Source organism: Bidens hawaiensis, unplaced genomic scaffold (assembly GCF_021521415.1).
Source record: "Bidens hawaiensis isolate Kalapana, Puna unplaced genomic scaffold, B.hawaiensis_p1.1 tig00007412_1, whole genome shotgun sequence".
NCBI lineage: Eukaryota > Viridiplantae > Streptophyta > Magnoliopsida > Asterales > Asteraceae > Bidens > Bidens hawaiensis.
This window is the reverse complement of record NW_027491516.1, coordinates 795,786-865,201: the sequence shown is the minus strand read 5'-3', so window position 1 is coordinate 865,201 and position 69,416 is coordinate 795,786. Positions and strand designations below refer to the sequence as shown.

At 33.6% G+C, this 69,416-nt stretch overlaps 5 protein-coding genes and 1 long non-coding RNA gene across 9 annotated transcripts; 4 read left to right on the top strand and 2 right to left on the bottom strand.

Moving 5' to 3' along the window:
• Window positions 1-16,483: 16,483 nt before the first annotated feature.
• LOC143635137 (uncharacterized) lies at window positions 16,484-24,995 on the bottom strand. The gene is made up of 16 exons (XM_077103022.1): window positions 24,951-24,995; window positions 24,468-24,837; window positions 24,288-24,382; window positions 23,959-24,199; window positions 22,752-22,901; window positions 22,540-22,668; window positions 22,287-22,424; window positions 22,095-22,205; window positions 21,895-22,008; window positions 21,291-21,491; window positions 20,763-21,201; window positions 19,732-20,660; window positions 18,398-19,615; window positions 17,819-18,294; window positions 17,458-17,677; window positions 16,484-17,343 (listed from the first exon to the last, which is right to left on the bottom strand). Exons 1-16 carry the CDS (start codon window positions 24,993-24,995, stop codon window positions 16,484-16,486), a joined length of 5,736 nt encoding a protein of 1,911 aa, XP_076959137.1.
• Window positions 24,996-26,806: 1,811 nt separating this feature from the next.
• Window positions 26,807-29,274, bottom strand: LOC143635135 (replication protein A 70 kDa DNA-binding subunit B-like). The gene is made up of 10 exons (XM_077103021.1): window positions 29,254-29,274; window positions 28,902-29,169; window positions 28,715-28,805; window positions 28,490-28,632; window positions 28,300-28,390; window positions 28,052-28,187; window positions 27,804-27,979; window positions 27,623-27,713; window positions 27,321-27,503; window positions 26,807-27,064 (listed from the first exon to the last, which is right to left on the bottom strand). Exons 1-10 carry the CDS (start codon window positions 29,272-29,274, stop codon window positions 26,807-26,809), a joined length of 1,458 nt encoding a protein of 485 aa, XP_076959136.1.
• Window positions 29,275-33,500: 4,226 nt separating this feature from the next.
• Window positions 33,501-34,643, top strand: LOC143635134 (uncharacterized). Its single transcript, XM_077103020.1, has 2 exons — window positions 33,501-34,247; window positions 34,341-34,643. The coding sequence occupies exons 1-2, from the start codon at window positions 33,501-33,503 to the stop codon at window positions 34,641-34,643; spliced, it is 1,050 nt and encodes a 349-aa protein (XP_076959135.1).
• An 8,052-nt stretch (window positions 34,644-42,695) lies between these two features.
• LOC143635151 (uncharacterized) lies at window positions 42,696-44,076 on the top strand. Its single transcript, XR_013154001.1, has 3 exons — window positions 42,696-43,463; window positions 43,544-43,751; window positions 43,856-44,076. It is a non-coding gene; the product is annotated as an uncharacterized LOC143635151 (long non-coding RNA).
• Window positions 44,077-44,835: 759 nt separating this feature from the next.
• Window positions 44,836-50,321, top strand: LOC143635162 (inactive poly [ADP-ribose] polymerase RCD1-like). 4 transcript variants are annotated; one of them, XM_077103047.1, is made up of 8 exons: window positions 44,836-44,955; window positions 45,770-45,884; window positions 47,596-48,760; window positions 48,890-49,134; window positions 49,453-49,553; window positions 49,669-49,827; window positions 49,906-50,018; window positions 50,116-50,321. In XM_077103047.1, the coding sequence occupies exons 3-7, from the start codon at window positions 47,688-47,690 to the stop codon at window positions 50,008-50,010; spliced, it is 1,683 nt and encodes a 560-aa protein (XP_076959162.1). In that variant the 5' UTR covers window positions 44,836-44,955; window positions 45,770-45,884; window positions 47,596-47,687; the 3' UTR covers window positions 50,011-50,018; window positions 50,116-50,321. The 4 variants fall into 4 exon arrangements, 3 of the variants coding, with proteins under 3 accessions (XP_076959162.1, XP_076959165.1, XP_076959164.1); XM_077103050.1 differs by having other exon boundaries at window positions 44,859-44,955; window positions 45,775-45,884; XR_013154005.1 differs by lacking the exon at window positions 44,836-44,955 and having other exon boundaries at window positions 45,509-45,884; window positions 49,453-49,606; window positions 50,116-50,184.
• Window positions 50,322-58,755: 8,434 nt separating this feature from the next.
• LOC143635133 (inactive poly [ADP-ribose] polymerase RCD1-like) lies at window positions 58,756-60,031 on the top strand. Its single transcript, XM_077103019.1, has 4 exons — window positions 58,756-59,024; window positions 59,111-59,349; window positions 59,421-59,742; window positions 59,774-60,031. Exons 1-3 carry the CDS (start codon window positions 58,756-58,758, stop codon window positions 59,501-59,503), a joined length of 591 nt encoding a protein of 196 aa, XP_076959134.1. The 3' UTR covers window positions 59,504-59,742; window positions 59,774-60,031.
• The last annotated feature ends 9,385 nt before the right edge of the window (window positions 60,032-69,416 follow it).

The following is a 69,416-nucleotide window of genomic DNA, read 5'->3' as shown; positions in this document are numbered from 1 at the left end:
ACTTTTGGAATTTGGGGATGGGCCTAACCCTTTGCGTACGCGGATTTTGTGTTTCGGTTTTATACATGATGATTACAATTTACCTTCACGTTTTTTTGTTTTCTAATTAATAGATAGAAGAAGTTCAATAGAGTGTAAAGAAGATAAGTTTTCTTTTGATGACTAGATTTCATAAAAGTTTGATTTGATTTTAGTCTAAGCGTGTTGAACTACCAGACCTTGATGTTAAGTTAAAACCTGGTTGTTTAAAGAAGCTCAAACTTCGTAGGCTTGGTTTTGCACGAGACAGAAGTTATCATCTTGAGAATTCTGTGTCTTTTTCGAATTTTATTGTTACAGATCAAAACAGTTAATCACAAATATGTTTGTTTTTCAAATAACTTAAAGGATCATTTTCATTTAGTTTTTTTTTTTTTTGTTTAACTTTGGTTGATATTGGAGGTCATGTCCAAGTGCGCTAAAGCTCTAGCTTTAGTTTGCTCGGCCCTGACAAATATTTATATATTAGAAAGTTGAACCGAGGGAAATTCGAGTTATGCGAAACATTTACAAGTCCAACTCGAGCTTCACGCAACGAAACTTTTTGAATTACATTTTTTTTCTTATATTATTCTAGTATGCTTGTATATTTATATGATGAGTTTGATAAGGGGTTCAACAATCATCTTCTTTCTTAAAGATTCATATACAAAAATAATTATGAATAATTACTAAATAAACAATATATCTTTTCCTATGCAACCAAATAATAATTACTAAAAGAACAAGATTTTTTTTCCTATTCAATAAAAATATTTCCTAAAAATAATATTTTTTTTTCTTATGCAAAAAGAAAAACAATAATTACTAGAAAACAAGATTTTCAATTTGATAAATTTTTTTGATTATTTTCTTGTGCAAATCAGTCAATATCTTTTCACCTATAATCATTGAAAAAAAAAATCCTATATTAATTCAATTAAAAAAAGAAAAAAAGATGTTATAGTTGACAATAATAACCTTACCCTACACGCGAAGATCTTCACACAACCCCATTTGTGACCAAAAGTCAAAAACTTAAAACAACAGGACCGTAGTACAAGCATATTCTCATAATACCCAAACTATCCTCGTCAACATTTGAACTTTTTAAGCGGAGAAAAGAAAAAGAAAATGAAAAACAACGGGCAAAAACAGGTGAGAAAGCAATGTGGGCCCACCCTACGCGTTTAAATTATTCATTTTTCCCATTTAAAGTACTTCTCTTTTTTTCCGGCAACTGAGTTCCTTTTGGGATATTAATTTTTTTTTTATTTAGTTAAACCATTATGAGCATATACTTATCTGATTATTTATGTTCGTGAACATTTGTTATGTTCGTTCATTTATGCTCTTTCGTATTCGTTTGTTTACATTCATTTATGTTAGTTTATGTTTATTTAAGTTTGTCCGTTTATATATCCATTTAAGTATATAGGTTCATTACAATTTAGTTTGGTTTTATGTAATTATAATATCACCTCTTGCAATTTAATTTTTAGATCCAACATATTTATGTTCAGGTTTAGTCTTACCTAGTGCTTGTCAATTATATTCGTTCACATGTGTTCAATTATATTTGTTCGGTTTAATTTAAATGAACGAATATGTCAATGTTCGTTTGGTTCGTTTACAAGCGTGATTAAACTTGCAACGTATTGTTTGACATGTTTGTAGAAAAAAATCGTTAACTTATAACAGAGGCTATTTTATGTGTTTACGTTTTATATGACTAAGCATGATGAGTTCGTTAGTTATGATTTTGGAATGGTAATTAAAGATAGCTAGATACCATAAGTTTTGACATGGTTAGGATTGGTGATAATTTTTTTCTTTGATAAAGATATGAAGGAGAATGAGATGTCATTATGAGGTGGATTGGATGTGTGGGATGCATACCCTTCAGCCCTTCACCCTAAAACATAATAAGTGGGTGATAAGATCTTGAATAAGGTTATATAAGGAATCAAGATGTTAGTTTAGTTAACTTCATTCTTAAGGTTACTCCAACGTAGGAGCACGTTCCAGCCAACAACTTTTTTCAATACCATTGTATCAACTCCAAACATGTATGGTCCCCAAGGCTTAATATAGAGAGTTGGTTGTTCAATGTGAATCTGAAACATCAGTTAGTTTGACTATAATAAGACTATGATGTAATTAATTTTGTTTACTACAACAGGAATTTCACATTTTGATTCTTTATATATCAAGGGATGTGTTATTTATACACCCTTTATAGGGTGTATGTAGAGATAAGATGTGTGTTAAGAGGGTGTGTGAATATCCAAAAAGGGTGTGTGAATAACCATTGCCTATATCAAACTATAAATTAAATTGATCGGTTTGATTTTAAAGAGAGAGAAACTAATAGTTTCGGCTAATAGAGATGATAGCTCTCTCGTATCTTGTGTTCCAAAAAACCATGAGATTAAGGTCTCTTATTCACTAGTAAACACTTGTTGCTCGCTCTTTTGCATAAGCAATTTTAGTGAGATATAAATCCGTTCTTAAAATTATACTTCTTCACTAGTTAGCTCTCTAAACTAACATAGATTATCATATACAAACTTCTTTCTATGGTAGAGATTATCAAACTTTTGATCTGTTAGAATGTGAAAGGGAGCCACCAATAGCTTATTATGGGGGTGTTTTGATGAGCTTTTAAAACTTGTTTATTTGCTTTTTGATTGTTAAATAGCAAAATGTGTTTGGAGATGCTTCTTCAAAAACTTCAAATTTGAACTTTTCAATAGTTGTTTTTGCTTTTCAAAAAGTAAAAATCATTAAAAAAAACAATTTTAAAAGCTCATCCAAACACCCCCTATATATTTTCAGTGATTACATCTTTCTTTTCTGACTAGCTTAACTAGTGACTTCATAGGTTTTTCCTCACTTCCCGATAGTAATCATCATTTACAAATTACAATATATACAGGAGTTTGAATAATAAATGTTTCTTTTTTGCATTACCTAACAATTTTGTTGTAAATATCCTCTCAATCTTCATATAAACTAGTAATTTGAACCCCCCCCCCCCCGGTGTTGCGGGGAGGGGACGTATCAGCATGAGAGCAAACTTTGTTAAACTTAGACATAGTTGCCACAATACTGCTTCCTAACTTTAGTGATCTAATTGAGGCGACTTACTACTCACATCATTAACAATATGATGAAAGTAAACATGTTATGTAAAAAAGTAAAGTTTACAATTATTTGCTAAGTTTGCAGACAACGTTGAATAATCACTATTGATTTGGTTGAGAGCATAAGTTATTAAAATTTTGACACCAATTGTAGTATTGGTATTTTAAAATATTGAAATTGTTAAAATCAAGCAATGGTTGTTCAGATCATGTAATTACATTTTAATATTATGAAAGCAATTTCTATTTAATTCTTGGGTCTATAAAGAAAGTAAAAGACATAGCATTTTTAATATTATGAAAGCAATTTCTATTTAATTCTTGGGTCTATAAAGAAAGTAAAAGACATAAATTACAGTGGACTTAAAATTCAAAACATATTATAACAGTCAACATATATATGAGGCAACTGCAATCTCATAGGATATTAGTGTGTAAATTCAGTTAGGGATTGCAGCTACCACTATTGTATTAAGGCAAACTACACAAAAGAGTAGACTTTACATGTACCTTTGATCACACGAATGAAGACAAACCGAACCACATCGACCAAAACACATGAACATAAAACAAACAATTAGCCAGAATAGGCTCAGATCAACTTATCATCATAGCCTGTTAAGAATTAGAATCATAAATATAGGTTCAGATTGATTCATCATCATAGCCTTTATCATCTAAAGAGAATTACAGGGCCGCTGTCACCACCATAAACAGCCAGAAAGCGGTGGCAACAGCAGGTAAAAACCCATTTATAGTATTTTTTTCCTCTCTATAAATAAATAAGTCAACAGACACCACCAAACCACTGCCACCTAGGGTTGCAAAATCGAACCCAGAAACAGTAGGGTATGAAGAAGTGTAACATTGGCAACGAAGCCACCGACACTTAACCAATCCAGGTTTGTTCCATTCGAGGGCTGCATTGTAAGTTGCCACACCAAAAATAGAGTCATCAAAGCCATATCATAAACCAACGGTTAAATGAACTGTAATGTTTACCCAGCTTGTTAATCGAGTTTCAGTTTGCTTGACAGCTGCAACTAATGTCAAATGCATCAACCAACTCATAAAATTGAACATGACCGAATCGAAAATGTTCTGTAATCAAACCAAAGAAAACACAGTTGCAACATAAGTTGCCATGCCAAAAATCGAAGTGTTATCATAGCCATAGACCATAGAGAACAATGTCATATTCATCAATCAACAAATAAAACGCACCATAAATGTTCCGCAATGAAACCCAACTTCTTAAGCAAGGCTCAGTCTGGCCGACAGCTGCAACGTAAGTTGCTACGCTAAATATCGAAGCGTCATCATAGTCACTCTCCATAGAGAACAATGTCATACGCATCAAACAATAATAAAATTGAACAGGAAATCGTACTCAATTCAACCCAACAATGACTAATTAATTATACACGATATTGTTACGACCATGTCACCAATCGGTAAATGTTCCTCAACAATGTACAAACAAAATAAGCCCAAGTTACAACTCGTAATGCCCATATTTAGATGAAAATGCCCAAGTTATAACTCTTAATAGATAGACGACAATGTAAAACTATGAAGGGTTCCCACAATAAACAGTTGGCACCAACACAATGTTTTGAAACCAAAACTGGCACCAGTGTTTTAAAAACCGGTCCAAACCGGCCGGTTGAATCGGTTAAACCGGATTTCGCCCAACAGGCCGGTATTTTGAATCCGGTATTTTTGTCCAGTTTGCTAGAACATCGTACCGACGGTTTTTCTCTAAAATACCGGTTTTTATCGGCAAACCGGTTTTAGGTCTGATAAATGCAGTCCATATTTTTTCAAAACTACTTTTAACCCAACAATTAACATTCAAATGTGTAAACTTTATGACTATTTTTTAAAGATTGAATGCTTTTACATTATTTTTTATAATATGAATTAACTTTTGGATTATTTTTTGTTATAAAATCATTTCGTTTTGGGTTATTTTTGGATTAAAGTTACATTTATAGATAATTATAAGGTAAATTATTCAAGCAGTTGAACCTCCTAGTATAACCCGGTTCAACCGGTTGTACCATTTTTTAACTCAATCCGGTACAAATAAAATACCGGTTTTTAAAACATTAGTGGCAGCAACCCATCGTCACTATCTAACCGGTGGAAAACAAAGAGACAAAAATCATAATCCATTCCCCTGCCAGACCACCGCAAACCACCACACCACCGTCACCAATGGTTTCGAAATCGAACCTGGCAACAACAAGTGACGACAACGATCAATGGTGGAGAAATAAAATAGGTGGAAATCGACGTCCACGACAACCACCAATCTACCATTAACCATCGTTAAGAAGAGAGAGACATGGGGTAGAAACGAAATCTGGAGTAAAGAGAGGGAGAGAGTAATAGAGTGGCAGGACAGTTGTCAAACAAACAGATAACCAAGATGACGTAAGCCCAAGTTACAACTCGTAATGCCTGGAGTTAAATGAAAATGTAGTATTATAAATGATATCTAAATAGATATAACAGTGGTACCAATGTTTCGTTTCAGTGTTCCATAAAATTGAGGGTTCTAGTTTCATTTAGATTTAGAATTAGAATTAGAATTAGAATTAGAATTAGAATTAGAATTAATGGATGTTTGAGTTAGGCGTCATGCACAAAATATAAATGTAAAATCACTTAAGAAAACATGGAATTTGTTTTCTAATTTTCGAAAACTATGTTTGACCCTTTTATAGAAAGAAGAAAAGCGTATTTAACCACACTTAGTTGAATGATTAAGTTATCTACATTTTTTCTCTTTTGAACAAGTTATGTAAGGCCATGTGTAGTGGAGGGGCTACAATTGAGGGCGAATTGTGACACGTGGCGCCCAGTCAACATGGAGTGGAAATTTGTTTTTGGGGTGTAATGGTGTAAGGGCTATAAGTTGGGCCCACGGTGTGTTTTTTTTTTATAATTAAACTAATTAAATAAAACCAATTTATTTAAATAATTAAATAAAAATGTATTAAAATTAAAAAATAAATACAAAGAAATACATAAACTAAAAAAACAGACGAATAATAAAAAAACATACCAAAATAAAAATACATATAAAAATTTCTATAAAAAAACTAATCTATTCGTCTTCATCTTCGTCTTCGTCCCCGTCCTCATCATCGTCCTCCTCCTCGTACTCGTCTTCGTCCTCCTCATCAACAGGACGATTATCCCACACGTTTTGAACCAAATCCGCCTTGAGTTGGTTATGTATATCACTTGATGTGAGCTGGTGAATGTTATACGTTCGTTGTTCTTGGGTTGGTTCAGGGAACTGTTCTGGAACGCTTCCTGGTATATAGTGTTGACATATTGCTTTTCCCTCGTCTTCTAAAATCATATTATGCAATATGATACACGTATACATGGCATCGCTCATTTTTGCCAACGTCCATACACGACAAGGGTTTTTCACATAATGCCAACGTTTTTTTAGAACCCCGAAACACCTCTCGATATTCTTTCTCGCGGACTCTTGCTTCTTCTTAAAATAATCTCTTTTTTCTTCGATAGGGTCTTGAAACGTCTTGACGATGATCGAGTACTCTGGATATATCCCATCTCCCAAATAGTATCCGTGACGATAGAAGGTATCGTTGGCATAAAACGGTAAGACCGGTATACTACGGCTAATTTAATACTCTAACACGGGTGACGCGTTGAGAACGTTTATGTCGTTGTTGGACCCGACTGAGCCGAAGTAGGCTGACTAAATCCAGAGGTCGTGTGAACAAATGGCTTGAAGACTAACCGTTGGCACTCCATGGTCACCACGAGTGTATTGATCTCGCCATGCGGTTGGACAGTTGGCCCACTCCTAATGCATGCAATCTATACTCCCGATCATGCATGGAAAAGAATGTTTGCTTTCGTGTACATCATATATGTGAGTCAGGTCGTTTGAAGTAGGAATCCTCAGATAACGACGAGAGTATAATTGTATTATCCCTATACAAATAAATTATTAAACAATATTTATATTAAAAACAATAGTTAATACAAACAATTTAAATATTACCGATGCAAAAATTCTCCAACGCATCTCTTGTTGTTTTCTCAGCCATCTTTAAATACTCGTTATTGATATTGGTCGTGTTGCCGTATGCGATGATGCGTATAGCCGAAGTGCACTTTTGGATGGCGGAGAATCCTAAATATCCTCTTGCGTCGGGTTTCTGTTGAAAATACTCATACTCCCGCTCCATATCTCCAACGATGCGCATAAATAAACGCTCGGACATCCAAAACGACGTCGAAACATAGCGTCGTTAAATGTAGGTGTGTCGTCGAAGTAGTCCTTCATCAAACGAGCGTTCGCTTGCGTACGATCCCAAAGGATATATGACCGTCTACGTGGTGCCGTAGATGGAGCAGAGCTGGACACCATGTTATTGGCGACGGCCCGAACCGCGTTCGTGACCTCTAAATGCTCTTCCACCACTTGTCGGTGAATCTGATGAATTCTTCGACTCTCGCTTATTAATTGATCCAAAATCTCGGCAGAGTTCGTGGAATCCGGGGAACTCATTGAGTTTGAAGAAATATGAAAATAATAAAAATGATTGGTATTTTTATGTTTGTGTTTGTGTATGATATGGTGAAAATGGTTAGATAAAGTTTGATATATATATTAAGTTTTTAAATTAATTTTTTTTTATATTTAGCCGTTACCCAGCGGCATTATTATTATATTATTATTTCTCTCATCTCGCAGGCGATAAATTCTACCCGCCCCCGCCCAATTTCACCCAAATTTCGCCTGGGGGCGTGTTCCACCCTAAATTTGCCTCAACATCGCCCTTTTTGTCCCCCGCTACAATTAGCCTAACAACCATTATTTACTCGTAATTCAATTGACTTATCGAAGGCAGGTCCACCGAATTAACGGAGCGACTAACGGATGGATAAATGTTGTGGCCAACCGCCAACGTGTCAAACAACTATTGCTCTTTTTTTCTCCAACCTGTTTTCTTTTTCTTCTTTTTTTTTCCACTTGGGCATAACAAAAAGAAAATTATAAAAATGACATCACTTTTTTAAAGTATATTTGCAAACATGATTTTTATCTCACTTATGTTATTTTACTTCTAGACTAGATATATATTAGATTACGCTGGAGAGGAGTGGGGGTATGGACGAACAGTCTGAGTCAGCATCGGGCATGGGAAGGGCTGACTCTCGCCATAAAACATTATAAAATGCTTCTCTTTTTATTAATTATCAATGAATTACTTATTATGTATGGTCTTTATCGTACACGCGTTCATGTCGTTAGCTTAGTTTTAGGTAGGGGTGGCAATCTTGACCCAAATCTTTTCAAATGGGTCAATTTGAGTTGTTTTAAAAATTAAATGAGTTGTTGGGTAAAAGGTTTTAACTAAATGGGTCAATATGAGTCATTTTAAATTCCATCATTTTATTTTTGGGTCAAAATGGGTTTACAAGTTCAAAGAATTGGGTCGATTTGGGTTAGCGTCCTAAGGAAATGTGACAAGTCTCGGATCGGAACGGGTCCTCATACAAGACAGGTTTCGACACGAAACGGGTTTCAGATTGGAACGTGTTCAGTTCATGTTTCAAGGCAACACGAATTTTCACCCGTGACGGGTTGGGTTTTGGTTTCTTTTTGGTCGATTCGGGACTCGTTTTTGTCCGTTTTTCGGTTTCGGTTCGATTCTCGTTTTTTTTATGAAACGAGGTCAACGTAGGAAACATTTTAGTGTTTTTACTTTTTTTGTTTATGTTTTATATTTTGAGTTATAATTTTTTTATTATTATTTTTGAATATTTTTTTGAGGGTTTTTGATCTTTATAGAAAACCTCAAAAAAATTCAAAAAAAAAATAATTAAAAAAATCATAACTTAAAATATAAATCAAAAACAAACATTTTAAAAAAACTAAAATGTTTCCGCCATTATTCCCGTTCATAAAAAAAAAACTCGAAACCCGGTTCGACCCTAACCTATTCCGACCCAAACCAAAACAACCCTTTTTTAATTGACCCGTTCTGATCCAAACTCATTATGACCTAAACTCGTTTTGACCCATGACTCATTTCAACCCTTGACTCATTCGACCCGACCCAACCCATTTGCCACCTCTAGTTTTAGGTATCTACTTAATTTTTTTTAAATATATAAACTTTGATAGACATGCAAAGTTTATCTTTTTTTTAAAGAGCATGCAAAGTTTTATCTTTTATTATTTATCCATAATTTTTTATTTTTTGTTTAAAGGAAAAGAGAAAATAAAGAAAATAACAACGTAACCAAAGTAGCCCTGTTTTAACGGACAAAAATCGACAGGGTTAGAAAAAAAAAACTAAAATTGCAAGTTTTGGAAAACTGAAGTAGTTATTTGCAATAAATTCAAAAAAGATGTTGCGTAATTGGATAAACCACATGGACTAAAATGACACTTATCTCTATATTTAAAATATTTTTTTATATAAAAACATAAAATGGTGTAGTTAAGAGTTAATGAAGACGTGGAAATACAATCTTACTGATCACGGATAGTAACATAAAAATACACATACATTTTATTGACCTGATTTACCCTATAAAACAACTAACACAAGATTAATGATATACATTGACATAACCCTTAAACCACTGAAACATATTATAACCCAACAACTATATATTGAGATTAAATGGGTCAGTTGGAGCAAGATGGTAATGACAAAAAAGGCTGGGGGGCTTGGAATAGGAAGCTTAAAAGATTTAAACTTAGCCCTCTTATTAAAATGGTGGTGGAGGCTAAGAGACGATGGAGATCAATTATGGGCAAGAGTTATAAAGGCAATCCACGGTAACAAATGGGGAAAAAATGTTATCCCGCTAAAAAAAGGAGCTTCAGGAAGTTGGAAGAACATTGGTGCAATTGCAGGGAACTTTCAGAAAAATGGCATGAATCTTACCGATAAACTCGTCTGCTCGGTGGGGAACGGAAACAAAACCAGATTTTGGTTTGACCGGTGGACCGGAAACAGCCCCTTATGTGATCAATTTCCCTTTTGCTTTGGTAGAGCTCTTAATAAAAATGCACTAATTGAAAACAACTACAAGCGGGTGGGTGAGCAAATTCAATGGGATTGGAACTGGATCTCATTACCGCAGACTGGGGGGGAGTGGAGGGAGTTCTCGGCTCTTATGAAATGCCTCTCGAATGCTCCAATAAAAAGCAGGCCAGACACTTGGGGCTGGGTCTCTGAAGGTGGAATGCAGTTTAATGTTAAAACAGTAAGGGAAGATATAACAGTCAATGTCGTTGGCAGCGTCCATAATCAGGTCTTGAAGTGGTGCAATTGGATTTCGCCAAAAATCAATATGTTCATTTGGAAGGCTTGGGATGGTAGAATTCCTACGGTTTCGGAACTACAACGTCGGGGCGTAAATCTGCAAGATAGAAGATGTGCAAGATGCGGATACGCTGATGAAACTGTTGATCATCTTCTTATTAATTGTTTGGCTGCCAAAAGCATCTGGTGGCATTTGGGAATCTGGTTGGAGTGCCCAAATCTCGCTCTTACTAGTTCGGTGAAAGACACTTTCCAGTTGATAAAGGATTCGGCATTCTCACACAGGAGGAAAAAATCAATGGTAGCAGTTGTAATGGTTGGAATGTGGATTATTTGGCGTGACCGCAACCAAAGAATTTTTAACAATAATCTCTGCTCGGTCTCAAAGATATTGGATGACATCAAGGAAACTTCATTCCTTAATCTGAAACATAGATCCAGGTGAAAAAATTTGTCAATAAATAGATGGTTAAAATTTGATGTAAACTTGTTTTGATTCTATCTTTGGTGATGTAATTAGTGATGCCTTCTCTTTAGCATCTTGCTTAGAGATTGGTTTGGTGGAATGAATATTTGCAAGCTTTTTTGTTAAAAAAAAATATTTTATAATTGTGCTTTCTGTTTCAATCTTCACATCATTTATGTTGTCTTTTCATCAAAAAATTTAACACCAACATATTATTATGTATCTATGACCTTCTAGTCATCAACTAAAGCTAGTGACAAAACATATTAAGAAAATAAATCTTAAAGTACACGTGTATGTGCATATTAGGGAGTTTGCTTGGATATATAGTACGTGTATTTGCAATGGACTACCACATGGGTATAAATTTTAATCTATGAAAACTTTACTACTTTTAACATCTAAAATATTATATTGAAAAATATTTATATTTTGCCTTCGTATCTGTAATTGTGTAGTATTTAAATTTGCATAATTTAAAATCGGATGTCACACCTTAAAATACATGAAGTTGAAATATTGTTTTGATAGCAAATAAATATGAATTCAATTTCCAATAATAGTTGTTTAGCGAATTGATTTTTATCTTTATTTTCTAAACGGTAGCTTTCATTAAAAGACAAAAACATCAATCTTTTATTTTCTAAACGGGGACCTAATTTTTAATTCAAATATAAGCCATGCCTCTGTATTTTATCCACCATGATGATTTTGTCACACTAATATTGAATCGGTTTTTTAATAATATTTTTCATCATCAAATTAACGTCCAAAGGTCGCAGGAAGGCAGGAATAGAAACTGGATTGTGTGTCGTGTTGTTGATAACTTGTGTATTTTAGTTACCACTTCCCAGGTTCCTTTAAATGCGTTGGATTCCTATTATCTTAGATTATCCGTAGTTGCCACAAGTTGTGGCGTTTTGACCATAAAACGCCGGGTACACCTCCCCCCCTCCCCCCGGCTTTTTCCTTAGCCATTTTGGCACAAGCGTTGTGTACAAAACGCGAGTTTGGCTCGAGTTTTAATAAAATTGCGTGGGGAGGGGTAAGAAAGAGAAATATATGTAATTATTGTAGGAGAGTTACGAGCCTTTTCCCATGACACTATTTTTTGCAAAACTCTTAATTGCTGACGAGGATGTCAGCAGGGCCAGATTCAAGAAGACGAAACTTTTTTTTGGGCAAACGCGAAATTTTTTTTTTGACCTTAACTAAAAGAAACATTTTGTTGGGTTTAAACAATTTAATATTAAGTGGGCTTACTTGGTTATAATTTAAGTTGTGTAAAAAACTTTTATATAAAAATAAACTTAAAAATATCTCAAATAAGACTAGAAACATAATCTCTTGGTTAGATGACATACCTCTTTATCATTAGACCGAGCTATTGGTATTCTAATTGTGTTGAAACATTGACTATATATATTTTTTTTCTTAAAAACACATACAATTTTTTTTAAATTTCAAGCCTAGCAGGGTGTCGGCTTGTGGCCGTCGACTACCCTGCCACATCCTTAGACCGCCCCTGAATGTCAGGTGTCTTACAACGCCTATACGTGGAGAGTTTTGATTACGCATGGTCTTATTGACATTCGAATGGAAACTAGTCCGTCCTTTTTTTTTTACTTTTCGAACGGACAACTAAGCCTAGCCACCCGGATACACCTATTAGCAAAAGGCCATCATCGCTCGTGATCGCAAACAGCGCTGGTGACTCGGTTGGGCTGCCACCAGTTCTAAGGGAAACCCATAGCCCGAAGGCCTATTGTGGCAAAACCACTAACTCGTACATAAAATTTTATCATGAACGAGACTTGAACCTACAACCTCTCATAAAAAAAGTCACGAGACTGTTATTGGACCAACTGACCTTTGGTGGAAACTTATGTCTTATTTACATGTTGTGAAGTAAGAAAACCTTCATTGGGTGGTTACAATGAGCTTTTATTTCGTATATTATTTTTAGGCACTTTGTTGAAAAAAAAAATTGACATTCGGATAACTTATTTATGAATGAGCCATCATAACTACTCACCGTCAAAATGACACTTTGAGAGGAGGCCTATACGAAAGCAAAGACGTTGTATACACCTATTAGGCAGGGGGCAACTTTACGATGTAAACGTCATATACAACTAAAGCAACCGTTCTATTTCTTAAATTTTAAGAACTTTAATCTAAAAATTTAAGCTGAGAAATGATAATCCATCAGATCTTGTGTTTTAGAGAGAAATGTGAAATAACTAAATGATTGAAGGTTTATAAATGGTAATAGTGTAATTTGTAAGATGAATGTGCTGGTAAGGAAGATAATGTGGTGACGCATATCGATTAATCGTATGACACGTAGAATTCTCTTCTACGATTTTATAAGATTCGGTGACACATTTTAGAGATGATCAAGATATATACAAAGTTAATCATGTTCATTTGATCCTAATTAAAGACTATATTATTTAATTAATTACGTTAATTAAAACCCATTTAACAACTTTTGCACTTTTGGCACATGGGAGACCACCAATCACTAATTATGTATGTTTCTCCTTTATTACCTCTTAAAAGCATAAACCAAATCTTTTCCTTGGCTTTCTTCTTGAAATAAAGTGTTTAAATATCATATTTTTATTTCATTCCATCATGATTTATTTGAAACAAACGGTTGTATGGTTGGTTCCTAAACACAACTACTAGTTTCAATTTATCGTTAGATAATATAAAGGAGAAAGTTCGGGAAAGTGCTTGTGAATAAGCCTTCCTAGCCTCCAATACACATGCGTTCCATCTTAAATATTATTGGAACCGATTATTGGTGTGACTTGTCATAACAAAAGGGAGTCATTTGTGTCGGGTTGAATTTAATTCGTACATTTTAAAATTGTGTAACACGAACACGACTCATGCAGCATATTTATATAAATGAGTCAACCAAGTTGACTGGTTCATGGGTTATATTCAAGTTGTAAACGAGTCATGGTGAAGGCGTTCCTTCTTACAAATCAATTATAAAATTCAGAAAAAGAAACAATAAAGGATTAAACGGAACAAGTATTAACAAAAAAAGTATGCTAAACTGAATCGTTACCGTTCGTAATTAAGCATTTTGTTCATTCCAAAAATAACTACAAGATCATTTTGATGGTTTGGTTCAATTAATGTAAGTGATTTTATCAAACTTCAACCAAGGGGAAATCGCACATGCTATTTTGAAACCAAACAAGTTTAAGGTGGCATTTTGATAAAAAAAATTCCATCATAGCCTTTTACTTCCATAGTATTACTATTACTATTACGTGATCAACATGAAAATTTGACAATGACCAGTGAGACTATTTTATGTTATTATCGTCTTGGTATAAAAGCAAGAATGTTTAAGGGGCCGTGCTCTAGGTTTTGCGAGTTAGCCCTGGAAATTTAACAAGAGCTCAAATATAGTGTAGATAACTGAAGTTAAAGACGATATAAATTTTCCTGGGTTGACACGGACACGGCCTTTTAACCTGAAAACTTTAAATCTTAAACTCTATACTTACAATTTACAACCAAAAAGTATAAATGTTATGCAAATTTGAGTAAAAGCTAATTGGGACCCACTTATACTTAATTAAAAAAAAACAATTTTTGTGTCTAATTGTGTTAGGGTGCGTGGAGACGTCAATTGGGTAAGGGAATTAGGGGTATCAGGTGGCTTCTCTGCAAACACAGCCAACCTATCAGCTTCATCATTCAATTTTCAAAATCAGGTTCCACTAGCCGAATAGTTTAAGGGTGTGTGTTGTGATTGGTTAGTTACTGAGTTTTATAAATCTCCATACACTCTTAATAAAATTTTATAACTCTTTGAAACTCCTTAGCGTTGACACTGCAATCCCTCATTAGTCCATTTCATTTTATATATAAACTCCTATTCCTAACAACCTGAGAAAATAAGAACCTGCTAAAAAGGGGTTGAATGTTATAGTATCTCTATTTATTTTTACGCTAGGGTATAGACCCGCGTGATACGCGGGTGAAAGAGCATGTCACTACAAATAATAAATTTAAACATACGGTCAAATTAAGATAAGACTTGTTGCTGGTTTGTTACAAAACTATTATCAAATTACATTATCTATAGATTCAAACTTAAAATTTACAATAACTTAAATTAAACCGTACCAACAAAAGACATTAACAAAACAACTAAACAGGTTCTTGATATTAAAACATCAGCAACATCTTCAAAACTTACACTAACACAAACTTCAAATTCCTAACCACCTGAAACTTTACAAAAACAATACAAAAATTCATTAAAATTAATTTAACATAACAACATGTTTAATAATTAATAACATCTAAGGATTGTTACTAAGTCTAAAAAATTCTTCTCAATATCGTTCTTTTATTAAATCTATGAACAATATGTAATGTAAAGTATTAATATATTACCTTTTACTTCCTAATCGGACAACAAACTTTCGAAATAACAATCATAATAACTTTGATAGTGTAAAAAGGTCTTTAACATCTACTACTTGTATTAAATATAACAACAATACGTAAAGAGTTATATTTTACCTTAATGTTCGTCATCAGACTCAAAATTGTCGGGAAAATCTTCATAATCACTCTCATAATTAGAACATTCTTCTAACCATTTGACCTTCGAACTAACCTCAGCTTCTAGCTCAAGATGCGCAAGTTCTTTTCTTGCATTTGCTAACTTTAACACGTCAAGCTCCCTCAACATCACCAAATCATCACACGACAATAGTTGTTTCGGCTTAAAATTCTTATACTCTCCATTCTCAAACTAGATAACAACCTTGTTTTGATAAGGGTAAAAGAACCACTCCCTTACATGTTCATAAGGTAAAACCTCTTGATAAAGATCATGAAAGAAATGGTGTAAAACATTTATCAAATTTGTTTCTTCTTCACATGGCAAATTCTTCCTAAGACCGATCTGATGTATCTGATGTTTAAACTGATTATCGAACAACATGACTGATTCAATATTATCTTCTTCTAAGGTTGCTAAATTGCTAAATACAAATTGATACTTACGGAATACTTTACAAAACCTCCAGTACATAATCGTTGTCATTATTGGAGTTTAGGTATGTTGAGAAACTTAGTATTGCTAAAAAAGAAGAAGATGAAGAGGATTAAAATGGAAAAAAAGAAAATTCATATAACAAGTGACGGTTTTATTGTTCCAAGAAAATTAATGATGAAATCTATCTAGTTATTATAATGTATAGTTAGCCTATAGTTAACACTATTTAATTAAATAGTATGATAAATATCTTAAATATTTTACATTAAAAAGTAGATATTAAAAAGGTAACTTATAAAACGAATTTTTAAAAAACAGGTTTATATCCAGAAAATTTGTTTATAATATTAAAAATAACATATTATTTATAATTAAATACAAATGTTGTAAAGTATAAAACAAAATAAATTACATTATAACCCTTACATTTATTATGAGATTCCAAATTAAATTACATATGAAATTAAAACAATTAACATTCTATGTTTGCAAAAATCTCCTTGTAAACAACATTTGTTATTTTATTTATAAGCTTTGATTCTTTGTCGAGTATCACTAACTTAATACCATCTCTAGTCTTCACTCGTGACAAAGCAACATAAAGCTGACCGTGAGAAAATACTGGATCTTTAAGATACAATCCAGCTCTTGACAATGATTGACCTTGACTCTTGTTGATTGTCATGGCAAAACATACGGATATAGGAAACTGTCTTCTTTTTAATTTGAACGGAAGTTTCTTATCAGTTGGTGTAAGACTTACTCGACTAATTAGAGTGCGATATCCGATATTCGTACCAGAGACAACTTTTGCTTCAATTACACGCCTACCGAGACTAACAACTTGAAGGCGTGTTCCATTGCATAGACCCTTTTTATGATTAATATTCCTTAATAGCATGATGGGAACACCAACTTTAAGAACCAACCTATGATTAGGCATTCCTGACATCTTTAAACCATTTAACAAATCATGGGAATACAACTGTGGATCAACAGCGTCGGAAACGTCTTCAGATTCAGCCAAACTGTCGAAACTTAAATACTGGACTTCGTCACCAGGAAAGAGGGCTAACATACGTTCGTTAATTTCTTGAACCACCTCATTCAAAGGTGCAAGCAGTGCGCGGTCCTGAAAGTAAGTAAGTTCGTTGAATCTATCTAATATATCAGGATGTACAAACCTTATTAAATCACCAATGGGATCAACTGAGTTCAATATCAACAGGTCATCTGGAATATCAATAACCGACTCTCCGTCATTTGGACCACCGAGTGTTCCTTGACCTATGTCTAACAGCCAGTCCGCAAACTCTTTGATGTTTTCAACGTCTGAAGATCAACATCCAACTGTAAGCCTCATGTTCTTAGTTAGTTTAAGAACCTTACACTTAGACCAGATATAAGAAGAATTGATGCAAGCATTGACACATTCACTTCTGGTACCTTTAGTTACAACGGACAAAATTTGACGAAAATCATCATGAAAAACAACAACCTTACCTCCAAAAAGTGCTTCGGAAGTATTTGCAGAATCACCATTCATAACATCTTTTAAAGTTCTGTCTAAAGCTTCAAAAGCATGCTTATGAATCATTGGTGCTTCATCCCAAATTATCAAGCTTGTCTGTCTCAATAACTCACAGACGTCGGTATTTCCTTTAACCTAATTATAAGAAAAAAGAAAAAAATAAATACATAGCGTAACCTTACTAAAGTGAATTTATATTCGAATAACAAATACAACGATATATAATAAAAAAAACTAATAATATTAAAAGTAACAAAAAGTATTTTGTAACATTACCGGACAGATGGAATCATCGGTCAAATTAATGGGTATCAAAAATCTAGAATGTGATGTTCTTCCACCCTCCAACAGCAAAGAAGCAATCCCGCTTGAAGCAACATTCAACACAACGTCTGCCTTTGCCCTTATAGATGCAGATAATGTCTTCCATAAATAAGTTTTTCCAGTACCACCGTAACCATACACAAAAAACACGCCACCTTTTTTATCAACCAAAGCGTTCATTATTTCATTATAAACCCCTCTCAGTTCATCAGTTAACGAATCAAATAGATGATTAAATTCGTTATTCATGGTCTCTGTATCATATGAAAGCTCTTCCACCATCAACGGATTAGTTGCTCTTGAAATTGTTTCTATATCTGGAAAAGGCATTTGTTGATGTCTTCTAAGACTTGAGTTGTTGCAAATAAAAAAATTTTCAATTTCAAGGAGTGCTAAGTTTTTTAGCTGCTCTTCATTAAGAATCAAACCTGAAATAAAATTAATAAACAAATAAAATTAATATAAAATAAAAATTAATTGATGTTAGATTTCTGGAATAATTGAAAAGATTAAAATAAACATAAATCTTACCAGGGTTGTTTTGATCTTTTTGTTGTTTGTATAGAATACCGTCAACTAAAAGTTGCCAAGTACTTTCCCAAACAAAATGAGGTCTAGATAAACTATAAGTAATCAACATTGTAGCAAATAAATTCCTTAAATAATATCCGGTAGAAGTGTGACTTGCTTCTTCAATTGCTTCTATGTATTCCTTATCATCATCTAAAAGACCTCTTTTGTAACATGCATCTCGAAAAGTTTCACACACAACTCCATCAACTGTTCGAATATCTTCAAAACATTGAGGCCCTTTAACCTTATTTAATAATATTCTTAGATAGTAAGCTTCATCGAATGCGGCTGGAACAGCATGAACTCTACCGATTGCAAAACCCCTCTGCCGAGGTTCCCATTTACGACATTGTTTTTTCCAAACATACTTTGTTGGAAACTCAGCATATGTGAGAGTCTTTGCAAGGTCATACTTCTTATTACACTCAAACCAACCGGTAAACATGGAAGAAGCATTGGTTGTTTTGTTTAAAATATCTTCAATATCTTCGTTAGCAACATATATTACCTGCTGTTCACCGGGTAAATGAAAAGCAAGCCTCATAACAGACGGAAACCTATTATGCACGTCAAATCCGAATATCCTCCATGTAGCCTCGCATGCAGACACATATCTGCAATCATAAAACGCTTTGATTTCATCTAAATTAGGATCTTGGTTATCACCATTTTTATTTTGTACAAGCGAAATTGTTGCTCGGTCTGGACCCTTATTAATGTGTTTAAACAAATACTTTATAGATCCATCTTGATTGCACCACTCAACGTTAACATGTGCTTGAAATTTCTTTAATAGAGTCTTGTTGTATGGAACGACAGTTCTATTATCCATCATTATATCTGACTTAACAACATATTGACCGTTATCTCTTCTTTTGTATACCGGAATACCGTTTGAATCAACAACTGTTTCATCATTAAAAGTTTTTGGAAAATTTTTGGAGCATATTTTGTTTACCATGCAGGTGCACTTCTGGTTAGCATCACCACATGGACCGTGAATCATATGATCAGATACAAGCTTGTATAGGTCTGGATCACTGTCTTTGTTTGGTATATCTGCATAAATAAATTTATCTACATATTTTGGATTATGAATCTTGCTACCCGAATGCAAAAATATGCAAATATGGGCATGCGGTAAACCCCGTTTTTGAAACTCTATCGTGTAAACAACTGCAATAAAGATAATAAAAAGTTAATATTCAACAACATATAAAATTATTAACATTTATAACATACAAGTAGGTCTTCTATTATAATTGTATATTTATATAATTAAATAAAATTACCTGCTTGAACTCTTCCAAACAAAGACTTATCCTTCACCAATTTTATCATTGCATCAAGCTTGACCTTGAAAAGACGACATAATATATCAGGTCTATCTTCCGAGTTTAACTTTGTATCCTTAAGAAATCTTTTAACTTCTGGCCAATTGGGATTACATGTTATGGTTATGAAAAAATCGGGATAGCCGAACCATCTACAAAGAAACATAGCGTCTAGATAATTTTGCATCATATATCTTGCACCGCCGGTAAATGAAGATGGTAGAATAACACGTTGACCAGCCGTTGAAACATTAGTATTTCCAACAGCTTGCATACCTCGTAAACTTTGGTAAGTATCGCACCTCAGTTCATGTTGTTTACCTCGTATAAAATGTAATATTTGAGCCTCAATCATCGTATATTTATCAACTAAAATTTGCTGAAACAAACGCCTACCATTTAACATGGTTGAAAACATATTTGGCCTATCTTGAATACGATAAGCAAAAAACTCACGCATTGTAACCTTCTTGCGTGCTGCGGTTGATGAAGACGAAACATTCTTATGAAGTATATTAACCTGATAACCATCCTCACCAAAAGGATGAAATAACGGGTATTGAAGAGGTGTATAAGATGGATGAAGTTCACTAATACGCTTTAACGAACCAGACTTCTTTGTAACAATAATATCTCGGTTGTCAACAGCGTCACCAATATCACCAACGATTAAAGCAGCAACTTCAGAACTGGATGGTAAGTTATATTGTCTGGAATCATGCTGTCTTGTTCCAATAATACGCAACTTCAAATCTAGTTGTGGGTTTTCTTCAAAACAATCTCGTACCATTCGATAAGCTTGGACCAAATGATTATTTGAATCTAACATTGTCTTCAAATAATTAATAATATGCTTTTCTTGGTCATCAACCTTTGAATTATTTTCACTGCCAATAAAATTTTTTTTATAGTTTGATTAAATACAATAAAAATTACACTAAAACAAAAATATGATAAATAAAGTAGAAGAATATCGTTAAGGTATTTACCCAAATACACGTTGACGATTTGAAATCTCGTTTTCCGTGTCATAAATGTAAAGTTGAGAAAACTGTGCTTTACGTCCTTCTAACGGTAAAAGACTTCCTAAACAATGATAGTTTTCACCGCTAAGTCGAAAAGTATAAGGCGCATTGCCTCTATTTATGGAATGGTCAATCTTTTCTCCCATAGACGTAAACGAAAACATCGAATTGAAACGTCTAATGTTTTTCAAGAAGTACTTGCTGATGGCGGTTTCACCACGAAATAATTGAAGATAACTTTCATCTGGTTGTCTAAGATCGGGAAGTTCGACTTTTCCATTATAACAACTAAGGGAAAAATCTCCTTCTTCATTAGTACTGCTTGATCTGTTAACTTGGGCTTTCCACAACAATGCATTGCAACTTGGACACATAACGGATTGATTTCCATGATCAAGATATTCTACACAATAATATATCATGATATGTAGTTAATTCGTGTAGATAAACACATAATAATTTATTGAAATAAAAATAGGAAATTATCTATACCTGATGATATTCCTTTATAAACATCTAAAACATTTTGATAACCAACAAATGTTGCATGTTCACTTAAATCAGCCATAGATATAGGTACTATAGGAGTTCTTTTTCTTGACCTTCTACGAACGCTCCTAGATGACTCAGGAATATCATCAACAACACAAGACGCGTTTGATCCTTCGTGAACATTACTTCCAAATATACGACCTGTTAATAATTAAATCAATAAAAGTAATTATAAAGGTAGTAAAAATTATTACGACAAATATACATTTCAAAAAATTAGACAACCATTAACATGTAAAATTTTCATTTATTTAAAAAAAATAAAAAAATGATAATAATACTTATAAGGAGAAAAATAATATACCTGAAGAGGTATTTTGTAGACCACTTTTGTTCATGTGAACTGAAGCAGTTCTTTTGACATCTAAAATTGATCTTCTTTCTTTCCTTTAGGACGCAACAGAGATCACAAATGTTGTATATGTTTCAGGATCTTGAAATTAAAGGTAACAATATCAATACTTTAAGACTAAACAAGTGTTTAAATCCGATGAATAAATTTAAAGAGTATATGTAGTTATGTGAAATACATTTAAATACTTACCGTTGTTTACTAAATTTGAAGTTGTTGATGGAGACACATTCTCCTTATTAGATTGTAAACACGTTACTTTTGTTGACGTGGTGATATTTCGCAAAGTGTCGAAGATACGATTAACTGTATCATTTTACATATTAAACATAAACATGAGAAAGAATAATTGATAACCAAAATATATAGTGAACAAAAAATTATTAACATACCAGGGACACAAGAATTTAGGGAGGAATGTGGTGTATGCGGATTAGAATTTGCAAGAGAAGATAAACGGTGTATATTGTTTTCTGAACATAAAATCGGTCTATTAGAACCACCTGAATTAATTACAGTAAAATTTAGTTTTCATTTCCAAAAATGTTTTACTATAAAATAATAATGTATTAAACTTTACATACTCGGGATTTGGTTGGCGTTGTAATTTGAAAACTTATTTCCGTTAAAATGATATGGTAGCGTGACAATCGGTGTTGCTTGATAACACATGTAATTGGTATTATTGGAAATGGTAGACAATGGTGAATGTTGACTTTGGTCTAAATTGATACATAATAAAAATTAATAAATTACCATTATTGGTTACTTAAAAAGAAATATAAACCATATATAAGTGCTTAATTTTAAGAAAAAAATGACCATAAAACAAAATACCAGAGGACTTCTTCTGTACACCACTTTTCTTACTGTCAACTGAAGCAGTTCTTTTAGCATCTAAAATTAATCCTTTTTCTTTCCTTTTGGAAGCCGCATGATTCACATATGGTGAACATGTTTGAGGGTCTTGAAATTAGAAAGATAATAATATCAATATTTAAGCAAAGTATATAGTATATTTTTTGTGTAAAATTTTTTGATATACTAACCGTTGTTTTGTACATTCGAAGAGTGGACATTTGAAGTTACAATGTGGTTTCGGTTTAAATGATATGGTAGATTGAGAATGGGTGTTTGTTGATAATCCATGAAATTTGCATTACTGGAAATGAAAGACAATTGTAATCGTTGACTTTGTACTACATTATAAAGATATTATATATTACAAAAATCACATTAGTGGTTATTTAAACAGAATATAAACAATATAACATTATTTAAGTGGGTATAATAAACTTATATTTTATAACATACCAACGCTAGTTAGCTTATTTCGAGAAGATGAAGACGCTTCCTTTTTTCTTTTATTTTTGGATGTGGACATGTTGAAAAAAAATATAGCAGACAAACCTTACACGTGATGTAAGCCGACTTGAACGAACCCTACGATAGAAACATGGAGTATTATAGATTCAACACTCAAAACACCATTAGATAACATGACTCTAAATGAAACTCATTATCATTTAGAAATAGCGGAATAAAGTGTATATATATACGGATTTTGATTAATGTTTTAATAAAGATTAAAATGTAAAAACCAAACCGGGAAAATATGTATTTGTGAAATAACCACAAATTTACATAAAACATTTGTTAAACATACATTGTGACAAACAATCATCGAACTCAAAATCAATGAAAATTTTTTTACCTAAACGGTTTGAACAAAAGATACTTAACTTTTTTTCCTGAGGAAGAAAGGTATAACAATAATCCAAAAGAAAATGGCTAGCCTTTGTTTGATTGTTCTAGATTAGAATGATTTATATATAAAAAATATTGTAATTTATATTAATTCTCAAGGAAACAATAAGGTAAGTTAGATATTAAGGAAAGTTTATTTTAGTAGGGTAATATGATCATAATTAAAAATATATATAGACCAAAATAACCAAATTTATGATGTTAATATGTGACAATCTTTTCTGATATTCTTGATATTATTTTGTTACTATTTGTGATTACATAAGTTATAAGAATTTGTATAAAAAAATAATAATAATAACAATAATAATAATAATAATAATAATAATAAGATTTCATAAAGTCATAATACAAACCATACATAAACAAACCTAAATAAGTTATTTGGTTACAAAAGCATACGGATAAACATAAAATATACACCCTAGTAGAAAAGTGACGGACTAAGAGTTAACGTCTAAACATCAAAAACAACCCATCATAATTAACCACCAACATGAGTGAGTATCAACGAATGAGTAGCGGCGTTGTACTCGAAAACAGCTAAACTTCCAATCTGAAGACCATTCGAGCAAACAAAAGCCAGCCAATGTCTAACCCGATACCTCTCATTATAACCATTGAGTTCAATAGCAATTTTAGTCTCGACATCAACACCATTTGGATTTATTAACATCAAATATGTTTCAACATCCAAGTTATTGTTCCGTGCAAACTCAACCGGCAAACGCTACAAACAAAAATATAATTACAAAGTTATGTTACTAAACAATCCATAACATTACATTAATATTCATGTATAGTATGAGTTTACTTACAAGTCTTTTTCGTACAACCACCTCCAAAATGTTGTCTTCTAGAACATGAGGAACAATAATATCCAAAACCGGCTCATCATCATCAACATCAACTGCTATAAATATAAATTTAAGTTATCAATGTATTACTATATAAACTGTAATAAAAATTATAAGATAAAAGAAAATGTAAATAACTACCTTCCAGTAGTAGTTGTTGTTCATTTTCATCATCACTTTCAATGTCTATCACCATTGGAACATAACCGTACTCCGGATGATTCGTCGGACCGTTGTATAAAAACTCATCATTGAAATTGACACGTTCAATACCACGGCTATCAAAAACATACATTCTAAATGTCCACGTACCTTGAAGACGTTGAAACACCAAATAATAATGAAAGGACATGTCTTCCCACTTTCCAGCGAAAGCAAATCTCGGAGTAGTTAGTTTGATGCATTGGATGGTTAAATTCCTTAACATTCCATCTGCAGACTGAGCAATGATCTCGTCATACTTTCCAGGCTCTAAACTAAAGTGTTTTTGTATCTGATCATCTCTCAATGGCTACAATAAATTATAAATAAAACGAAATAGATTAAACTAATTTTATTATCCACATTTTATTTTACAAAACATATTGTTCACTATTTATTAAAAAAAACAACACCGTTACTTACAAGATATTTAAGAGTGGGATAAAGAATAACAGCATCAAGAACCATGTCATTTATATCTGACTATCTCTAACGTAAACGAATGTTCATTCATTTTCGTTAACGGGAGAAAAAACCAAAACATCTCCAAATATCAAACCATTGTCTTCCACAAATTGATTCCAACCATTTTGAAAAACAAAACTCCCGTTTATAAATTCAATTTGAATAAACCAATCTTTGTCTTTGTGATAGACTACAACCGAGTGCATATTAGCACCTGGCTCAAAAATTCTTTAACAGAACTGATATGGAAGTACCTTAAATAAATATAATGTGGTAATTAAACTATAATGGAAGAATTAACAAAATGAATTAAATATGTGGTTATTTACAATTTTACAAATACATACCGCCTGTCCATTGGAATTACAATAGAAAATGCAAACCGAGGGAATAACAATCTGTTTTGTCCAAAAAATAAATATAAATTAATAATAAAATTAATATAAAAACAGTAAATGATTATTTTATTTATTCCATCGGATTTAGTAATAAGCCCAATACAAACATCTGTATGCCAAAATCTTAATTAAACATTAAACAAATCCATTAAAACATTAAACAAAGACTAAACAACAAATCAGTTGATATTAACAACCTAATAAACAATCCTGGTTGTTTAATCACTAAAATATTACAGTCATCATCCTCAACCATGCAAGGAGATTATAATAAAGTTTAAATAAGTTGAACACGAACTAAGTAAATAGACTTAGGGTTATAACCAAAACATAAACAACAAAACTAAAGATTCTGACTAAAAATAATCTTCGATCGCTTTAAATTAGGGCTAAATACATAGGAACAGTTTGAATGAACACAATGAAATTATTATACAAAATAATACTTACATTTTCCATATATTGATCCATTTATTAAACGCTTCGAAGTTCTCCAAATCGTTGATTCAATCTCTGTTCGTCTTTGCCGACATAAACTACTGAAAAATCGAATACATATAATTTATTATGATAATTAACATAAATGTAATTGAAGAGTCGTTAATTTTTAAATTGATAAAAAAGATATATATGGGCCTAAAGTAATGGGCTATTTCAAATGGATCAAATTAAAAAGTTATACAAATATTGATAAATTATAATATAATTAGATATTTAGATATAATAAATTATAGCTATTTTTCTAAGTTTTAAATTATTTTTTTTTTGAAACTTACTAAAGTTAAAACACGATATATTGTTAGGAAAATATAATTATGTTTAAAGTGTATTTTCTTAACAAATATAACTATAAATTAAATATATGATAAAGATATATGTATAGAAAGATATATTGTTAATATGTATAATAGAATCTATATTCATTTGTTATTTAAGTTAGTTTTTTAAAAGTGTAACATAAATACTAAATAAAAAAACATGTTATAGAAAATGTATCAAAATGATATAAATAAGGTGTTACCAACAAACAAAGTTAAAAAGCACAACTAATTATATTTATAGAAGATGGTGGATTAAATTTAAATTATGTTTATAGAAGATGGTGGATAACATTATTGTAAATAAAATTCAATTGATTAATATAAATTATGTTTGTGTCACAAATTTGATTTAATGACAGAGTCATTTTTAATAGATTTTATATACAACCAAAAAGCAACCATTAAAGAAATTAAATACAAACAAAAATTTAACCAAAGATTCAATTAAGGATAAATCAAATAAACAACCAACTTCCAAAGATAGTTACTCCAAAAAACAAATGTTTAAAAAACCAAACATAAAATATCCAAAAGTAATAGAAATACTTAAGATGTAAAACAAAACCGAATAAATTTAAAACCAAAGTTTAACCGTTCACTTAGAAGGGTTCTCCAACTTAGGAGTCAAAATAGCTGTAACATCACATGTTTCATTGGTCTTCCCAATCTCTTCAAAACTCTTCGCCTTAACCTTAGTTGAAGACATGCTAGGTTGATCATCAACTTCAAAAACTTCAACCAACTTTCTCTTTAGTTTGTCATCAGAAGACGTTGAAACTACCTTTTCCTCACTTGCAACATCCTGACCATCAACATTTGAATTCGGAGTCTGGTTATCTTCAATATCCGGAAGCTGTTATTAATAAAGTAATCAACATCAGACAATCATGTAACAAATGTTTGTTTCACCTATATATATAAATTTGAATTATAATACTTAACAAATATATATACCTTAACAAAAACAGAACCAGATGATTAAAATTCCGACATAGACGCTCCCAAAGAAATAGAATTAGAATCGGTTGGCTGAAAATTAAAAGGGTAACAAATAATTCAATTAATGGAAATACAATAAGTATAAAAAGAATGTAGCATTAAATAATTACCAAACGACTATGCTGCCTTTTCTGCAATTCACTGAGAATATTTGTGTCATCAGTAAGCTTGTTTATACCGTAATCTTCCACACTGTTTCTGAAATTGAACTCTGCCACATCGATTTTAAAAGCAAATTTTTTTTCTAACAAAGAATCCAACTCTGCAGGGAATCCAGCATTTTCAACCTCATTCTGTAAAAAATAAATAAATAAATACTTAAAAATACAAATTGTGAACTATTATGTATAAAAATCTTTAAACTTACTAATTGAAAATTAACCTACTTTTAAGAATCAATCAATTCAGATGCAGTTTTGTTGATCAGCATTTTAGCATCTCTGTCGAAGAGAGTCAACGACACCACACCAGTCGAATCTTGAACCCTTATATTTATCTTGAATCTATATAAATGTTAAATTAGGTTACTACAAACAAAAATAGAATATTGAATATTTTGTAAATAAATATTTGAATTTGTTTTCACTAATTACCTAGGTGTAGGAACAACACCTAACACATTGCATCTAACTGTTTTGCATTCATATTCAGTTACCCCCTCACCAACATTTTCCATTAGTTTACGGCTACAAGTATTGCACCCAATGTAATACCACTCTATATCTGGACATATGGCCTTAATTGTACCAAGGATAATGATATTCTTAGGCTGCAATAGCAAAAAAAAAAAACAAATTATGCAATGCAATGGTTTAAATAGTGAATTTAATAATTAACTTACAAATATAATGGTACAAATATCACAAATGTTAAACAAATCTGTAGCTTTCAAAAACTCATCATCAACAGAAGAGAGCATCTTGACTGGAATCGGCTTACGAATAGAGACATCATTGCCAATCAGCAATTCGGCCAAACTACATATATAAAATTTACACATTTAATACATAGCATAAGGGCTAAAATTTAAATAACCAAATCTAATATATCAAAGAAAATAAAGTAAATAAAGAAAACAAAATAATGTACCTGTTTTTGTATTCTTCAATCTCAAATAAGTAGTCATTAATGAACAAACGGCTAACATTAGATCCAAAAGAACTGGACACATAGACTTTCTCTACAAAAATAGAATATTAATGAATAATATATTATATTAAGTTAGATTAAGGTGCTATGCTTCTATTTCAATTAACTTGAAAACACTAAATATTATTACCTTTACCATCAGAACCAGTGTAATACTTAACCCTATCAAACTGGAGAACAATAATGGCATGTGGTTCATCAAAATGATCAACGACATATTTAGAGAGCTCGGAAGCATAATAATCCCATAGCATGAGATAAAGACACTTTCCACTAAAATATAAATAAGTGTTCAGAATCAAGCTAATGTAAGTTAACAAAATTATTTAAATAAAATATCTACAAACAGTGGTACCTTAAATCACATAACTCCATTGTACGCTTGTTTTTGTCTTTGACGTTTGAAACATTCGTCTTGAAAACATGAACCACATGACCAATTATATCTAAAAGAAAGAATTAAATAAATTAAGTCAAACATTAAATGGAAATCTAAGAATAAATTGAATAAATAATTTCTTTGAATAGTAATAGCAATTTACCAATCGTGGACTTCAAAGAAATTTCCTTCTTGATTACGGATTCAAATGAAATCATCTTAAATCCAAACAGGCGACCTTCAAACTCATTACATGGATTAACATGAGTGTTTGGTCCAAACACTAATTTATTGGGACAATCAATAATTCTGTAGTTTGTTCCATTTAAACCAACGCTCGGATTAACTATAGTAAGGGTTGAGCTTTCCATGAGGAATCTTTTGAATCGGTAGATATCCTGTTTGTAAACTGTGGCTTGGATACGATTCTCCTGTCAATAAAGAAATAAGAAATTATTGAATAATAAACCTGCAGAAAGTCTAACATATATACAGATTAATAAATACACACTTACCTCTTCATCCATTAAAACCATTTCGATCAACCAATCCTCATTCACATTTTTGTTATCTTTTATTCTCCAAAGTCTCAAAACTCAAACCTTAAGAGTTGATGTTGATATTTTGAGAACATCAATCTGATTAAGCATGGTAAAGTTCTGAGCTTCCATTGACATATGCTTAAAATGAAATATAAAACATTTAAATAAAGTTGCAGAAAACTAAAAACAATTATCAAAAGTGTAGAAGCTTACATGATAAAGAAAATACGAATGGGTTAAAATGAATATGATTATGAAAAATGAATATGTGATTACATATTATATAGTAGAATAGAATAGAATGTAGAGAGGTTTAATTTTTTTAAACATATTATGTATAGAAAGTTTATTAAAATATAATTGATTATAATCAACCGTATTATATTAAATTATATATCCAAAAATAACTTTATGTTCCTAAAAATATAAATGTTTTTTAAAGAAATTTGAATTTAAATATAATCATACAGTTCATATATTCTAAATAAAATATTTCAAAAATAAGTTATTGTTTCTTAATATAATATCAAATACGGTTATTTTAGTCAAAAACTTTAAAATTTTAAATATCAAAATAATTAAAGAACATTCATTTCGTAAATTATTTATTTAAATAGGGTTATTTTAGTCAAAAGTTCCAAAATTTATGAGTTTAAAAGTAAGTCAAAACGTAAACTAATTTTGGAATTAGTTAGGTACATTTATTCTATAATAAATTTGTAATAAATCATTGCCTAAATTATTTTTGGAACATGAATATTATATATAATTTAATATGTAATTGCAGGAAAATAAATCAAATAGTGAATGGAAATTGATCGACAATTATAACATAAATTGGAAAATCACCGGAAACCAAATAAGAATACAATTATGACAGTTGACTACAGAAAATATTTTGAAATTGCCCGCAAATTAAATATTTAATTGGTTGGAATAAAATGATAATCTAAACGGAAATTGGTCGGAAATAAAAACATAAATAACAAAGTGGCCGGAAAACAATGAAGAGTTCAATTATGATTCTTGACTAAAGAAAATAATATAAAATTGACAGTAAAATTTATTTTAACATAAGGTTATGTTATAAAAATTAATTATGAACAACTTCATCGTTTAGCCGGAATATTTTCATCGGATGTTATTATAATAATTAAGAATCTAAAGGAGAAAAAATCGTCTGTTAATTACCTTTATCATGTTCACCGGAGAATCGATCTGTTATAAGAAACATCAATTGCGAGAAAAAAACCTTATCGCATCTGGTATGACAAACCATGAATTGAACGGAAACCAAACGATTGTAGACCTTTGCAAAGATGGAATTGAAGAATAACATGCTGAATAACGGAGAAGGCGGAATACGACGGCCGGAATTAGTGTAGAATAGTAGCGGCGTATTAGGTTTAGCAAAGTTTAGTATGTTCATATAGAGATTAGAGAGAAAAATGACTGGTTGAATTGTTTGTGGATTATGGAAAATGGACCAGTTTTTTTATAGGGTTTTGTGGTTAAGATGACAAATGGCACGATATTAGACAATCTTAGAATGAAAATAAGATGACATGGAAGCCTAGGTGGACAACCTAATAGAAGGACATGTGGAAGCATTATGTTGATTTAATAGACTAGTAAGATTTTGAGCCAACCCATGTTTAAATAGGGACACTTTGGTACTTTTTTTCCCTTTCAAACGTTATAGCATTTAGACTTTAGTACCCACTGAGGCACTGACCTCATAAAGTCTTATACATGTCACATTATGATGATTCTTGGGCTACAAGAGAGTCCCATCCTCTGACGATTAACAAGATTTTTTTTAAGCAATTAATGTTTGGTTCCATTAAATTCCAGCTGAGTGTTTAAGTTTATTTCTTGGTATGTAACGCACAAATATTTTTATCCCACAAAATGTTGATCTAAGCACGTGTTAAAACTTATTACGATCCAACAATCTTTATACAATATATTAGGGGTGTGCATAATTTTCACGATTTTCTTGAATATATATCACGATTTTCTTTAAACCTTATATCGGAATATTTAAAAAAAAACTTAATGTGCAATGGTTAATTTTTTTTAAACGACGTCTTTCTTGTATTTAGGCTACCGCCTACCACACTCTCCAATTTTGGAGAGCTTCGATGTCTTACTCTAGCCAAACTAGGTTGTCTTAATCAGGCTCACGCTAGATTCAGAGTTTGGCTTGGGGGTTCTCCCGGGAAATGATACTGCTAGCTGCCACTTGGCAATCATTGTGCCGGCATAATAGCATAATTATATGGCGTAACACATGGTGGGACGAAAACCCATGTGAGTTTGGAATATGAACTGACAACATTGTACAGTGTCTAGCTCAAATATTTCATTGTCATTATCCACTCAAAATAACACAAGTAATGATCAAACTTGAGTCTTCACTGAAGATTCAACCACTAAGCTTATTAGAAAAATAAAATTACATGCTAAATAAAATAATAATAATGCTAAGAAAATCAAATTAATGGATTCCATTGTACAATTTGCCCGTCATATTACCCAATCTAAATCCATATCATATAATTACAATAAAAATCACTACTTTTAATTTCTTATTTTAAATCAAATAATACCTTTTTTTATAACTTTATCATTATATTTTTTTATCTTCTCACTCAGAACCACTTTAAAAAATATATTAAAAGATTATACAGTGTGAACAATGTATTCTCGAATTTAATTTTCTCGAATAGTATGTACGTTCTTATTTCTCAACTCACAACCACCTTCAACCACATCCTATAATTTGCAAGAGCCTCACAATGTTGGAAGTAATTTAAGACTCCAAGTCACAAGTCGGTGAACTTGAGGGACCAATATTGACAAGTAGGTCATAGTGGTTATGTTTCCTAATTGTATTGTAATTATAATTGGTAATGTCTTGGCTAGCAAGTTAGGTTAGTCTATATAAACCAAACCAAGTTATGGTTAGACATTAAAAGGTGCGGTGTGAGGTGTAACCGAGTTAGGGTTCATCTAAAGACACACACGAGATGTAACCGAGTTACGGTTCATCTAGATGCAACCGGGTTAAGGTTCATCCAGAGTCAAACCGAGTTAGGGTTTGAGGATTGTAATCAGTTTTTTGAGTGAGATTTTTTGATTAATATAAACGAGAGTTATTCGTTTAGTTCGTGTTTGATTATCGATATCGGACTTGACACAAAATATAGGGAACAAGTTGCAGGGTCGGACTTACCTATTGCCGAGCCGTAGCCTCCGCTACGGATCAAATTTTTACGGGTAGTGTAAAAAAAATAAACATTTGCTCGATTTTCGTGTTTCGTTCCGGCTGGAAAAAAATAGCGTTCCGGCTAAGATTTTAAGCCCAACTAATATATGTTTTAAACCCAATCAAAAGATAAAGCCCAAACAAACAAAACCCATTAACCCAACCCAACCAACCCATTAACCCACCTTTCACAACAAAAAAAAATCATACGCAGACGCACTTCCTTCCACCTCCCCTGTAGCAGCGTAGCAGAGCCAGCCACCAATCAATCGCACACTCGCACAACACACTGATCGCTGGCTCCACACCACGTCACCACCGCGGCACCGTCTGCACACAGCCACCGCCCACTGCTCACTGCCCTGTCTGCCCACAGCCGACAGGTTGATTAATTTACGATTTAGGGTTAAATTTGAATTGAATAGGTTTGGTTTTTGTTTAGGTTTTTGTTAGGTTATTGATTATTGGTTATTGATTATTGATTATTGATATTAGTTATTGATTATTGATATTGGTTATTGAATATTGATTATTGATATTAGGTTTTTGTTTCAAATTTTGTTTAGGAACTTTGAATCTTTGAAGATGAGTAAACAAGCTCTTATTAGCAACCTTTTTAAACGTCAAAGAAAAGAAAACGATGACATTGGTTCATCTTCACCAAGTTTAAATATTCCAACTTCATGTTCAAATATGGTTGATGATTTGCAAGAAAATGAAGATATCAGTCTAAGTTCAAGTCCTTCAATACGTTCAAAAATCAATTTGGATGATCTTCCTTCGGATCCCACCGATAGACCACCTATTACTAGTTATCATCCTAATCAAATAGATGACGTAAGATGAGCATATCTTGTTAAAAAAGCTTTTCAACCACAAGGTCATAACTTTAAATAGTCAAATTATTCTAATGTCCGGAGACGTTTTAATGTCAAATGGTTTGATAAATATGATTGGTTGGAGTATAGCACTAAACAAGAAAAAGGCGTATTGCTTATGTTGTTACTTGTTTAATGGAAGTGTTGGTAATCAAGGTGGAAGAGAGGTTTTTGTTAGTGGAGGCTTTAGTAATTGGAGTAAAACGGGTGCCTTCAAGGAACACGTTGGGGAAGTTAATAGTATTCATAATAATTCGGTGCAAAAATGTGACAATCTTTTGAACCAAAAGCGATCATATGAGACGAATGTCACAAAGCATAGTAATGAAGAAAAGATTGCAAATTGGTATCGATTATTGGGTTCTGTTAGTAGTTCGAGATTCTTGTTAGAAAATAGTTTATCATTCCATGGTCATAATGAATCTGAAGACTCTTTTTCTAAAGGGCTCTTTCTTGCGGTTTTAAAGTTGATTTGTGAGAACAACCCGGATATTGGTAAGTGTTGTTTAGGGAACGCAAAAAAGAATAATAGGTTAACAGCTCCATCAATACAGAAAGAGATTATCGATTGCTTTGCGAAAGAAGTAACCAAAAAGCTTTGTGAAGAATTTAAAGATGATGTGTTTGGGTTGTTTGCCGATGAGTCTAGTGACGTTTCTCAAAAAGAACAAATGGCCATAGTTGTGAGATATGTTGATAAACTCGGAGTTGTTAAAGAAAGTTTAATTGGAGTTGCTCACGTAAATAATACATCTTCTGCAACTCTTAAAGAAGCCATCGTTTCTTTATTATCAAATAACCAGTTGAGCATTGAACAAGTAAGTAATACGTTTCATACTTTTGTTACATAAACTTTAATAAAATATATTATATATGTATCTTATACTTATAGTTTATAATTGTTCACACAGGTCATGGGTCAAGGTTATGAAGGTGCAAGCAACATGCGAGGAAAGTTTAATGGATTAAAAGCTTTGATTTTAAGAGATAATCCATCGGCACATTACATACATTGCTTTGCTCATCAACTTCAGTTAGTGATTGTGGCTGTTGCAAAAAAACATACCGGTGTTAAAGAATTTTATGAATCTCTTGGCATGGTTGTTAATACGGTTGGTGCTTCTTGCAAAAGAAAAGACATGATGTTGGAGTTAAAAAGTGAGAGGGTGAAAATGAAATTCTTCTTGGTGAGATTAAAACAGGAAAAGGATTAAATCAAGACGTTTCCCTTGCACGGGCCGGAGACACGCGATGGGGTTCTCATCATAGAACAATCACAAATTTGTTAAAATTATTCCCGGAAGTTGTTGAGGTGCTTCAATTTATTAAATTAGATGGAGAAGTGTGCAACAAAAATACAATGCGAAAGGTATTTTATCATATTTTAAGACTCTTGAATTTGTGTTTTATATACACTTGTTGGACGAAATTTTAGGCCTCACAAATGCCTTATCAAAACATCTTCAAAATAAGAGTCAAGATTTGTTGGAAGCGTCTAAGTTGATAAGCGGGACAAATCGAGCATTGAATAATCTAAGACAAACCGGATTTGACAAGATGTTGGCAAAAGTTACATATTTTTGTGAAAAAAACAAGATTAAGATGTTAGATATGTGTTATGGTAATCAAAGAAACCGGAAGTATGTCATTACAAATCGACATCATTTTGAGGTTGAAGTTTTTAATACGGTCTTGGATATGCAAATTCAAGAACTTGGAAATATATTTAGTGAGGTCTCAACTACTTTGTTAGAAAATATGTCAGGTTTAAATCCTCGTGATTCGTTTTCCAAGTTTGACATATCTAAGATAGTGGCTTTTTCAGAGATGTATCCGAATGATTTTACTAACAAAGAAAGAGGGTGTATTCCGGGTGATCTTACGACCTTTTATACACTTTAAAGGAAGATGATAAATTTGCAAAACTTGGTGGAATGGGTGATCTTGCTCGTGTAATGGTGGAAACCGGAAAACACACAACTTTTCCTTTGGTTTATCGGATATTGAAGGTAGCATTGATTTTACCGGTTGCAACTGCAACCGTTGAAAGATGTTTCTATAAAATGAAGCTTATCAAGACGGATTTGCGCAATTGAATGGGTAATGAGTATTTGAACAATGCTTTAGTTTGTGCGGTCAAAAGAGAAACGTTTGATAAAGTAAATGAAGAAGATGTAATGGCTCGGTTTCAAGCTAGGACTTGGGTTAAAGCTCCGGTGGCGGTGACCGGAATAATGATGAAGGTGATAAAGATGATTAAGGTGATCGTGATGAAGATGAAGAAGAAGATGTTTTTTTTAAACAAAATTCATTTGAAATTCATCTAAGGAGATGAATTTCAAAAACTTTTTAAATCCATCTTATTTGAAAACTCGCGTTGCCGATAAAAACAACTTGAAACATCACGTTACAGTTGGTTTTTTTCAGGTTATATTTTGTGTCAAAAGTTACGTTTCCGACAGATTTGGGATGAAAAATATCGTGGTAGGTGGGAGTGGAACACACTTGACAGAATCTGATTGGACCACGAAAAGTCACGGGGAATCTCGCAAACTCACGTGTATGTGAGATTAGAAGGGCTATTTTGGGAATTTCAAATCTCACGTGCTATTTTGCATTTTCTCTCTCATGAAATGGGATATTTTGGTAATTTGCTCTAATAATAATAATAATAATAATAATAATAATAATAATAATAAAGTAGGCATGGGACTCTAGGAGAAGAAGTACCCAGACACATTGCTTTTTCGGCAATATTAGTAGGTGTGTAATTTAGGTTGAAATTTTGGCCCAACTCACACTATGGCGGAGGAGGTTCCGTGTAACTCGAGAAAGGTTTTTATTGGGTTTGAGTTTTGTAAAAGACAAAATGGCAAAACAAGTCCTTTATGTTTTCATGGTTTTTCAATAGTCGTCATTTAGCAAACTTAATGGCACAAATCATCCTTTATGATTAAAAAATCTATCACATTACGTCCTTTGACCATAACCCAGTTAAATTTTCTCGTTAAATCCAGTCATGTGCAAGACACATGAGGGTAGCTTAGTCATTTTACATGAGTAGTTTAGTCACTCCACCTCCCCCCTCCCTCTCTGATTCATCATCATCATCATCATCATCATCATCACAAAACCTCCAAGAAACTTACAAAATTCATTATATCTTTCATCCACCACCATCACCCAACTTGCCGCCGTCCCATTTTGCACTTTCCGGCCGTCGGCTACCATAAATCGTCGTCCGATCATTGCCCACAACCACCCTCAACCTTTGTCTATCATCAATTAATCGTTCGTTACAGGTATGGTGTTCGATCATGGCCGGAAAGAAGAAGAAACAAGTTCGAACTCACCAGATCTGGGTTTATTCATGTGCCGTAAACAAGGTCTTATCTCAGATCTGGATCTGTCATTCTGTTGTTGGTTATGAAGTGAAACCACCAGATCTAGGTTTTGCTTGAAAGCACCATCATCGTGTTTGTCTCCGCCGCTATAGTGGTGGTAGCCACCGCTTCTCTCTCTAGAAAAGAGGGTTATGTGTAATTTAAGCTACGATTTTGAATGTTGGAAATGATTTGGTGGTTTTAATTGGGGAGAGATGTGAATCAGAGGTTGAAGGAGCTAGGAAAGGTGAGGTAGTGGCAGGTGGTTAGCTTGACGGGGTTCGACGGCGTAACCTTGGTGGTGGATTTGAATGATGGTGGTAGCAGTGGTGGTAACCTTGAATTGCACGGTGATGATGTACAGTAGAGAGATAATCAAGAGAGAGAGAGAGATGGATGAAATAAATATTTATTTTAAATATCATTAGTTTTTTTAGTAAAGGTAAAATGACTAAACTACCCTCATGTGCCTTGCACATGACTGGATTTAACGAGAAAATTTAACTGGGTTATGGTCAAAGGACGTAACGTGATAGATTTTTTAAGCATAAAAGATGTTTTGTGCCATTAAGTTTACTAAAGGACGACTATTGAAAAACCATTAAAACATAAATGACCTGTTTTGCTATTTTGTCTTTGTAAAATTATACCTGAAACCTAATCTGAATTTAACACGGTATTTTAGGTTCAGATTTTAAAGGATTAGTTTAATTAGGTTTTGAGTATTTAATTAAGAAAATTAATCATATTAAAAAAACATTATTATCTTCACTTGTAAAAAATTAAGATAAAGTTAGTATTAAAATTGTTTGATAAACATGGACATACATTAAAACCAATAATAAATATACCTTATCAATTTATTGAATCATTGCTTTGGCGTAACTATCCTGAATTCAAGTGTTTTGAGTTGACTCAAAACCTAAATATGAGAATCAATAACTGACCCTAAATTACTATGGTTCGAGGTTAGTATATATCAAGATTAAATTATTTTCTATACTAGAAGAAATTATCTATAAAAATTTTAATTACCTTATTATAATAAGCAAAACCTTTTTAAATTTAATTGGTTATATACAAATTAAAGTAAAAGGTTCAAAAGTTATATAAAGGTATATAATTTAGGGGCACTGAGACAATTTTATGCTTAATTATTAACATGTCTGATTAATTAAGAGATATCATATGAATAATTCGGCATGATTCAAAAAACTTACCCATTGAGCATTCTTAACTCATTCCCTATAAATACGATAGGGAGATTTGCAAATTATATGGTATGACTATGAGTGGTTGTGAGTAGAGAAAGAAAATGTTATATAAGAAAATTAAATTTGAGATTTCACTGTTTATACAATTTATTTATTTTCTTAATATTTTTTTTATGGTTGTGAGTAGAGAATAGAGATTATGTAATGATAAGTGTATAAAAATATTATATAATTGAACACCAGATAGAAAATGCAGTGATTTTTAGCGTAATCATATGATATAAATGGATATATGGTAGAATAGGTTAGGACTGTTCAACGTCATATAAAATGTATTTTTTTAGTGAACCAAACAGTAAACCTCTGACTGATTTAAAGTTAACAGCTACCAAACATCCCTTTGATGTTTTTACAATTAACATGTTACATATTTCCCTTTTTTTAATCAAATTCACTACATCTAAGATGAAATAAAATAAAATTTAATATATAAATCGTATCCCCACATTATTTGGTGCGGTGACAAAGGTGGTTTAATAATAAAAATTGAAGGTTAGGTATTCAAACCCTCAAGAGGCACATGTAAATAATATTTGACTGTTCAAAAAAATATATAAATCGTCACAACACTTGTTTTAAAGGTATCGAATAATAATAGCCTTAAGTGTTTTGATAGCATTAACTTATGATTAGATATGCTTAAAGTGATATTTTTGTTTATTTCTATACACATTACTGAGCGCCCTACTCGAATCTCCCGTGTCGGTGTAGCTGAGCGGCAAAGGCTACCCGAAATGGGTTTGCTGAAACGACACTTAGGTGCTGTTTGTTTTTCAGAGGTAAAATGTCAGAAGACTACGAAACCACATCTGCCAACATCTGTAGCAGAAGAGGTGGACCAAAACTCTGCAGTCTGCAACAAGAAGACAGTTTGTTTTTTAACATCTGTAGACTGCTAAAATAAGCTGAAATTTAAATAAACTGAAATATAAATAAAAAAGGTCTTCAACAGAGATGTATAGTTTGATTCTACGTGTCTATGAATTCGGAACTCCTATTGTGGATCATATCCTCAGAGATGTGTAGTTTATGAGAAACACGGATAACAAACATTGACTATGTAAATACAAACATCACAATTTCATAACACGTAAATATGACCACTAACATGCACAAGGAAAATCACAATATCAAACGAAAATCAACAAAACCTATGAATTCAAAACAAATAACAGAACTTCACCGAGCAAATTGTCAAATGAATCAGATCAACAAAACAAAAACATATTATTTGAGAAAATGCAGTTGAATTGTAGTTATAAGATTTCATTTATTGATTTACGATCTAGAACTCTGTGTTCATTGATTTCATTAATGTGAACATCTCCAATCTAAACTAATCACAGATCCGATCACGAGATCTTTAAACTAACAACCAGAATTCATAACACATATACAGAAACCCAAACAACAAACCTCACAACTTCTAACAGAAATCATCAAAAAACTATGAATTCACCGGCAAATTCTCAATTGCATCAGACCAACAAAATCAAAACATATTAATCAATCGATTAGAACAAGATATAATCACCTATTCACAGAGTTGAAATAATAGAAAGAAAGCATAACCCTAAAATGAATCATTACCTTCAAGAAGATGCCGGAGCAGCGGCGGCAGCGTGGTGAATGGAGCGGCAGCGGCGGCGTGTGAGTGGAGCGTCGGCGGTGTGGAGGTAGCCGGCGGGTTGCGGCCGGCGGTGTGGAGGTAGCCGGCGTGGTGAGTGGAGCGGCCGGCGGCAGTGGATAGGAGTTAGGAGGAGGATGATGATCGATGAAATAAAATGGGTAGAAGAGGTTAAGAAGTAATAATACCAACACTTCTGGGAGAAGAGGGCGCGCGGACGTTTTTTAATGAAACGTCTTCGAAAAAACAAACACACTGCAGAGCCCAACGTCTGCGCGCCCTCTTCTCAGTGCAGACAAAAGAGGTGGAGAAGTGCTTCTGAGGAAAAACAAACAGCACCTTAGAGTATTGACATTTAATTCATCAAAAAATGCGAATAGAGTTTTTATAATGTAGGAAGTGGTTTACGATGTTGTGAGTGAAAAATAGAAAAAGACAGTGTTTTTTTTATATATTTGAAAAGTTATTGTTCATGTCCTATAACTTTTTAATATATTTTGAAAGTGAATAGAAAAATTTTGATATTGATAAATATATAAAAATATTATTTAATTAAAAAAAAGAAAAAAATATATTAATTTTTAATGTAATTTGAATTTAGAGTGAAACAAAATGATGTGAATGCTAAATTTTTTTTTCTTGAAACTCATCTAAAATGCCGGAAAATAATCTACTATTATAATAAAAAAGATTGGCCCAATTACAAATTTTGTCCTTTAAAATAAGACGAATTACGGTTCGTGTCCTTTTCTAATTTTCCTAGCAGGCGGTGTACTTTAAACTTTTTTTTCCTACAAGTTATGTCTTTACGCTAACTGGGTTAGAAAAACTCTGTTAAATCCCATCACGTGAGAAGCATGTGAGGGTAGTTTTGTCTTTTTGCCTACCCTTCTTCTTCTTCTTCTTCTTCTTCTTCTGTATCTATTAACACACAGATCCGGTAACAATTACGGTATTCCCATGACCTCCACTCTTTATCCCCATCTCTTTCTCTCATCTCTCTCTCTCCTAGCCACCATGACCTCCACCTGCCACCGTTACTAACACCACCACCATCAGGGCAGCCACAAAACCACAAAACCTAATTAACCTACAACAACAATTCAACATAATCGAAGCAGCCACTTGCACACCACACCACCAAACAACCATAATAACACCATCGCACTTAATATCTAAAATTAGTGTTCTAAATAGCTTATTAGGTATGAAATTAGGGTTTCCGACGGACAACAACCACATCGCCGTTAAGATCTAAAATAAGGGTTTCCGGCGGAACACTAATCGAGGTCTTGGTACACTTACCGTCCCTTTATTCATTTGGTCACTAGTCCGATTGGACTTCTAATCATCGTCTAATGCTTCAATCACCACCAATCGCTACAAAGGGAGCTTCTTTTGGTCGCCGGAAAACGAGAAGGCTTGTACCCTCTACTGTCGTCGCAAACAAGCAACCTCGTGATGCCCAAACCATGTTAGTATACACCGGTTTTGTGGCTGCCTTGATGGTGGTGGTGTTAGTAACGGTGGCAGGTGGAGGTCATGGTGGCTAGGAGAGAGAGAGATGAGAGAAAGAGATGGGGATAAAGAGTGTGTAACAATTACAGCATGTGATGGTGTTAGTAACCGAATCCCTAATCAGAGGAAGGCAGTCACGACCAATCGAAACCCTAATCGAAGTCCATTCACGGTATTCCGGCCAAATAAAAAGCCTAATCGAAGTCCATTCTTCTTATTTTGGCCAAATCGGAACCCTATCGAAACCCATTCACTGTCTTTCGGTCAAATCGAAGATGGAGGAATGCAAAAGAGAAAGGAAGATGGTGAGGGTCAAATCGATTTATCGGCGCGGATCTGTGGTGGCCGGATTCGGTTATCGGCGCGGATCTGTGGTGGCCGGATTCGGTTTTCCGGCAGTGGTTCGTGGTGGAAGATGGCAGCAGCGGCTGTAGTGGCAGATGCCCCATGACCTTTGATGTGTTGTTGGTATAAGGCAGGTGATGTTACCGGATCTGTGTGTTAATAGATACAGAAGAAGAAGAAGAAGAAGAAGAAGAAGAAGGGTAGGCAAAAAGACAAAACTACCCTCACATGCTTCTCACGTGATGGGATTTAACAGAGTTTTTCTAACCCAGTTAGCGTAAAGGACATAACTTGTAGGAAAAAAAAGTTTAAATTACACCGCCTGCAAGGAAACTTAGAAAAGGACACGAACCGTAATTCGTCTTATTTTAAAGGATAAAATTTGTAATTCTGTCAAAAAGATTTTTAAAACGGTGTTGTTCTCACATGTATTTTGAGATCCTATTATGTTGACACGTGGGTACCCTCACCTTCAAGTATTTTACAGATATATATTTTAGATTGAAGTTGTATATGGTTTCTTCCACCATTCTCTTGATTAGCCTCCATACACCATGCTAACATCACTTTATTGAATCGTCTGCCGATTGTTATCTCCCAGCGTCCATACGTGATTGTTGCTTTCACCTCCCTTCCTCAATCCTCCTAACAACAACAAGGTGATTTAACGGTTATTCGTTTATCACTATTATCGGTTTGTTAAGTTTTCAGATTTCAGATTCGTAGCTATTATAATTATCCGTTAATTTATGCGATAACGTAATCCGTACACAAATCTATGCGTTGAATTGAAACAATTCCGAATTTGATCTTCACACAAGACTGTTTCAATTATCTGAGTGGTAGACTGGTAGGTTTTGACCGATGAATTGCATACGCAAACTGTTTGATGAAATGCCTGAATGAACTTTTAACTCTGGATTTTGCCCAAAAAGTACCATTCTTTTTCTTTTTCCACTTTTGATCTAATCAAAGTAATCTGAAGTCATACAAAGTTTAGTTTAATGTATTCTTTATTTAAAAATATTATTGAATCTGCAAGTCTACTTTAGGTATATTATTGCTAATAGTTATACAACATTTTAAAGCTAATAACAATATTTGTCAATGTGGTGGAGGTAGAATAAATAAAACTGACATAATGTCCTTTTTAGAGTTATATTTTAGTACTATTTTTAAATTTTAGAATGGTGTTTAGTTTTAGACTGTGTACGCAATTTGTCCCCATTTTGGTTGTTGACATTCTGTAATAACTTTTCATTTTAGGCCCCTTCTATATTGTAGGTACATTTAATTTGTTTCTTATTAGTTGATATTTGTTTCAGTCGGATTATGCTAAAAATACTGCTAAGATCGTGTAACGCCCCTACGGGGACGTGTGCGCCATGTGGTGCCACGTCACCATAGGGGCATTGCACACAAAAGGTGTGTTGTGGATACCCCCTTTTAATCACTACCCCATTATTATTTTGTTATTATATTTTTATTAAAAATAAAACATAATAGCACATCCACCTATCATTCCTCACCAATATCACCATCAAGCAACACCACCGTTGTGGGGAAGTGCGGGGGGGGGGGGGGGGGTGGGTATGGGTGGCCGGGAAAGACGACCCACTACGGATGGTCTAACAACTGCTCATTTTAAGCACAACTGCCACATTTAGTGGCTGAGATTAGTTTTCTATTTATTCAGTTTCCTTTAACCACATTTTTTTCCTACATAGTTTCACATGACCTATCTATAAATATTGACTTAATTTTTTTTCAAATTGGCCAAAATTAATATTCTTCTCTCTTTTTGTTTCCATAATGTCAACAGGTTACCTTGAATTCATGAAGGAAAGTGTGTTCAACAGCAAAGCAGAAGTTAAGAAAACAGCTGAGGTAATTTTATTTTATTACTTTTGAATTTAATATGGCTTTTAATTATTTAACAGTGATTATTTTGATTATCCAAATTGTAGGTCAAGTCTGTAATCATCACTGATACAATCATAAGTTTTCTACCTGCCATGGAGTAGAATTACAATGCGTGTATGGCTTGTAACCAGAAGGTTAACACTATTTTGTTCTAAGCGAGCCCTCGTATGGACCTGATAAGTTAGAACAAACACAGGTGTTCTGATGTCCTACTAATGTATGCAACACAATAAAATTTTCAACTATTCCCAGGTATTACATTCAAACTAATTTTAATATCATTTTTACTATTTATTATTTTTTTTATTATGTTTTATATTTTTCACTAACCACTAATTGTTTGTTAAATTTTTTAGGTGCAAAATTCATTGAAGGCTGCAGACAATATTGGATTTGTGTCTCTTAACTCTCTTTGATCGTGAAGCTAGTTTAATGTTGAAGTAGACTGCTAAAGACTTGTTTGACAGGATTATGTTATGGTTGTATAATTTTTGCCAATTATAAATATTTTTATATTAGCTAACTGTGGTTATAAGTTATAACTTATATTAGTCTTTTCTAGGACTGTTAATTCTTGTACAAGACGATAATCTTAGCATGCTTTGTCAACACTATAAATAAAAGTCAATGATTTTTACAAGTCAATAAGAATTGTAGGTCACTTTGGGTAAAAAAAAAAAGAAGGTAGTACTCATATTTGGATGCATTTGGGCCTTACAAAGAAAAACAATTACTCATATTTGGACCTGACATTAATTTCTCTTTTCAAAATTAACTGAATGAAGATATATACGATTAATATGTGATTAGCCAAAATATAAGCGCTCAACTTTTAATTATGCATTATCTGATCCTCTTATTTGATTATGTGCTTTTGTGCATGTATCTTAAACACAATCAATGTTGTTAAGTATATTTTTTTGTACTCTACCCCGTGTAGTACACGGGTTATAACCTAGTAAAAAATAAATAAAAAGAAAATAAAAGTGACGTCGTTTTTGTTATTGGTGAAGATTTTTATGAAGGATTTAATATAAAAAAATTCACATGATTTAGGCGTTTTTTTTTAAAGTAATAACGGCCCGATTTAGGGATTCCAAAACGACGTCGTGTGACATATTTCATCATCATCATCTTCTTCTTCAACAAGAATAAATAATAATCCAACCCCTAAATCGGAAAGCTAAGGCCGCCGTCGTTTTCTCTCTCCTCCGTTACTTTTTCGCCAAGCAACAATTAATTATTTAGTTAATTGTTCCACACACATAATATAATAATAATAATATCATCCATCAATCACTTCCCATCTTCTTGTATTTATATAATATATACATACATATATATATATATATTTAAAATAATAATAATAATAATAATTCCGAAATTCATCAAAATTCTCGACGGCTTAGTTAAGATTCGATCCATCGATTGATACATACAGCATCCGATTTTGGTGGTAGGTTGTTGTTTTATTGACTTAATTAGTTTCTCGATTGTAGGATCTGGCTTCATCCATCACTAATCTGCTATATGAATCGTTTGTTAATTGATTGATTTTACGATGTTTTTGGTGTACCGGTAACTGTAAACTTTGAATTCAATTGATTCTCTAGTATGCTGGCTGTAAACTTAGCTTTAATTATACCTTTTGATTAACAATTATGTGGTATGATATTTTTCTAGGGTTAGGAAGATGAAAATTTGGGATTTTATTGGTATTTTATTGTTTTTTGTTGCTTATTATGCTTATGTGTGTCTCACTGTCTGATATTATTGTTATTATTATTATTATTATATGTTATCTTTTTTTTTTTTTTGTAATTTATAATTATGAGTTTGATTAACATATATGAGGATTCAAAATGTTAAATGCTTGGTAAAGATAGGCACAGCGGACGACGTATAAAGAATGGTAAATGCCCTCATGATTCATGTTTTTAGGTTTTCAGAAATTAGTATTTCTGAGAAGAGTGTACACTTGTGATTCGTGCCTTTGAAGTTGGAACACCTAATTTACAAAATTCGAGTCACGGAAACTGCATACGCAGACTTTCCAACTGCACCTCAACGGGCACTGAACGAATTAAACATTTGTGAATGGTAATTAATGTGAAAATAGTGCAAATAGTATAAATTACATGTTTTGTTTTGCTGGGAAATGATTGAATTGCATGTGGATGATGAATATGATATATAGTTTCTCGTGGTTAAGATACGGTGCTCTTTCACTGTGTGTTTTTACAAGCTCTGACGGATGTTTTGTGTTTTAGTGTAGTACTTGTTAGAGCTGTAATTACTTAGTGATAGGGTTAGGAATTTGTCGACCTCAAGCGATGGAAGGGAAATGGGTGCATTCTGCAGAAGTGAAGTCGGTTTTTAAAAATGGTATGTTTTCTTAACTCCAGTGAATGATGTGAATGTTGTCTTATAATGTGCTCAAGCTAATGTTTTTTTCAACTATCTTTTGGTTATAGTAGAGTTCTTTTAATTTGCAGTTTTTTTAGTTAGCGTTTTTTTTCTTTTGTTAAACATTACAAATAATTGAAAGCGTTTGTTCCTGCAAAAGAGTGATGCTGCATTTGATTGAATCTTTTAACAACAATTTTCTGTGCATGTTTTTTAACTGGCAATCTTATATTTGTGGGATTTCTTTGAGGATATAAAACTTGATTTATCTTTTGATCTCAACATATACTTAATTTTTTTTACAAATAATATCTCTTCACATGTGTTCTTGAAGCCTGACTTTGACACTTGTGAGTTTATTATTTTAAGTAATAAAGTTTATTTGTATGGTATGCACACATGAGATTGATGTAGCAGAAACAACACCTCTAGACAGTTAAGGTATATTTGGAATTTTGTGGCGGGACGACTGTTGAGTTATTGCAATTTGCATGGAATATAAAATAAGTAGAGGATCGAGAATAGTTTTCTGTCTCTTTATTACCAATGAGCTGGGATTAAAGAAAGAAAACTCTAAATTCTTAGCTTAGTTAATAGCGATCATAGTGTCCGCTATAGCGAATAGTGTAGCGAAGCGGCAATATGTCGCAGTCTGATTTTGGCGCCTCCATAGCTGAAAATTAGCGGATTTAGGTTTTCTTTGGGGATTAATATAGATAGTGATTAAAAAAGGAAACATATTTAGGGTTTTTTGTTTCATGATTGAAAAAAGAAACATATTTTTTTCCATATTTAACGGATTTTTGATAAAATACACATGCAAAGTATTTCTAAAATTTTCTTCTAGTGTATTGCTAAACTTGAAATAGCGCCCGCTAATTCATTGCTATACCTATGTAGTATAGGTAGCCTGTCACTATTGTCCGCTGTTCGCTATTGAAAACATTGGTTTAAATTTGTGTCAGTAGAGCAGAATAAAATGTGTTGCTCTCGTACTTGGAAACTTAATATGAGAAAATACAATAAATAAATGAAGATTATTCTAGTCTTAGTTGAGCTATTAACTGACAGGAGAGAATAATTCTAGATAGAAAGAAAGAACTATTATAGATATCTAGTTAATAATAAGATTGTCATGCATTCCATAAATAATAACCTCCTTGTCTTCTACAGTAAGATTGTTATTGTTTGGTCAATATTAATAAGCCCGTGCATGGTGTATTTATGAATAAGCGTTAGTTTCTGATAAAGATTCAGTAAGGATTTTTATGCTTTATAATCAGGAACTATTAACCTATTTACGATAGGGACTTTACTGCAGGCTTGAATAGGTAAGTGTGAGGTACGTTGGTTTCCTTTTTTTCATACTGTTTTTGTATATCATGGAAAAATTGAATTTATATATTGAGGAGTATATTTTATATTATTATTCTCTGGTATTTGGTTTTGGGTTAGTTAATGTTCATGATGTTTAATGTTGTCCTACACATTACATCAGAGTTCAGACTAACGGACTCTAATTTATGTATTATGGCTTGCTCTCTAGAATCATTGCTAGCTAAATGATCTTTACTTTTCATCTACCATTTTTTGGCATTTTCTGTATTGACTTGCAAAAAGATTTACATTTAAGTGGTAGGGTCTTTGTAATTAACTTGATGCTGACTGATTGCTAATTCTCTTCATGCAGGACTTTCAGTTTCTTCAACGCCTCGTTTTGAGTATTTATATTAATCTAATTAGGTTGACTAGAGTAAGTACAGTTTAAGTTTGTAGATAAAAATGGCATCAAAGTGGGTTAAAGTAACAGACCGTGGTAGTAGAGTTATTGTTGATCCTAAAAGGAAACGTGCATCTCAAATAGTTAAAGCTTGTACTCGGGCTTTGGCTGTGAGGCCCAACCCAGTATTGAAACAAGCTGGAAAGAGAAAGAGAGATGAAAGCTGCAAGTCAAAATGTTTCTCTTCTAGAAAAATTTCACTCAAGAACTACTCAAACTTTATGAAAACTGGAGTACCTCGACGGTTGCTTTTTTCTCAAGATGGTCAATGGAATGATTTTTCACAAGATGTTATTGACTTGGTCAGAGAAGATTTCTTGGAAAAGAAGTCAGCAATTGAAGTGAAAATTGATGGACGCCATTTTATTTTAGATATATTACATATGATCGAAGTAGATTTGAGTACTGGTGTACAGAAACCTATAGCTTGGATTGATGACACAGGTAGTTATTTCTTCCCTGAAACATATACTAGTTTTGAAAGTCATCAATCAAATAAGTCTGAGGCACAAAATGATATAGAACTTGCTGAATTAGAGTCTTCTACGACTCCTGAAATTAAGTTGCATGTCGAGATTGATTTATGTGGATTAAATAACAATAATCTTGAGGAATGCATGGACGAGTCTGATGTCCATGAGTCAAATATTAAGAGGGTCAAACTTAATCACGACTTAAATGATAGTTGCAAACACCTATATGCGATAGCTGACCAATATGTTGAGAACATTCAACAGAGTGATGACGATGCATCCCCAAGTTCTTGCAAAACTTTGGATCCAAAAACTGTTGAAAATATGTTTATCAAGGGCATTAATCCAGCTTTGAAAGCTGAAGTAATTGATGTCAAGAAATGTTCTGGTGATATTTTGGAATCGAAGCTAGAGCTTTTTGAGAAGCAAGTTGAAATTACACAAAAGCTTCGTGGTGATGCAAATGTGAACTATGCTTGGTTTGCATCGTCCACAGATGCACCTTCTAGCACTGTGGTTTACGGGCTTGGACATGATGGGCCAAAACTTGGAAGGTATGGTTATGGGGTCCACCTTACAGCTGTTGACTCTGCCCACAACAGGTACAAATAAGCTTTTATGTTTCCTTTTCAGAGCTATGATTTGAGACGATGAACATATGGTAAACTTTAGTTATTCTATGTATGCTTTTGTAGTAATATAATATTTATTTGTTTTTGTTGTGGTTACAGTGCTACTATTAGTGATGTTGACGAAAAAGGAATAAGATGCATGATGTTATGCCGTGTGATATTGGGAAATATGGAACTCGTCTCACCTGGATCTAAACAATTCTATCCAAGTGATGATTGCTTTGACAGTGGAGTTGATAATTTGGATAATCCAAATTATTATGTTGTTTGGAACATGAATATGAATACCCATATCTATCCTGAATATGCTGTCAGTTACAAGATATCTCCTCCAATTGCTGAAGGTATTAGTAGTTCACGCCTTCTCATAAACCAACTACAACTTCTGCCATTTATAATCTTCTTTCTTTAACATGATAACTACTGTTATGGAAAATTGTGATACCAGTTGGCTACAACCGTGGCATCATTAGGGTGAAAATTAGGACAATGAGAAGAATTACAATTAGGCATGTTGTCATCTTGTCATTCGAGACTCAGATAAATTCACATTTGGCAGACTCAAGCTATAAGTAACAGCTCTAGGTCTTTAGTAATGCTACAAACAGTAGAAACCCAAATATCTAATCTTTCTTTCATGAACCATGTGCTTGATAATACAGGTAATCTGATAATAGATGGAAGTAGTGTTGATTTGTCATCAAGGGTGACAACCCAAGAACCTCAGGGACCGTTGCAAATGGATTCTTCTCCTAGTAAACTGGTGTGTTTTTCTCGTGATAATAAGCTCAAAGAAGTGATATTTCAACGTATCTTGTAGGTGATGTTTAAGATTGTAGTTTTTTGCGGTTATTATTATTTCTTACCTTCTATCTTAGGGTAACATGTCTGTGGAAAATGTGCCGAGTGTTGGATCAAGCACCTCTATGGCTCCTAAATCACCATGGATGCCTTTCTCAAAGCTTTTTGAAGCCCTTACAGATAAAGTATCTCCAGACGATATGAAGCTAGTGCATATTTTCTATGAGTCTCTTAGGGTATGCTGGCACAACCTATACCAGTTTATGTAGTGTTTGAAGTGTTTTGCTTACTTTTTTTTATTTGTGATTTTGTAGGGAAAGAAAACGAGTCGGGAGGAGTTTATTACGAAGTTGAGGTCAATAGTTGGGGATGAGATATTAAGGTCTACAATATCCAGCCTTCATTCCTCCCAAGCTTAAGTCAATTGGTAATAAGTTTTTCATTAATGTTACCCACTTTTTTTTAGGTCTTGTATATTTGTAATTCTGAAGTTGAGTTTGTTACATCAAAATCCTATTTTGCAGCAGCATTACTATTTAACAAGACATCATAAGTTAAGACGTGATATGAAGAAATTTGAGTTGGGAAAAGTTCCATACTCTTGATGACAGTTTAAGCTTTTGGTGTTTGAATGTTAAAATTAGACTGGTATTTTTTAAATTTTGCTTGTTTAGATTGTGGGATAAACGTAAGACGATAATAAAACTTCTTTTTATAGGACAATTCAAGTGCCATTGAGGTCACTCAATTTGTTGATATTTTTTTTTTTCGTGACTGATTGCGAGAAGTAGTTAGTGTTTTTGTTGATCATTTGTTTTCTAGGTCGGATAAAGGTCAAACTACTCTTGATTTTACATGGGATATTTGTTTACTTCACACTGACGAACTTTAGGACAGTCATCACAAACTATCGGTGAAACTTTATTCTGGAGACTCACATATAGGTCATCACATATCGTAAAATGACTAGAGGTGTCAAATTGGTATAATTATTATTGTTATTTTGTCATGTTATCCCATTTTGTTGACACTCACATTTTTATACAAAAATACCTTTTTTAACAAATTTCATCATAAAATCAAGAATTTTATTCTCTTAAATTTCAGTATGTTCTTGCTGCATATTTTTTTGTGTGTAAATATTTGACGTTTAAAAAAAAATTAAATGCACAATTATTTATATAAGTTGTTTAATTATGCATGTGTTGTGGGTATAATATGTTATTAACTTATTAGAGCATTCTCGATTTCTCGTCCTATCCCCAAAAAGTATGTGAGGAAAGTCTGCAAATTATATGGTATTTTAGTGGTCGTGAGTGTAAAATTACAGGGTGTCGAGAGAAAAGATAGTGTTTTTTTTGTAAATTTAAGAAAATAAAATTTGCCCATATTTATTTTTAATATTTTCTGAATTGGTTGTAAGTAGAGGTGAGAGACTGTAATGATTATAAAAAAATATTATTTAATTGAGTAAGAAAGATAAACCTAATGATTTTTAGTGTAATATAGTGATAAGGATGTGAGATAGGTTAAGAGTGCTCTTGTACGAGTTTAGAATGCAACCTAAAAGACTTTTTATTCTATCTACTTAACACGTTAACTTGAGCTCTCAGGTTTATCTTATTGGTATCCGTGTGTCATGTGATGATTGTCAACATGTTCATTGAAAAAGACTTTTTATTCCATCCACTTGACATGTTGAAACCGCGAAACAGCCCAAACCGGCCATCGGTTTGGTTTGAAAATTTCCAAACTGTAGTGAACGGTTTGGTTTACGGTTTGAACCGAAACCAAACCGCATAAAACCGGACCGGACCATATGATTTATATATATATTTGTGTGTGTGTGAATAAATTTATAACTATACATATACATATACATATATATATTATTTTATATTATATATATTTGTACTAGTTTTTATCCCCGTATTACGAGGCTGTTTTACATTATTCGTTTTTAATATTTATATTCTTTTTTGGAGTTTAATTTTATTTATTGTAAGGAAAATTTTAATATACTTGAAGTTTGATGATAAACGGGTTTCACAAATAACTAAGATATTATAACCCGGTTTAAAAGTTATCTAGGTTTGGTGAGACCCAAAACCCACTTATTTTTTTTACTATAAAATCATTTCTTAATTATATAATATCTTTTTTTTAAAAAAAAAATTTATATGATATTTTTTAGTATATTCTATTTTATAGGATTTTCATATCAATAATTTGGTGAGAATAATTTTTAATTTAATGAGATGTTATAACCCGTTTAAGGAATATCTAGGTTTGGTAAGACCCATACCTGTGAATTAGGGTCAAATGCATGAGAAGCCTCCATTTAAAAATCAAGCAAATCTGGTGACTCCAAAAAAAGGGGGAGCGACCACATCGCTACACGTAGGATTTTTATGTCTTCGTTTATATATATTATAGATATACATGAACACTACTAAGGGGCTGTTTGGTAGCTTCTAGATGGTCAATAAGAGGCTACATCTGAATGGAATCATTAAGAGGTTTACCAAGGAAAAAGTAGAAGAATACGACTTGTGATGGTTTACCATTCAGATGTTACCTCTTAACCATTCAGACTTGATGTTACCTCTTAACCATTCAGATTCTTTAACCATTAAGAGATAGCCTCTGAATGATCATTAAGAGACTACCAAACAGCCCCAAATATGTATCAAAATATTGGTAGTAAACAAGAAAAGTGGGCTAAGCTCAAATAAAAAATGCAAGAAACTTTAATTGGTCTCTTATTTTCTTAAAAGAGATTTTTAAAAGTAAAAATCAGTTGTTTGTTAAATTATATAAATTATTATGAGTTATACAATATTAACATATCATGAATTATTTTGAGCATTTTGTATAAAGACCAAACAAGTCCAAACCGCGGAACCAAACCGTTATAAACGGTTCGGTTTGGTTCGGTTTAAGAGTTCAACGGTTCGGTTTTGGTTTACGAAAATAAAAAACCGTAACTAACAGTTTAGTTCACGGTTTGATCTAAAAACCGCGAAAACCAGACCGTGAACACCCTACTTCTCAAAACCATCACTTCTCTAAGTGATTGTGTGTGTAATTGTACGTGGATTTGATAAAACTTACATATGATCATGTTTGATAAAACTTATTATTAGTTGAAGTTAACTACCTGATTAATAGATACGGTCACTAATAACCACCTACTATCGACGGCTTTGGTAAGGAATAGTTAAATTCAGTGCCCTACCAATCTTGAGAAACATCTGATTGAGTGACCATATGCTAATATATTTGCCTTTTGTTTAATCATGATACTCTCTCAATATACTCTAATTATATACGGTATACTTTGTTCCATTTTCACTAACACTGCATTATTAAGTTTTTTATTTAAAGGATTGGAAAAAAAAAAGATAATAATTTTTTTTTTCATTCTTAGAGTTTTTTTATTAAAAGAAAACAAAGATAATGGAAGGAAAAGTTAAGTCTTTTTTCCTTCAAAGCTTTCCTGCCAAATATGGCCGGATTGTGAAGGAAAGTTTATATCCCATTACCCTATCTTAATTCTTTTTTCCATGTTGCTATGAGGACATAATTGTAAAGTTACAAAATTTTTTTCCTATATTTTCCTTCTAATCTAACTCAAGAATGTAATAAATACTTTCTTTTTTCTTTTATTTTAACTCGAGAATGCCTTTTAAGTATATAATTTCTTTTTCTTTATTCCTCTATCCAATCTTATTATTATTTTTTTCTTGTATTTTAAACCCGAGAATGCAGTGTAACCATTTATGTTTCCTATTGCTTTCACCTTTCTCAGTACCAAGTTCTATTGAAATCCAAAAAAAAAAAGAAAAAAAAGAAAAAGGTAGAAGTGACATTCGCCCAACACGTTCATGTGATGGTCCAATTCTATAGGAAACATAATAGCTCTCTTTGTCATTAAAGTCAAGGTAAAAAACAGAGGGGCATTTAGCCTGGGATTGAACCATTTACCTCTTAATCTAACCTTATCATCCCATCAAAATAAGAATGGCTATTTTAATGAGTTCTTCTATAGACAAAAACGTTAATAAGTTTAAATTACGTTATAATGGTAGAATCATGATTTTCTTATCATTAATTTTTTGAAGTTAGATTCGAATTCGATTTCAAAGATTGATTCAAATTTGATTAATGAACGCGAACCTATCGAATTATTATTATTTTTTGAGTTTATTTCGAAGCTAAACACCTAGATGACAAAACTATTCTAGAAATCAAAATCACATAACAAAGTTAACAAATCATTAATTGAAGGAGCAAACTAAACGATCTTAAAGCAGATTGCTAGATTACGAATTAAAATTTTACACATAATTGTTTCTTGGGTTGATCATTAGATTTAATCGTAAAATGTCGATTTTAAAGTCCTATTGTAAGCTCTCTTTTGTAATGTGACTTTGCGAGTTTCTCTTTATGTATATGTATAACTATGTGTATATATAAAATAAAAAAAGCAATCAAATACATAATTTGAATTTCGAATAAAGTCAAAAATCACAATTTTGTATTCAGTTCAAATAATTAAAAAAAAAAAACAAATTTGAATACGGAATACGAATTCGATTCAAATTGAAATTTAAGTTTTTTGAGTCCGATTCGAATACCGAACACCCGTACTTAACTTAGCAAAATTGCCTTGTCCTCTATATAATAATAATAAAATTCCAGACCCGTCTAAACAATTCTTATGGGAGAATATCATGGCATTTAGATTATATTGCTTTAGTTTTAAATAAATATTATCTTTTAAGATATTCATTTGAATGGAAGATGCAAACCATGCAATTTTCACATTTGCATGACGCCATGACCACTAACCTTTTATCTAATTTCAACTTGTTTCTTAAAGAGTTGTTGCCTCGATTCAATTATATCACCCGAACATTCTTGATGTTTAATCATGTCTGTCGAAGCATGAAATGAATCTGACCTGATTCATGACGATGTTTCCACGAATTTCGAGATGAACGAACCACGCCTTTATCTTCTTCTCCGGTTGCTTGAGATCTGCAATGGCTTTTTGGGGGTGTGGAGGTGACTGCTAAGAAATCCAGAGGATCTCTTGTTTACAGACACAAAAATAGGGTGGTGGCTCTTATTGAGCATGACCCTCTAACAAGGAGGTGGAGACCTCCTTATATAGAGAGCCTCATGGCCACCATCATGGTACCCTAATGGGCCTAGCCCAGTTAGGGTTACCTCCACAAAACCCCCTCAGCCCAATAACATTGTATTAGTCCATATAATAAAATAAGCCAAACATAATAAATTTAGGGTCGTAAAACCGGGTTTAGTACCATACCCCTACAAGCCCCCCAAGTCCAGTGTTGCTCCTAGGCGTGCAAGCGTTTAGGTGGAGCGCTGGACTTTATAAGGTGTGTTAGGACATGAGGCGGGTTTTTTTCCCTTTTATTCGGCCTTGTCTTTATTGTCTTTGAGTTTTGGGAGGTTTTCTCCATGATGGTGACATGTTGTGATCTTTATGATAATGATGGTGCACTGGCATGAATAAGATATAGCACGCATCATAACAATAGTGGCGCGAGGCCTGATAAAAGATAGAGCGCGCATCTCGATAATGATGCTTAATAGTTTGCGCGCGAGGTAGCTTACGAGCTATAAGAATAATGAAGCTTGCGCGCGAGGCGACTTACGAGCTATAAAAATAATGAAGCTTGCTCGCGAGGCGACTTACGAGCTATAAAATAATGAAGCTTGCGCGCGATGTCGACTTACGATAGTGGCGCGAGGCCTGATAAAAGATAGAACGCGCATCTCGATAATGATGCTTAATAGTTTGCGCGCGAGGTAGCTTACGAGCTATAAGAATAATGAAGCTTGCCCGCGAGGCGACTTACGAGCTATAAAATAATGAAGCTTGCGCACGTTGCGGCTTATGAGCTATAATATGACGATAATGACTGGCCCACAAGGGCCTCTTTTACGCAGGATGACTATCCCAGCTTGTTTTCAAAATAATAATGGAGGCGCAATCGGCCAGATAATAATAATGTCATATGTGCTTGTGCGACTCGTAGCCGAACCTGCAAAAACATATCAAATTAGCGCGTGGCCGTTTGGGATATTGTTAGGCTCCCGCCCTAAGATTCGGATGTCTTCCATCGCGATAATGTAGTGGTGGTATACCACGATAGTCCCCTAGTTCATTGCTGCTAAATAAAGTTGTCCTTATCCTGATTTGGGATTAGACTATTCTCATTTGTTGTGTCGCTTACGCATAGGTTTTGGCTTTGTGTCATGCGCAGATGCGCTTGCGCATAGGCTTTGGCTTTGTGTCATGCGCCACGCGCAGATGTTGCATGCGCGTGCGCGTAGACTGTGTGTCATGCGCCACGCGCAGATGTTGCATGCGCGTGCGCGTAGACTTTTGTGTCATGCGCCACGCGTAGATGTTGCATGCGCGTGCGCACAGGCTGTGTCATGCGCCATGCGCAGATGTTGCGTGCGCTGATGTGATATGCGTGAGCATGTGATGCGTAAGCATATGTAATATGCGTGAGCATATGTGATGCGTGAGCATAAGTGGTGCATGAGCATGTGATATGCGACTGCGCTCAAGCATCATGGCGGTGCGCATGTAGAATGGCGGAATGGTTGACCCGCGGTGGCGCGCATGTGACGTGGCTTGTGTTAATAGGTTTAATTATGACGGCGTGTTGAGCGGAGCGGAGCCGCGTTCGGTCTTGTATTCGGCGCGAAGCCGTATGGGTTTATGAGGATTCCCAACCTTTAAGTTTGGTGCATGACCTTATGGGTTTGAGGATTCCCAACCTTTAAGTTTGGCGCTTGGCCTTATGGGTTTATGAGGATTCCCAACCTTTAAGTTTGGCGCGTGGCCTTATGGGTTTATGAGGATTCCCAACCTTTAAGTTTGGCGCGTGGCCTTATGGGTTTATGAGGATTCCCAACCTTTAAGTTTGGCGCGTGGCCTTATGGGTTTATGAGGATTCCCAACCTTTAAGTTTGGCGCGTGGCCTTATGGGTTTATGAGGATTCCCAACCTTTAAGTTTGGCGCGTGGCCTTATGGGTTTATGAGGATTCCCAACCTTTAAGTTTGGCGCTTGGCCTTATGGGTTTATGAGGATTCCCAACCTTTAAGTTTGGCGCGTGGCCTTATGGGTTTATGAGGATTCCCAACCTTTAAGTTTGGCGCTTGGCCTTATGGGTTTATGAGGATTCCCAACCTTTAAGTTTGGCGCTTGGCCTTATGGGTTTATGAGGATTCCCAACCTTTAAGTTTGGCGCGTGGCCTTATGGGTTTATGAGGATTCCCAACCTTTAAGTTTGGCGCTTGGCCTTATGGGTTTATGAGGATTCCCAACCTTTAAGTTTGGCGCTTGGCCTTATGGGTTTATGAGGATTCCCAACCTTTAAGTTTGGCGCGTGGCCTTATGGGTTTATGAGGATTCCTAACCTTTAAGTTTGGCGCTTGGCCTTATGGGTTTATGAGGATTCCCAACCTTTAAGTTTGGCGCGTGGCCTTATGTGCGCATGCACGGCGACGGAGTGGTGACACGCGGGCGCGCGTGCATGGCGGAGAGTTGCGCTCACGCATGTCGGCGGAATGGTGACCCGCCAGCGAGCATGCGTGGTGGCAGTCTTCTGCGCAAAACCCACACGGTGGAGGTCTTTTGCGCGAAACCCACATGGTGGTTCCCGCGGTGGCACATGCATGGCTGCAGAGTGAGAATCCGCGAGCGCGCGTGCATGGCGGCGGAAGTCTGGTAATTTTTGGATCTACAATTTGAGAGATCTGTAATTTTAAACCTAAAATCCAGGTCTGTAATCTAGATCTAGATCTGTAAATCAGATCTAAATAGATCTGAAGCTCGTAGCACAGAGAATTTAAAACCATCACAGATCCGGAGGCTTGATCATCCGAATCAGGTAGTTTCTTTTTTGTACAGATCTGGAAGCCTCTTTTAGATCTATGGATCTTTTTGAGCTTTAATAGAACAAGCCTTGAAGCCTTTTTCTGTAAACTTCCAGATCTGGGTTTTTCCTGGGAGAGATCTGACAGCCGAGACGAAAATCGAAGGGTAGTTCGTTGCCGTCCCACGGATGGCGCCAATGTCGAAGCATGAAATGAATCTGACCTGATCCATGACGATGTTTCCACGGATTTCGAGATGAACGAACCACGCCTTTATCTTCTTCTCCGGTTGCTTGAGATCTGCAATGGCTTTTTGGGGGTGTGGAGGTGACTGCTAAGAAATCCTGAGGATCTCTTGTTTACAGACACAAAAATAGGGTGGTGGCTCTTATTGAGCATGACCCTCTAACAAGGAGGTGGAGACCTCCTTATATAGAGAGCCTCATGGCCACCATCATGGTACCCTAATGGGCCTAGCCCAGTTACCTCCACAAAACCCCCTCAGCCCAATAACATTGTATTAGTCCATATAATAAAATAAGCCAAACATAATAAATTTAGGGTCGTAAAACCGGGTTTAGTACCATACCCCTACAATGTCAGCTTTTGAAAATCCATTTTTTTCCTAAAAGTAGTCAAGAAATGTCCTGATGATATTATGAAATCAAGGATACAACGACGATTTGAGAAGCTAGTTGAAATTTGAAAAGTTTTGTGGGAATAGTCGTTGATTTGCCCGCAACAAGTACAAATAAGCATCTTGTCACATCCGTACAAAGTATACTTGTTATCTACTTACCTACATAAATTGCACATAAACCTTGTCACATACGTAAACTACACATAAATTAAACCATGTCACCTAAACTAATAAATGCTACACATAACTTCTTGATCTTGTTAATTTATTTTAAACCAATATTCTTGTTCTTATACATATTGTCACCTAAACCAATTTCCCTACATAATATGTTTGTTACATACACAAACTTTCACAGATCATAAATATTCCTACACATAGAGTCTTTTTCAGATCATTTAGTGATGGTTACTGAGTCTGTTAAGTCTGTTAAAACTAGTAACAGAAAGTCGTTATAATCTTTCATATCATTTTCCTTCAAACAAACAAACCTCCATCATTCAATTTAGATGCAATTTAGATTGGTAGGTAAATGGCATCAGGAAAGAGAACGATAGAAGAAACATGTACTAGTCATCAATGCAATAAGTCCGATGACACGGGCATCAATCCAGCTGCTGTTGTTGATCATGAGAAGAAATGTTCTAATGACATCATGGAAGCTAGGAAAACAACTATTTGAGCAGCAGATTCAACTTACCCGAAAGCTTCGTGGAAACGCTAATGTCAAATACGCTTGGTTTGCATCATCTACAGATGAACCTTCGAGCTCTGTGGTTTACGGGGTCGGACATGATTGGCCAAAGCTTGGAAAGTATGGGTATGGGGTTCACCTTACAGCTCTTGACTCTGGCCACAACAGGTACAATGTTTCTTGTTTACGCCTTCTCGAGTTATACGATATACGCTTTTGTAGGATTTTAACTTTTTTTTTTGATGTCGTTACAGTGCTACTATTTGTGATGTTGACAATGGAATAAGATGCATGGTCTTATGTCGTGTTATATTGGGAGATGTGGAAGTTGTTTTACCTGGATCGAAACAACATAATCCAAGCGCTGAATGTTACGACACTGGAGTGGATAATCTGGAAAATCCAACTCATTATGTTGTCTGGAGCATGAATATGAAAACACACATCTATCCTGAATTTGCAGTCAGTTTCAAGACATCTCCAAATGCTGAAGGTATTAGTGATTTACGTGTTCTCTAATCATCTTTTCATAACTATAATCTGATTTGTCCTCGATGGTAGCAGCCCAAAACCGTGAGGGACCCAACTGCAGAGCGTTGGATCAAGCACCTCAAAGTCTCGTGGAAAGCGTTTCTCAAAGTTTTTAAAAGCAATTGCAGATATTGTATCTCCAAGTGAATTGCAGCTAGTCAAAACCATGTATGAGTCATTTAAGGTATGCTGATCTGCGCTAGTATGCGTTATATTTTAAATGCGTTAATTGCTTACTATTCTGTGATGTTTTTGCAGCGTAAAGAAATGAGCCAAGAAGAGTTTGCTAGGTGGCTGATTTCAGCAGTTGGGAATCAGAGACTAAGGTCTGCACTATCCATTCTCAGGTCATCCGGTGCTATGACCGAGGCTTAAGTGTTAATCAGTAATTGCATAATCCTTTTTTTTTACAACTGAGGTTATTTGTTACTTCATTTTCTTACTATAATTTCTTATTTTTTGAGGTCTTCTTGTATCAGCATTTCAATGGGACAAGGCAGCGGATCGACAGACATGAAGAGTTAGAAGTTAGTATAAAAAACTTGAGGTGGCGTTGATTGTAGAACTCTTGATGACAGTTGTGTAATTGTAAACTAGGAACAAATATTAATGCATGCCTTTTGATCTAAAGATTCATTTTCAATTTGTTTTTTTAAGTTCATATGCAATAGCGGACCCAAATTGTTTCTTCTAAAGGCGCCGGAAGGTTGTTGGGTTTATTTGTCTATCGCTATATAATAAATTTTTCTGTCTGTTTTGAGTCAAGTCATATTAAAAGAGAGAATCAAAGTAAATTTGATAAAATCAACAAAAGTACGTTTGTAAAGTATGGTTCGGCCGGTTAGGGTCGAGTCATACAAACACTGTTTTAAATATAAAATCTAAGTTTCATAAATTGTAACACCGTCAGCAATTGGAGACATCTCGAAACGAAGCGATGATTGCAGGATAGATATGGGTATTCATATTCATGTTCCAAACAACATAATAATTGGATTATCCAGATAATCAACTCTCCAAAATCCCAACATCACACGGCATATTATCCCTTTTTGTCAACATCACAAAAAGAAAATTAGTATACTAAAAGCATACATAAAGTAACTAAAATTTACCATACATACACATTATCTCAGATCATAGCTCAGAACAAGAAACATAAAAGCTTATTTATACCTGTTGTGGTCAGAGTCAACGGCTGTAAGGTGGACCCCATGCCCACACTTTCCAAGTTTTGGCCCATCATGTCCGAGCCCGTAAACCATGAACAATGGATGATTAAACGAACACAAGGGCTTGAACTAAATGTTATTAATTTTGGATACGTGCAAACAAAATAGAACCGGGTATTTAAAAACTTGTAACTTACCCTACATGTATTCAAAATTTGAAACTTAACTTAACCTACATGTAACCAAATTTGAAACTAGAGGATGGATTTTATACAAATACAAGATGTTGTCACAATCGTATTCGTAGGAACAAATCTTGGCCATCCTTCTTTTTTTTGTTTTTGTTTTTTCCTATGGCTGAGATCTTACCAACTCATCGCATTTAATATGGATGTATTTTTTCTATTTAAGTAATAGAAACCTCCAAATATTGCACATGTCAAGAAAATTAAGGGCGAATCAGTTTTGAAATTAATACTCATGAATCCCTTTAAAAAATTGAGCTCGTATCAACAAAAATTTCCCTTAAGAAATCATATTATCATATTGAAAGATTTATTTTTCTTATTTAATAACATTAATATAAATAACTAGTTTGATCCTTCCGTGTTACGGTGGTTTATTCAAGTTTTTGTTTTAATTGTTTTGTTATTTTATGATGATTTAATTTATTTTTTTAACATAGTTTGGTTTTAATTTAATACATATATATTAGTTTGTTATTATACTTTTAGCGTTTGAGTTTTTTCAATTGAGATGTGTAGGTTTTTAGTTTTTTAATGAACAAACATAAACGGATACGAACATGTTGCTTTTTTTAAATAAACAAACATGAACAAAAATATTTGTCTAATGAAAAAGGGTGTTAATTGTTGACAATGGTGGGTAGTATCGGAAGTTAACCAGCGATAAAGATAATAGGCCAGTAACAGAGAACATGTAAAGGAGATAAATTAAATTAGAGTTTAATGATAGTGTTTACCAATAAATGAGATCTTATAACCCATTTGAGGGATATTATGGTTTGGTAAGACCCATAACCCATGTAAATTATTCTTTGATGATTAAGGGGTTATTTCACAAATAAATAAGATGTTATAACCCGTTTAGGAGTTATCCAGGTTTGATGAGACCCATGACCCGCAAAATTTATTGTTGATTATGAATGAGTTTCATAAATATATGAGATGTTATGACCCATTTAAAGACTATCCGGGTTTGGTAAGACCCATACCCGTGAATTCGGGTCAAATGCATGAAAAGCCTCCATTTAGAAATCAAGCAATTTGGTGGCTCTAGAGAATTGGGGGAACAACCTGAGAGCGACACATATAATTTCATGGTAGACAATTATATAGATAGTAAGATAGATTAGATATCAACATATTTAAACCCAAAATATCACTTTAAATAAAAATTAAATTTAAATACATATAAAATATAATATCAGCACTAAATATTATTATATCACTTTATGAACCAGTAAGTAACCACTTCTGAAAATTGTAACTCGTATTTTTTAGAATTTAAGGTTCTTTAACAAATTAAAAAAAATACATTTTTCTGTATAAAACATAATATAATAACGGAAATTTTTCAAAATGATTCAAAAAAGGAGAGAGAGAAAAAATGATCATAAAAGAAACAAGATTCTCAAAATAACCCATTAAATTTGTACTTAGCTGACACTTTGGTAATATAAACGACAGGATTTTTCAACCAATCAAAAGTTGACACTTAGAAAGTTTCTGACATTACCGACGAGATTTTTAATAATCTCGGGATCTCCGTCCATAATTTAAAGTTAAATCATTTTTAAAAACAGTCTCTCCAGATGGTTTTTTTATGTTTCTTATCTGGTCCGTTCAAATTATATTTTTCTTGAGAAAAAAGCTTTATGAATTTCGTCTTCTAGGACACATTTTGAATGAATTTGTTCCAAAAAGCTCATATTTTTCTCATCTTCTTCACTTCTTCACAACTTTCCCATCTTTAAATAATATCTAAGATGAGGGCAACTCCTTGGAAGCACTCTGACCTACTCTTAGGACTACCCAAAGCCTATAATTAATAAGATTGGAGTGTATGGCATATACAAAGATATATGAAAGCTATGTGATGGTAATTTGAATTTACTAGAACATGCTAAACCTCTAGGTCAATGTGAGCATTTGTAAGGAGAAAGCCAATTGCTATCTCAACCTCATGTGGCATGTGAGCATTTATACCAACAGCAATAGGGCTGTGCAACGGTTTAGAACCATGAGAATCGAACCGAAACCGAAACTGAAAACGAGTGAAAAATAGAACCGGAACCTATTATAGTAAACCGGTTCGGTTTCAGAACCGTTAATTCCGGTTCTCGCTAATCGGTTCTGGCTAGAACCTGTTCGATCATTTATTTATCAAATGGGTTATGCAAACTTTGTAAATTGCAAAACAAGTTTATACAATTTTATGTCTTCTTTCACGGTAAACCTAATTTAGAATACAACATGAACATCCGTTATATTTTTTATTAAAACCTAAGTGTTGAAGTTAAATAAACATTAGCAACGATAGATTAATGGAAGATCATATCATTTTATATTAAATTACCTTGATAGTTTAATTCAAAATTGATTATGGTTGCTAGTTCTTGAACGTAAAGAAAGAAGATTTGAATTAAAAAATGATTGAATAGATGCCGGTTAATAAGTTACTCTATAAAAAATGGGGATTTGTAAATTTATTTATAACGTTTTGAATATTCTGGTTCTTCGGTTCCAAGTCTAGAACCGTCGGTTTTACCCGGAACCGAACCGGGAACCATTTAATGAAAATTATGAGAACCGAGAACCGAACCGGTACACACATTAGCGGTTCTGAGGCACCGGTTCGGTTCCGGTTCCTCGGTTCTAATGGTTCCGAACCGTTTTTTGCTCACCCTAGGAATAAGTACTCTGGACTTAATAAGTACTCTGGACTTATCCTTAGTGAAAGACTCGTGACTAAATGAGCTTGTATATGAAGGGCCCGTTCTTTAAAATTTACTTGGGTATTTTCCAGACCATGATGAGTCTATGTATTTTGTTTGCCACATGTTTGTTTGTGTCATATCCTAGTGACATGTTTTTCAAGAACACTTAGATCGTTTAAAGAATGTCTTTGTATTCAAGAATCTATATGATACTTGATTGAAGAAGTGAAGAACACAAAAGATGAGAAAAATGTGATCTTCTTGGAACAAATTCAATCAAAATGCGTATTGGAAGACGAAATTCAAAAAGCTATACTCTTAAGAAAAATATAATTTGAACGGACCAGATAAGAAACATAAAAAAACCGTCTGGAGAGACTGTTTTTTAAAAAATGATTTAACTTTAAAATATGGACGGAAACCCCGAGATTTTTAAAAAATTCCGATAGTCGGCTTTTCGCTATTTGTTTTATTCGATGTTTTACATGATTGATAATGCATCTTTGCAATCAAAGAATATTGAAAAAATAAATAAAATAAAGTGTCTTCCTCTTTTCGCAAAAGCCATTGATTTCTTATGTTATAGGAATATCCAACTATCTCACGAAAAGAGTCCTTTTCTTTTGCTATATATAGAATAGAAAGATCTTTATATTTATCTAACTCATCTCATTATTCTTAATACTTCAGTAAATTTGGCTTTATCTTTATTTAGAATTTAGTTCATTTTTAGTTTAGTATGTCAGAAACTTCCAAGTGTCAACTTTTGATTGGTTGAAAAATCCCGTCGTTTATATTACCAAAGTGTCGGCTCAGTACAAATTTGATGGATTATTTTGTGAATCTTGTTTCTTTTAGGATCATTTTTTTTCTCTCTCTCCTCTTTTGGGTCCTTTTGAGAATTTTCTCATATAATAACCATACTTTTAAAATCAGTAAGACCATCCGTAGTGAAAGAGAAGTGTAAGGCTAAGTTGATGATAAGTGGGAGGAAAGCCCCCCACTCTCACCCCTTCTTAGATTTTTTACAATGAGAAGATATTTTTATCCTTTTTTTTTTGAAGTTGATGTAGAGTGGTGACGTGGCTTTTGTTTATTTTTTTTATTTTATAATATGATTAACGTTTTTTTATTTTTTTTAAATATAACCACATATATTGTAAATCTTGACCCCACATCTTCCACTGCTTTCTTGACATACAAAAAATCTGATGACACAAAAAAATCCGATGAGATACAAAAAATCCCATAGGAATAAATTTAAACGAGAATGGGCTATAATAAACATTAAGACCATGCGTAGTCATAAAACATCATCCCCAGGCATTATGCATCACGTGACGCCCAGTCAGAGTTATGATTTTTTACTAAAACAGGGTGTAGTCATAAAGCCTCACCCCTGAGCGTTATGCGCCACGTGGCATCCAGTCACTTTTATACATTTTTTTTATTTTTTATTACGAATAATCAAATAACAATAATATTTTATTAAATAAAATATTATATTAAAATAAAAAACTACTCGTCTCCATTGTCGTCTTCATCGTCTTCGTCCTCGTCGTCGTCGTCGTCTTCATCGTCTTCACCCTCGTCGTCTTCATCATCGTCTTCATTGTTGCCCTCGTTTTGATTCTCGTTTTCACCAGACAAACACCGATTCATCCAAATATGTTGGACCAAATCCCTCTTTAGTGCGTTATGTATCTCTTTTGATCGCACGAAATCCAAGTTTTCGAGTCTTTGCTCCATACTTGCTGGAGTTCGTGGTGGATCCGGGTCCGGTATGAAAGTGGACATATTGCTCTTCCCTCGTCCTCGATGATCATGTTATGCATTATGATACACGCATTCATTCTTTCTAAAGACCATAGACGACAAGGATTTTTAACAAAATGTCATCGTTGTTTAAGAACACCAAAACACCCCTCGATATCCTTTCTCGCAGACTCTTGCACTTTCTTAAAATACTGTCTTTTTTCATCCAACGGGTCTCTGAATGTTTTCACGATTATCGCATACTCTGGATATATTTCATCACCCAGATAGTACCCATGATGGTAGAAGTTATCGTTAGCCCAAAACAAAGCGACGGGAACATTATCAGATATGTAACTCTCCATCACAGGCGACTGCTTAAAGACGGTTATGTCATTGTTGGAACCGGGAACACCAAAGAATGCCGACCAAATCCAAAGGTCGTATGAAGCAATCGCTTGAAGGCTGACCGTTGGTCCCTTTTGGTCACCTCGTGTGTATTAACCTCACCATGCAGTTTGACAATTAGCTCATTCCCAATGCATGCAATCTACACTCCCTATCATGCCAGGTAAACCATGCACACTTGTATGTGTCTCGTAAAAACGTTGTAGATCGTTCCAGTTGGACTCTCTCAGATAATATGGTCCATATAGTTTCAATATTCATATATTTTACACAACTTTTATAAAATAATTTATTAAAGTAAACAAGTGATATAATTATTTAAAAAAACCGATACGTACCGTAACAAAAATACTCAAAGGTGTCCCGAGTTGTTTTATCGGCCATCTTTAAATACTTGTCGTTGATGTCGGCCGTGTTTCTGTAGGCGAGCACGCGTACGGCTGACGTAACCTTCTGAATAGCCGTGAATCCTAGCGTCCCTCGACCGTCCGACTTTTGCTTAAAATAATCAAGCTCACGCTCCAAATCATTGGTGATGTGCATAAATAAATTTTTAGACATCCGAAAACGACGCCTAAAGGTCTTCGGGTTCTTGTATCTCGGCGAGTCGCAGAAGTAATCCGCCATCAACTGGTTGTTGGCTTCGGTACGATCTCGTTCGATATATGCTCATTTTGAAACGGGGGGTGGTGAAGAGCTAATCGCACTCGTAACATAACTCATATAAGTTGTCGCGAGCACAATCGCACTCGTAACCCCCTCTTCCTCTGCCTCGTCTACGGCTTGTTGGTCGGGCCCGAAAAACCGATTATATATAAAAGTAGGAGAATCCATTTATAGGGAAGTTGGTGTGAAGAAATATAGAGTAGAAAAAAAGATTTTATAAATTTGTTAAGTTGATTGGGGATGAAGTTGATTAATATATAGAAAAAATATATTTTTTTATTAACGGTCATATGACCATTGGATTTGAATAAATGTTTTTTTTAAATTTTCGTCCACATGTTTCGCGTTATATACAAAATGCCTAAAAAAGCCCAAAACACCGGGGGTGCCCCCGGCGTTATAGGCCAAAACGCCTCCCATAACTTGCCTTGTTATGCCACTACGGATGGTCTAAGTGGGCTAAAAGATAACTACAAAGAAAGAGGGTAACAAGAGGAATAAAAACATGTACCCGGATAGATTAAAATCCATAGGAATATCATGAATTTACCCAAATTTGGATAGATTTGCTCAAATCCGATACAAATTGCAATTAGATATATTCGGATCGGATAGGAAGATTACAAATTTGGATCATACCAGATTTTGGATAGAGTCCAAAAAGTTTCAAGTTCGAAAATCTGATAAGAATAAACCATTATCTGATCCGATGAATATCTCTAGCTGCTGGTTACGAAACAAATTAAAAAGACGGGAAGCAAGACACCAGTGGAATGATTGATGGCTGCAACTCTTCGTTTGTAATCGGCAATCAACTGAACAGGGTGCTTTAGCAAGTTGGATGGAAACGAAGAAATATTGTAAGGAAGTAGCTAGGTTGCTACTGAGTTGAAAGGAAGAAAACAGATAATGACCGGTATCTTGAACCAAAACAAAACTTTATTAGAACAGGTAATAGGAAAAGAAAACAAGAATATAAAGAAGCAGAAGGGAACGGATAGAGCGGCAGTGACACACTGCCTTGTCTTGGGATCGTTTCAAGTGGCGGTATAAGGCCAAAAAGTGTGGTTTGTGATATCAAATTACGAAACCGTTAATTATATTATGGTTAAGAAAATAATTAAAGCCGACAAGAAAACCGGACACGAAACGAGAGCTTTGGGAACGCGCATTTAGCTTCAACGGGAGGAGATCTTCTAGAATATGTATTAGGCTATATATAGAATCACTTGTAGTCTTTTATGTGAGTTGTATGATGTAAATCACCCCCCAAGGGGAGCTCACCTTGGGTGTGTCGGTTCTAGTTTAATGTTATTAATCTTTTACCGATTACGGAGTCGTTCACTATACTTATTATCTTTATATTTTTGTTCGATCGTTTGATTTACTGCACCCGTCTCGAAATGCATATCAAGTGCAAAATCCGTTGGAGTGGTTGTTTTGGGACCTACAGGCGGCTAGGGTATGCATGTACGTGTATGGCATAACTGATGTGGTAAGAGTCTAGGGTGTCTCTGATACCACATAAGATTATGAAACCCTGAATTGTCTTCCATTTAATAGACGAGTATAATCTACAAAGGTTAAAATAGGGCTCCTTGTCTCAATACGAATAAACTTTATGCATTTATATATCATATACGTTCCAATAGATGTCTTTCTCAAAGCTGTTTTACGACATTTCAGATAAAGTATCTTTAGACAACATGAAGCTGGTGCATATTTTGTTGGAGTCTCTTTACGGCATACTATGCATAATTTGTGAAGTGTTTAATGCGGATGTGACCTTTCTCAAATGCTTAGGAAATCTTATGGGGAGACTGGGAATACTTACGGACCTTTTACAAATGATGCAGGACCAGCTATGTCTGGACTAACCACATGAATCCAAGTCTGTTGCTACGAATTTTTGATTGCCTTCTCTCTTCCCCTCAGCTCCGCGATGCCACATAATTTCTCACGTATCAGCCCTTGGTTCAGCTAGGGTGATCTAACATCATTATATTAGAGCCTAGGTGATATGCATACTAGCATACACGAGTTTCTGGTAAGGCTGGGTAGTTAATGAACACGAGATGAAAATAATCATGCATTACGTAGTCAATTCTATTCCGTTTAATAAAAACAACTTTATGTTTAATATGTTCAATTAAATTAAAAGACATGCTAGCCAGTTTAAATTAAGGAAAAAAAAACATAAAATTATAGTCTAGTTAAGACAAATAGAATATATTTACTTAATACTCGAGAAATATTGGTCGTTGATAGCTTAAATCTAGTTGAGGTTAAACGAGCTCATATTCTTATATTAATGCTCGATCATTTAATAAACGAGCTAGAGTATTAGCTTCACATATCGAGTTGGTAAGGCTAACGAGCCTAAACAAACGTAAACAACTAAACATGCCTATTAAGTTTTTGTTATACATTGAATATATATTTACATAATAATTAATATTATATATAAATTTTGATTAAAATATTTATATTATATATAATGTGTTATATATGAAAATCATAATTATAAACATGTATAAAAACAACTATAAGTGTATAATAAATAAAAGAATTAAATAATAATTAACAAGTCAAACCTAAGTTTAAAGAACTACTCACGTACTGAGCTCAGGCTTTTGGCCATTTACTTTACACCACTGTCGAGCTTCATTTACCATTTATGACCTATTTGACCTGGATATTACACCCTGTCCAATCGTTTGACTCGTTTAAATAAATATGTTACATGGGCTGTGTTTGGATTAGAGTAAGTATATATGGGCCAGGTTTGTATCTTTAGCATGAATAATTACATGACTCAAGTTTGGGTTTGCTAACTAAATTCATCAACATGACATGATTGCTAAGTTCTTTTTTTTCTTTTTTATTTTATTTAAAATAGGATCTAGTTATTTTCTTTAAAAAACTGAGAAAAAATAGATGAACACCCCTGGTCCCGATCTCAAGTTCATCGTGATAAATTTTAGATATCATATGCACATCGACATAATCAATTGAGAGGGTAAAAAAAACATAAGTATAAAGTATCACATTAAATACGGCAAGACTATA

Bases quoted from the DNA above. Each gene is read 5' to 3' on its own strand.
- LOC143635137 (XM_077103022.1), bottom strand. From the start codon at position 24,995: ATGGTTCTTGATGCTGTTATTCTTTATCCCACTCTTAAATATCTT. The intron at 24,200-24,287 runs GTAAGTAAACTC...TTTTGTTTGTAG, and splicing joins TGGTTGTACGAAAAAGACTT to CGTTTGCCGGTTGAGTTTGC. The intron at 19,616-19,731 runs GTAATTTTATTT...TCTTTATTGCAG, and splicing joins GTTTGGAAGAGTTCAAGCAG to TTGTTTACACGATAGAGTTT.
- LOC143635135 (XM_077103021.1), bottom strand. From the start codon at position 29,274: ATGGTTTTAATGGATGAAGAG. The intron at 28,391-28,489 runs GTAATAATATTT...CTATTTTTGTAG, and splicing joins CACTGGTTCTGATGGTAAAG to AGAAAGTCTATGTGTCCAGT. The intron at 27,980-28,051 runs GTAAGTTAATTA...TTGCTATTGCAG, and splicing joins ATATTTGTACCATTATATTT to CCTAAGAATATCATTATCCT.
- LOC143635134 (XM_077103020.1), top strand. From the start codon at position 33,501: ATGATTGGTTGGAGTATAGCACTAAACAAGAAAAAGGCGTATTGCTTA. The intron at 34,248-34,340 runs GTAAGTAATACG...TTGTTCACACAG, and splicing joins ACCAGTTGAGCATTGAACAA to GTCATGGGTCAAGGTTATGA.
- LOC143635162 (XM_077103047.1), top strand. From the start codon at position 47,688: ATGGCATCAAAGTGGGTTAAAGTAACAGACCGTGGTAGTAGAGTTATT. The intron at 49,554-49,668 runs GTGTGTTTTTCT...CTTCTATCTTAG, and splicing joins ATTCTTCTCCTAGTAAACTG to GGTAACATGTCTGTGGAAAA. The intron at 49,828-49,905 runs GTATGCTGGCAC...GTGATTTTGTAG, and splicing joins TTTTCTATGAGTCTCTTAGG to GGAAAGAAAACGAGTCGGGA.
- LOC143635133 (XM_077103019.1), top strand. From the start codon at position 58,756: ATGACACGGGCATCAATCCAGCTGCTGTTGTTGATCATGAGAAGAAAT. The intron at 59,025-59,110 runs GTACAATGTTTC...ATGTCGTTACAG, and splicing joins CTTGACTCTGGCCACAACAG to TGCTACTATTTGTGATGTTG. The intron at 59,350-59,420 runs GTATTAGTGATT...CGATGGTAGCAG, and splicing joins GACATCTCCAAATGCTGAAG to CCCAAAACCGTGAGGGACCC.